Source organism: Doryrhamphus excisus, chromosome 8, assembly GCF_030265055.1.
Source record: "Doryrhamphus excisus isolate RoL2022-K1 chromosome 8, RoL_Dexc_1.0, whole genome shotgun sequence".
In the NCBI taxonomy this organism is placed as follows: domain Eukaryota; kingdom Metazoa; phylum Chordata; class Actinopteri; order Syngnathiformes; family Syngnathidae; genus Doryrhamphus; species Doryrhamphus excisus.
This window is the reverse complement of record NC_080473.1, coordinates 15,895,115-15,967,203: the sequence shown is the minus strand read 5'-3', so window position 1 is coordinate 15,967,203 and position 72,089 is coordinate 15,895,115. Positions and strand designations below refer to the sequence as shown.

The window sequence follows — 72,089 nt, the reverse complement described above, 5'->3', positions numbered from 1 at the left end:
GTGGGGTGATTAGGAATAGACTCTGCTCTGACATTATTAGTCTGTGGCTGCTAACACGTAAAAACTGCAAATGCTGAAGAAAAATACTGCAAATCCTCAAAAAAATTTCAAAAAAATGGAAAAGTTAGCCAAGCTACCATTGGCACCAGAACTGAGGGATTAAATGCTTGGTTGTAAAATTAGTTTGTTCTTTTCAACTGTAAAATATTACATCTTAAAGTGGCTCCATACAGGTACCTAGAGGGATCCCACATTTGCATATCCTGGTAGGAATACGGTATATCCAGCCCGCTTCCTGTTTTGAGTACATTAGCTATGCCCGACATGTTTGCACTCCTGACAGTGGTGTGCAAAAGCTTTAAGTGGGGCCTGCAGTTCTTTGGATGCCATTGTGGGGTCTTTTGTGACCTATTGGCTGGGTTGCTGTAGTTTGGGGTAGTTTTGGTTGGCCAGACAATCCTGGGAAGGTACCACTGTTCCATCCATCCATCCATCCATTTTCTATAACGCTTATCCTCATTAGGGTTGCAGGGGTATGCTGGAGCCTATCCCAGCAAGAGGTGGAGAACATCCTGGACTGGTCGACCACTGTTCCAGGATTTCACCATTTGTGGATAATGGCTCTTTGTGGATGATGGATCATAGCAAAAACATAACTGCAAATTATTAATTGCTATTCTGATTGCTTTTGTGAAATTTGAGAAATTTGAGCATTGATTTTATTTGGGCTGAATGCTAATGTTAATGAAGTCTAATTTATATTTATTAAAATATTTTTTAAATGATATTCTTCAAAACCACTAAGGGTAACATACACTAGCAGCTGGTGGTGTTACTGTACTGTACTTCTATTATTGCAGTATCGTACCTCAACACTTTTCTATTTGAATTTTGTAGCTTCACTCTGTCAAGAAAGTCAGTAATAAATCATCCTGTTATTTATTCTGCCAGCGTTGGTGTTATTCTGTTATTATTGGTAAAAAATATGCATATGAAGCAAATTTTACAATTTTTTAAAATATGAAATTAAGCATTTTCAGGTATAAAAATGAACAAAATGAACTAAAATACAAATATAAGGCATTCAGAAGATGCATTCAAAGTCGCTGTAAAAGATGTGTAGTATTCTACACTGGTCAGTAGTAGTGATTGTTATTGTAATGTTTGGTGAGATACAACAAAACAACAGGCCTTTATTGCAGCTTTGAGTTAACTGTGCCAAGCTTAAACTCAACCCCTGACGTCACTTCCTGTCCGCCTGCCATTGAGCTCCCTTACGGAACACATCGATAGCAACACACAAGTATGAATCTTGGCTTGTTTATTCTTATTATGTCTACTGTATTGGGTAATATGACTGACTACATGACTATAGGGCTGTTAGTTAATGTCTAGAGGACTCTAATAATATGAAAAGCAGGTTTTCTATGCCCAGACTATTTGATTTATAAAGAAAGAACTACATTGAGGAAATTCACTTATCACCATAATGTGTGGAACCAATTAACTGCGATAACGAGGGATTCCTGCCACTTTGTGGAGTAGTTCTGGATCCCAGAACCAGAGGTGAGAGGCAGGTGAGGTGGGTTTACAATTTATTAAGTCCACAAGCAACAAAAGGCAAAGGTGTATATAGAGTGGGGTGCAACATGGAACCTCCAAAAATACAAATGGTATGTCAGAAGGTTGTGGCTACCAAACATATAAACACATATAAACCCATATAAACACATTTAAACACAAACAAATGAAGGGAAAACCAGGAGACCAGGAGAAGAGTAGCATGGTGCAAAGAGGAATAATCCAGCTTCTCCCAGCTGTCAGCAGTCAGCCAAGATCAGTGTGCCATCAACATCAGGTGCGTCCAGTAGCTCCGCCTCCAGCCAGGACCAGATCACCTGTATTGTTATAAAAAGGTCAAATATGATGATTGTTTGCTACCAAACATCTCATATGAGATGCTGAGTTACATTGATGGTAGTTTTACATTTATGTTACGTGTGAGGAAGAAAGATTGAGAAAAAGAAAAAAAGGATGAATGAAGGTCAAGTTGGGAGTCAGGCCAAGAAGGAATGGAGTTCATCCACCTGTGTTTGATTTCCAGCGGTCAGATATGATATCCTGAGTCATATAGTTGTATTTTTTGTGAAGTGAATGTTGTAAGAGCTTTACATAGCAGGACGCCTGTTCTTCATATCCGACCACCAATATGGGACAAAGAGGGGAACAGTGTGCCTCAACCAAAGTGGGGCCGCCCCTCCCTACATACAGAGCACGTGCTGTGCGTAGGGCCCCACCATCCATGGGGGGGGGCACAAGAGAGCAAAAAAAATGATTTTATATATGATTGAAAATCATTTTTAAACATTTTCTTCATCAAAAAAGTCGGCTTAAGTGCTTAAACTGAGCCTGCTATGTTTGTCGGCCTGTCGACAAACATAGCATAATGTTGCAGAAACATTGACAATAAACTATGACTTTCTACAGCCTGTTTCGTGTATTTAATGTCATTATTCTTACTAATTAGACAATAAGATACAGTACTGCTGCAGTACTACACCTCAGCCTGAAGGGGTAGGGACCTGCCTGTCGCTGTCCTTCCATAGAAAGGAAAAGCCAGTGTTGACAGCAGCAGCATCAAGTCAAATGCATTATGATATTTTTATGATCTGCTGAATAAATGAATATGAATGAATGAATATATGAAACATATTTACTGCCAGGATGGAGGATTATGGAGGTGATCAGACTTGTACAACAAAATATGAGTTTTTGATGTAGGATAGGGTGCATGTACTTATATCACTAATGTTTTTCAGTTTAGAAAAAAATACTAATTAATGGGATTTTCATTCAAAACAACTCCAAATGAGTTTTTCCCTCACCAGCCATGTACCTCAGCACACATCAATCAGAAAAATAGCATTTTGATTCAGTTTTTGTGTGTTTTTTACTCCATCAGCAACTATCTCCATGCACGGAAGACCCAATCAGCAATTTGTGATTAGCAATGTCGTGCCACCGTCATAGCCCCACCACAGTAAGATTTCCTGCCGACGGCGTCGCTGATGACGGACACCCTCCGGTCGTTCCACTCTGACAGAGAAGGAATCAGATGAAGCTTTGGTCGCTCATTATGTCGCTGATTCTCCTTCTTCTTCTCCTTCATTCTTTCTCTAATCATTGGACCAAACGGGGCTCAGCTGTTAGAACAAAGGCTGGTGTTTATTTTTTGTAGTGCTTTCATTTTGGGCGTTAGTCCGCTTGCGTGTGTTGGTCTTTGATGTGTAACACATCAACGTTTGTCTTAACCTTTCCCTACCAAAGGATCCTGGAATTCCACAAAGGGGGAATGTTTCTTTCTGACTTTCTACTGCGTTATCAGAGTATTATAAGGAGAAACCATAAGAAGAAGACACATAAAGCAAGGGTGTCCAAACTTTTTCACCCTAGGGCCACATACTGAAAAATAAAGGAACGCAACGTTGATATTTTTAAAGATACCAAGATGTCATATGTTTCTTTGAATTTTCCAAATATTTTTACTTTTGTCTTAAATTTTCTACATGACTCACATTTTTAAGTTCTACTTGTACTATGACTTTATTCTTGTAGTGATTAAAAAAATTACAACTTTGTTTTGTTTGTCATAATATTCCAATTTAAATATTACTAAAAAAAATATATACCATCTTTTTTTTTTAGTATTTCAACTTTATTATACTAAAATGACTTTGTTTTTCCTCATAATGTTTTTATTTATTTTCAGAAATGAGAGCTGTTTTTTCCCAATTTGGCTGTTGCTATTTTCAAATTATTAAAAAAAATAAAGAAAATAATTTTTCTTACCGTAATATTATGTCTTTATTCTCATAATATTCTCACCTTATTCCCATATTATAACTTTTTTTGCAACAAAATCATTTTAAAAAATTACAACTTTATTTAGTTTGTTTTTGTTTCTTGTCCTTTTACACCTTGTTTTTAAACATTTTTTTCTTGTATATTTCAATATTAATTAAATTAACATAAATAAAGTATTCTGTCTGTCTGTCTGTCATTATGCTCCTAAAATGCCAGTACTTTTCATCATAATATTCTGACATTATCCATTTAAACGTAAAATTACGCCTTTTCTTGTTCGATTACAACTTTTTCTATAGTTTGGCCTCTTTCTTGTCAAATTATTGCGGATTTTCCCATTTTTGCTGCATTTTATGAGTTTTCACCTGAAATTATGTTTGTACAATATGCTGCGTGCTGCAAATGGCCCCTGGATGACACTTTGGACATCCCTGACTTAAATGGAATGTATTCAACTGACTTATGATGAAATGTTTTTTTTAACAATACCACCCATAGTGGTTTAAAAGAACCCCTTGTATGGAACGTACCAACTCCCTCGACCCGATTGGTCCAAACAGGATCAATTCCTGTAACGTTGGGACCCTCCCGGGTTCTGTAATTGTACTTTATGCTTTTGTGTTTTTCACTTTTGTGTTCCCCAGGAAGCTCAGTCTTCCAGTGGAGGCGACTACTTTGTTTCATTCATTCCACTTTAAAGACACGGAGGAGCGAATGTGGACTTTTCTAAGTTTAGCTCAGGTTTTGCCTTCCAGGTGTTGATGTTGTCGACTTAGAAAAGACAGCGAGAGATAAGGCTCTGTTACATGAGTCTCCCGCCCGAAAACACACCTCTCCATCGTCTGGTGGATATCACGCTTGAGCTAACACAGAGAATGCCTTCGTTTGTGTGTGTGTGTGTGTGTGTGTGTGTGTGTGTGTGTGCGTACATGCAGATCAGCGTTGGTGTGAACAGTCTGACTTCTCCTTTATCTCCTCTGCATGGAGGTCAATTCCTCCTCCCCATTTGAGACGTTAAGAGAGAAGATCTGAAGATCCTTCTTACTCTGATACATTCTAAATTTCATTTCATTTTGGAAAATAGTTGAACTGTTTAACTATTCTGGTGTTTAGGCAGACAAATATAATCCTGTATTATGTCATCAAATAGAACAGCAATGTATTATTGGTCTGCTTATTTATATTATTTGATATATTATTTGATGTGATCCACAAGGGGGCAACACTTGTAGGCCAAATGTGTGGCATATAGTGTTATTATGAATAATGCATCATCATATCACATTCTTCAGGTATCTAGTCAATCACAAAAAATATTAGTCACATTTAACCGTACGGGGAAATTATTATTATTATTATTATTATTATTATTATTATTATTATTATTATTATTATTATTATTATTATTATTATTATTATTATTATTATTATTATTATTATTATTATTAGTATTATTATTATTATTATTATTTTATTATTTTATTATTTTATTATTTTATTATTATCATAATTACTATTATTATTAATAATAATAATAATAATAATCAACAATAAAATTAATAATAATAATAATAATAATTGCTGTTTTAATTTTTCCTCATAATGTTCTGAATTTATTTTGGGAAATGAGAGCTATTTTTTTTTTCAATTTGGCTGTCATTACTTTCAAACTATTTCAACTTTGTTGTAAATTTTTTTACCGTAATATTATGTCTTTATTCTCATAATATTCTCACCTTATTCCCATATTATAACTTTTTTTGCAACAAAATCTTTAAAAAATTACAACTTTATTTTTGTTTGTTTCTTGTCCTTTTACAACTTATGAATGAATTAGTTATGGAGACTGAACTCAGGAGTAGATCCACAGGTGATGGAAACGATAATTTACGATTTAATTAAAAAAAAGATAATTTATGACATGCTGTTTTTTTGCAAATGCCACAAGTATTCATCCACTGGCATGCATCCCCACTCAGGTTATGGATACGACACACCTGTTTCCTTGGCATGCAAAGTTGCGTAATACTGCAGGGACAAAATGAATGAAAGTGTCAAGATGGCTGAACATGAAAACTGTAAGGCAATATTATTGAATATGGGGAATTAAATAGTACCAATTGTATTTAAATACACATATATGGGTTTTACAGTTTTGAAAGTATCTGGCCTCATCTTGACTTCCTCTAAGCGGTTTCACCCGCACGTGCTGGTAGCCACCCCTGGTAATGCCATACATGCCCTGCAAAGGCTTATAATTGCCAAGTGCTATTAGACGGCCAAAAAGGATTATTTCTTCAAAAGAAACATTAGCTGCCTTTAGGAAGGAGTGTGAGGGATTGGAGCCTCCAACCGACTGCCCCCCACACCCTTCCTTAATCTAGTAGGGGACCCCCACAGTCACACTTCTCCACCTGGCTCCCATTACCCTTCCTCAAATCCTTAATCCCTGGGTTTGTTTTCCCGGATATAGAGACCGAGAAGAATGAAGAAGAGGCAGAAGAGGAAAGGGAAGACTGGATTTGGGGTCCTGGGGGGTTACTGCTGATATTCCACAATGTGTAATCATTCTCTAAATTCATATCTCTAATGTTTGTGCTCTTTTTTTCAGTTTTGATCACATCTTGTGTAGCGTATCTTGTGTGAGACTAGCCTTGGCCATCCCTTTAATAAAAGTATTGTTTGCCTTTCTCCTGATTGGGAACACATTGGGCCTGGGTCGGACCCTGTTAAAGCTGGGGTCCAGGGTCTCGGGCAGTCCAGGGGTCCTGTTCTCTGGGGGTCTCTCCCTTCCTCTTCTCTCCTCAGAAGTTTTGTCTGTACATGGGGCGGTGAGGGGCGCTGAGGTCACCCCAAAGGGGTGTCCTGCCGCGAGATGACCCTGCACCACCTCCACCAAGGGGTAACCTTATTCCCCGTCTCCCTGTAGAGATCTAATATATACATGGACCAGAGCAGCCACACATGGTGATGAAGAAGACACGTTCACGCCAAAGTCATCAACCTAGTCGTTGTTTTGTGGCAGGACCCCCATCCGCACCTTTCCTCCAGGAAAACGCATCACCAAGGAGACCTTTATGCAGGCCTTTGTGGCTTCAGGCTTTGTTGTCTTGACAACCGCTCTTGTTTGAGATCCCTGCATCTGATAGTGCTAGCATGATCAAATTCAAGCAACCCGGTAGCCCACAGACGTCAGCAAAAAAGCTATTTGTAAAAAGCATGAACATGAAAAGAGACAATGAAAGACACTAAAATGGATAAAAGGAGGATACGATTCCGACTAAAGTTGGAGGAACGTGAAGCCCTCACATCAACTGGTATATGAACTCATGTAGTTACCAGGCAGCAGCGGCGCTCTGGCATGACATCATGTGTTTGGACGGATCTGCTGAAGTTTTAAGACCAGTACTGAAGCCTTATCTGATCCTGAGATAAGGTCTCACCCTCAGAATGAGAGGAAAACGCACACGGCGGCGATTCGTGTGCATGAATGGCCTCAAGTCAGGACAAAATGGGGTTGATGTGTTTAATCACGTTAGGATGAGAAATGTCAATTGATTCATTTCTTGGTGCATTTTGCATTTATTTTCACTTTGAAAGTGACACTGTATATAATCTATATATAACAAATGTACAATGTGTACAAATTGTACAATGTACAACGATGAGCCAATTCAAGAAACAATACAAGCAGTTGATGTTTGCTAAATACAAGGATGAAGAGTCTTGAACCAGTCATGATGTGCTATATATATCACTATATTGACACGCACTATGGTACACATTATGGCATTGGATGCTCATATCACCGAGTACTTCGGTACGAGGTACATTATTTAAAAAAAAACATAAAAAATCTTAAACTATATTAGGAAAGCAGGAAGTGAACAAATGTAACAGTTACTGATTGTAAAAGTACCAGATAGAGGGGTAAGATTTAATAAGCTTTGCTTCTTCCTACTCCTTTTGGACATGTGGAACTGGGAACTGATTTGACAAAAATAAAAAAAATATAAAAAAATATTTAAAAAAAAAAACTTAAACTATATTAGGAAAGCAGGAAGTGAACAAATAACAGTTAGTGATTGTAAAAGTACCAGATGGAGGGGTAGGATTTAATAAGCTTTGCTTCTTCCTACTCCTTTTGGACATGTGGAACTGGGAACTGATTTGACAAAAATAAAAACATTTTTAAAAAGTATTTTTAAAAAAAACCTTAAACGATATTAGGAAAGTTCAAATGAAATTAAACCATTACCATTACCATTACCATTACCATTACCATTACCATTACCATTACCATTACCATTACCATTACCATCACCATCACCATTACCATTACCAATGTAATTGTATTTCTGATATTCCAATAGTCATCCAGGGTCTATTATACCAAATGTGCATTGATGATTGCATTTGACCCCAAGCACATCTGCATTGTCCCATCCCGTCTGTGGACAGCATACATCAGGACCAGAGCTGACTGTCCCGCGTCGGCCAAAGCTTTGGTGCCCAGCATGATGTTGCTTCCTGCAGGAAGAGGGAGAGCTGAAGAAAAGCAAAACAGGACATCTTCAGATCTGTCAGGGGAGTAACCCCTCTCCTCCTCTCTGCCGTCAGGGGACAATGCACCAAAGGAAGTTCTTCTCCGCCCCTCGCCTTGCTCTGTTCCCCATAGGACATGTTCTCCTTACAAATACTTCTCCTCTCATACTAATGTATACTACTGCATCTGTTCCGTACTGCGTCAATGATGGTAAAAAAGTAAAAATAGTCCACATTAGTCTGTTGAACTAAGCTTTTCCTCACGAGGAGTGCTGGAGCCTATCCCAGCTGTCTTCGGGCGAGAGGCGGGGTACACCCTGGACTGGTGGCCAGCCAATCACAGGGCACATATAGACAAACAACCATTCACACTCACATTCATACCTATGGACAATTTGGAGTGGCCAATTAACCTAGCATGTTTTTGGAATGGGGGAGGAAACCAGACTAAAACCACGCATGCATGGGGAAAACATGCAAACTCCACACAGAGACAGACAGTTTGGAATCGAACCCGGGTCTCCTTGCTGTGAGGCCAGCTTCCTAACCACTCGGCACCGTGCAGTTCCAAAAAATAAATGACAATTGTAATTATTAGATTAGATTTTTCAAATGTGACCGTGACTAAGAGGGTCACAAGACTCACAATTCCCAAGACAAGACGATGCACAAGATGAGAGCAACATGAGTAATCCTTCATGTTTGTAGTTTTCCTGTTACTATGGTCATGAGGCAGAAGAGCTGCAATTGAGGTGGTTTGTGTGGTGGGCTACGGGGAATCTGATCCTGCACGGAATGACACACTGTTGCATGTTGTGCTTTGGCGTGTGTGCGTATGTGTGTGTGTATGTGTGTGTGTGTGCGGTTTTAAAAAGTCATGCACATATAACTCAGTTGCAAGGTTTGTTTTAAGTCACACCACTAACTCCCATTGCTTTGCCTAATGTAAATACAGCATCACATCATAAGAGATAAAAAGTGATGATTCAAATTTTCTGAGACTCAAACTGTTTTTGACTTGGTAATGGTAATGGTAATTTTTTAATAATTTTTTAATAATTTAAAAAAATATATATATTTTTGTCAAATCAGTTCTCAGTTCCACATGTCCAAAAGGAGTAGGAAGAAGCAAAGCTTATTAAATCCTACCCCTCCATCTGGTACTTTTACAGTCAGTAACTGTTACATTTGTTCACTTCCTGCTTTCCATAATACAGTTTAAGGTTTTTTTGTTGTTTTTTTTTGTTTTGTTTTTTTTGTCCCGTACCGAAGTACTCGGTGATATGAGCATCCAATGCCATAATGGGTACCATAGTGCGTGTCAATATAGTGATATATATAGCACATCATGACTGGTTCAAGACTCTTCATCCTTGTATTTAGCAAACATCAACTGCTTGTATTGTTTCTTGAATTGGCTCATCGTTGTGCATTGTTTGATTTCCTTACTCAATCCATTCCATAGTTTGATTCCACATACTGAAATGCTATGGCTAGCATAACGTAGACCGAGTATAGAAGTGTTTCTTATATGATATTGACTTTTGTTCATTCAGTGTTATTAATAAAATGATTAATTGCACTAACCTATGTACCAGCTGTGACAAAGACAGTCATTAGCAAAGTAGCATAGATTCCTACTAAGTGTTTCATGAATAACGAAGAGCTGGCTAGGTAGAAGTACACCGTATGACATAATGGACAGGTGGAGACTGACCGGTGGTCTCAGGTTCTTTTTTTTTTTCCATGTGCTCATCAGATAACATCAGTTACCTTATTTACTAAAACAAACGTACACACCGACAGCCTAGCATGTTAGGGAAGAATAGCCCCATAATTGCCCTCGAGCAGTCATTTCAGATGACACCTGAAAGCAAGAAACTTGGATATTATTCAAATTCAAAACACGTTTAAGAGCCCGAATATTTATACTGCATGTGTGTAACCTGGATACACAGTTAAAAGGGGAACTATTATGCCTTTTCTGACCTATAAATGTTGTGAGAATGTTGTAGTCTCGTGTTAAACGATGTCAAAGTTTCAGACAAAGACGTTTGCACATTTGGAAGTCAGCCCTGAAATACGTTTGGGATGTTTCAAAACACTCGGTTTCAGAGGGCGTTGTAAAACTGCATCGTTTGTGATGTCACACATAGACAGGCTTCCTTATATGGGCGTGCGCTGTAGCGGGCCCTCCCCCAAGTTTCAGAGGGCTCTCTTTTAGTTTTATTTAGTGTGTAGTTTGAGGGTTTTTTTTTTTTAGTTTTTATTTTAACTTGTATTGGTACATGTCTTGTATATTTCTTAGCTCCCTTTGAGTGTTAAGTTGCTGTGTGATAATTTAAGATGACACAGTGAGTCGGACTGAGTAATGATCTATTGCAGTATTATTGCAGTATCGTCCCTCAACACTTTTCTGTTTGAATTTTGTAGCTTCACTCTATCAAGAAAGTCAGGAATAAATTATTATATTATTATATAATAATTATATAATAATATATATTATTATTATTATTATTATATTATTATTATTATTATTATTATTATTATTATTATTATTATTATTATTATTATTATTATTATTATTATTATTATTATTATTATTATTATTATTATTATTATTATTATTATTATTATTATTGGTTAAAAATATGTATACCAAAGCTAATTTTACATATTTTTTAAATATGAAATGAATAATTTCCCAGGTATTAAAATGAACAAAATGAACTAAAATACAAATATAAGTCATTCAGAAGATGCATTCAAAGTCGCTGTAAAAGATGTGTAGTATTCTACACTGGTCAGTAGATACCAGTGATTGTCATTGTAATATTTGGTAAGATACAACAAAACAACAGGCCTTTATTGCAGCTTTGAGTTAACTGCGCCAAGCTTAAACTCAACTCTGAACCCTCAACGTCACTTCCTGTTTGCCTCCCTTACAGAACACATCGATAACAACACACGAGTATGAATCTTGGCTTGTTTATTCTTATTATGTCTACTGTATTGGGTAATATGACTGACTACATGACTATAGGGCTGTTAGTTGATGTCTAGAGGACTCTAATAATATGAAAAGCCATATTTAAGAAGGTTTTCTATGCCCCAACTATTTGATTTATAAAGAAGGAGCTACTTTGAGGATATTCACCCAGCACCATAATGTGTGGAACCAATTAACTGCGATAACGAGGGAATGTTGTAGTCTCGTGTTAAACGATGTCAAAGTTTCAGATTATAAGGTTTGCACATTTGGAATTGAGCCCTAAAGAAGTTTGGGATGTTTCAAAACACTCGGTTTCAGAGGGCGTTGTAAAACTGCATCGTTTGTGATGTCACACATGGACGGGCTTCCTTATATGGGCGTGCGCTGCAGGGGACCCTCCTTCCGAGCTCTGCTTCTGTGTTGATGTTGTTAGCATTGGCTACCAGGAAGTGATTCTATATTTGTTTACAATTCCTAATGACTCATATTGTGTTTACTTTTTTTCTCACTAGACTGATATGGAGAACACCAAAGCAGAGGTTAGCGGTAGCATTAGCACAACACACCACTCTCTGCTGGTTAGCATTGTTTTTACACACAGTAAAGCTGTTTATATTAGTTTATATTGTTTAGATTAGCTGTTTACATTATCTTTTAGCCATTAGCAAACACCTGTCTATCCTGGAGACAACCCCAGAGAAGTGTGTAGTAGATTGTGTGTGTGTGTGTGTGTGTGTGGCATGCACATGCGAGTGAAAATGAAAGTGTCGGAGTGGCTAACAAGCCCTTGTTTGAATGTTCTCCAGTTCTCTGTCAGTCGGCAGCTTTGATCTGTCTTCAGCTTGTCAGCTGGCAGCCATGTTTGTTTGCCCAGCGAGGTAGGCTACCTATGTAATTACCTCTAACGAAGTGACTTGTTTTGATTTGGCTTGAAATCTAATCCCGAGCCGAGGATAAGGATGTGAAATGGGTTTGAGGTTACTTGGGGATTTTGAAGCGTGAGCGTGGCTGTGACTTGTTAAGTCGCACGGGTGAAAATAAGTTCCTCGGGTGAGGAAGTTGACGTGTGAGGAGAACGTTTTGGCTCAGCACGAGTCGGACTCGATGCTTTCTTTCATGCACACCCGCCCTGATTTTGGACTCTTACAACTCGGCACACCTTTCTTTTCTTTTGCATTTCCATCACTTACTGGTTGAACACAGGCAGAAACGGAAAAAGAACGCAGGTTGAACACCAGTACTGTACACACATACAGTCAATCTACTCCTGTGAATCATTTAAGTATGGCTGAGCTTCAAGAAAACCTCAAAGAGAATCTTGTTGGCAAGAAGCAGCAGCACTTCAACCTTCTCCAAAGGTTAGCAAGAACTCAATGTGGCTCTTCTGTTTTCACCTCCTTCCTGCTCCGGTCGCTCTTTTTTATACGGCATGTCATCCATTCCGTCAACTACTAATTTGTTGCTCTTTCTCATCCAAGATAATGATTGCCAGACAGAACATTTCCCATACTCAAATATGCTATTATGCTCTAATAGGAAGATTATATGGATTATTCAGCTTTGTATTATGTATAAAATGTAAAACAGGGGAAAATGCCAATTATATTACGTACTAGACTCAGGGTCATTGCTAGGCTAGTGGTTCACATCCCTGTACCGACCATGCAACAGAATCGCAAAAAGTCCACTTTTCATCTTTAATCTTTAGATTCAGTCATCCAATTTCTACCGCTTATCCTCACAAGCATACTGGAGCCTATCCCAGCTGTCTTGGGGCAAGAGGCGGGGTACACCTTGGACTGGTGGCCGGCCAATCACAGGGCACATATACAAACAACCATTCACACTCACATTCATACCTATGGACAATTTGGAGTGGCCAATTATTAACCTAGCATGTTTTTGGAATGTGGGAGGAAACCGGAATACCCGGAGAAAACCCACTAGAGAACATGCAAACTCCACACAGAGATGCCCTGAGGGGGGGGAAGCGAACCCGGGTCTCCGAGCTGTGTGGCTAACCACTCACACACCGTGCAGCCCTACCTTTAGATTTAAATTCCAAATTAATTTCTTTAAAAGTGAAGTGCTGACACAATACAGAGATACTCACAGGCATAAAGTCAACTATTGCTGCAACAATTAATCGATGATTAATCGATCCAATTAATCAACAACTAATTTGGTATTCCATTAATCATTTTTTTAAATAAAAAAATGTAAATATCCTTTAATGACATCCTCTCAAATGTTTCCTTTAATGTCATCCATGATAGCAGCCCTATGATTGTTTGTTATTGTTTTAGGCAAAATAAGATATTCATAAACATACTGATTTTTTTTTTTACTCTTTTCTGATTTTGCACCACAGGGCTAAACCAGTGTTTGTATTTGGTTCAGATTTGGTCCGTCTTAACAAACGGCGACTCCGGATCTTGAGCCTCCTTGTTGTGGCGGCTCACACCGAGCTCTGTGATTGTTTTGGTCCATGATTGGATGAGCAAGTGAAGGAGGAAGGGCTCAGTTTGTTCAGTTTGCCAGTGAGACATGAAAAATACATGAATAATAGAGTGTACTACGCCCGTGGTAATCTATCCATAACCATGAATACTTCCCAAAAAGAAAGATGTTGGAACTAAATTCTGATTGTATGGCTTAGCCACGCTTGTGCTTAATATGTGGCGAGAAATGAGCAAACAACAGAAAAGTTGACATTAAGAGACATTTTCAAAACAAGCACTCAGCTTTTTCTGGAAAGTACCCAACTGTAGATGCCAATGAAGGAGATGTTTCAGAAGTACTACGTCAGCTTGCGCACAGCAAACATACTTTCAAGAAGTGGATGAAAGCTCCAAAGTCAACTACAGCAGCTAGCTTTGTGGCTGCACTTGAGATCGAATGGAGGAAAAATAAATGGATAGATGGAAAATAAATGAAAGAATTGTTCATACAAATATTGCAGCATCTATTTTCTGAATAAAAAAAAGAAATTATTATTATTATTGTTAATTATTCATAAATTTAAAGAAACACCCCAACCTGCAAAGATAAAATGGCAACAATCATCACAGTTCTAGCGCCTAACCCAGGGATCCCTAAAGTGCGGCCCAGGGTCCATTTGCTGGTTTTAAAAATATAATTTAACAAGAAAACAAACAGCAAAAAATGACAAAATCAGCAGCAATTTTATAGGAATAAAGTCAAAATATTACAATATGATGAGGAAAAATAACGTAATTTTAGTAGCATGAAGTTGTAATATTAAAGAAACAAGTCAGATATTGTTTAAAAACTCTCAAAACAACAAAGATTTTGTATTTTTGGCATATTTTGCTTGTGGGAAAAGTTATAATGTGATGAAGTCATAATTAAATGACAAAAGCTGAAATAGTTGGAAAATTAAAAATTAACACATTTAAATGAAATAAATACATTTTTAATAAATAACGTATATACATTTTAAATAATTTTAAATAAATTTAACATCAACAACAACAGCAGAAAGAAAAGCAGCTATAATTTTACACATCTAAAGTCAAAATATTATGAGGATAAATACTGGCATTTTAGTAGCAAAGAGTTGAAATTGTCAAATTAGGTTAGCATAAATAGTAAGTTAGTATATGAAAATAAAGTCAAAATATTGAAAAGAATATGGGAGAAAAAAGAGCAAAAAACAAAGTTTATACAAATAATGTTTTTTCACCTCAATCACAAAGTTGAGATTCATTTTTTTTACTGCATATACGGTAAATTCTTACCATGTCTACATGTTTTGGTTCATAAAATATGAAAGTGGCCCTCGCATCCTTTCATTTTTTAGTATGTGGTCCTTGCTGGGAAAAAAAATTGGACCCCCATATCTAACCAATTATCATATGAATCAGCCAAGAAAATGAAAGTTAGTTACAGCCCATACTGTATTTACAGTATAAAGATTTGAAATCTTCATAAATAATCTGATATGAAATCAGCGCAGGTTCAAAGGTGAGTCGGACAACGATAGCCACCACTTTGAATGGTGGAAAAGTTAGAAAAGATGGTTATAAATATGGTTTTAAACCGCATTATAATGACTTCCATGTTTGAGGTCAAGGGGATGGACAATGTGAGGAAATGTTCCTGACACGCCACCCGCTGAAGATACGTTCTTCACGGAAACACATGACTTTAACATCTCAGAAGTGTTTTTTATGGCTTTTTATCAGCGTGATCCCAGGCACACCCCCCCTCCACCCCCATGAATCCCCCAACCTTAGTACGGTGCGGGTGGGGATCTAAAGGAGGTGGAGGAAACCTGGTGGTCTCTGTTTATTTGCTCTATCTTCTCTTTTCTCTCTGAGAGGACCACAGCCACGCTGAAGGCCCTGCATGAGGGCTGAGGGTACGTTCGCTCTTCTTCCCCTTCCCTTCTTCCCTCCATTCATCCGTCCGGCCTTCTAACATGCCTTTCTTTTGCCTCAGAAGGGTTCCAATGATGAGAGGCAACGTCCTGTAGATATTTACACATGCAGGAAGGTCAGCGGCAGTGAAGACAAATGGGAAAGCCTTGAGAGTCAACATGAATGTCATATAAACATTTGTGGCTCATATTCATGCCGTGTCAATAAATGATGGAAATGGTAAGATTATTACTACTTATTATTACAAAAATATCACAAAAAGTAATCATTCAAATATTCTACTACAAATATTATTATTTAGAATAATAGCAATAATCATCATCTTATAGTTTTTCTCTTGGTTGTGGACTGTGTGTCATCTCCAGCCCGGGTGGCTGTGTTCTGTACTCCGGTCCCGACCTGACCCGTCGGATCCGTCCGGCGCATTCCACCCGCACGCGCTACGATAAACATCCTAGTCCCAGATCTGCAAGGGCAGGAAGTGCACCAGGACAGGAATTCCACTCTTTCAAATGATATTATGGCCCTTTGCAATGATGGCCTTTGTGGGCTTATACCTGGATTCGTACTGACAACTCAAAGGATACGGGGGGCTACGTTCATATTTTATATTTGGTTAATAAGTCTTACGCTGATTCAATAATATACTAAGATGTTATATACATTTAAAGAACATTATTTTATGTGTTTTGGACTTATTGTTGGGTACATTTGGTAATGGTAATGGTTTTATTTCATTTGAACATGCATCAGATTACAATTGAGTGCATCCCATAATCAGTTCCCAGTTCCACATGTCCAAAAGGAGTAGGAAGAAGCAAAGCTTATTAAATCCTACCCCTCCATCTGGTACTTTTACAATCACTAACTGTTACATTTGTTCACTTCCTGCTTTCCATAATACAGTTTAAGGTTGTTGTTCTTTTAATAATGCACCTCGTACCGAAGTACGGGGTGATATGAGCATACATTTTATTCTTAGAAAAAAAATGTTCCAAATGGCCCCTGGGCCGCACTTTGGAAACCTCTGGTGTATATACAAATAAACAATAGATTATTTCAAACCACCATAATGCATATTTATAACTTTTAAACAGCTATAATTATGTATTTTTATTTATCTTTTTCCATAGTCTTATTTATATTTTATTTGAAATGGATTCTCAGGAATATCATCTGTATTTGGTTGAAACCTGCAACAGCAGAAACATCAAAAAATGCATTTAAAAATATATATGTAATGCATGATATATTATAATAAATATCCATGCATGTTAAAAACAACATATTTTGGGGAAAAATAGAATTTTAATTCTAGGCTATCAGCCTAATTCATGCAAGGATTAAAAGGTATTTATTTGAGTTGTTGTTTTCCTATCAAATGAACATTCCACGGTTCTTCCCTGATGTCTTATCAGTTCAAGTTTCAAGACCTTTGTTGTTGTTGACTTGAAGGTCCATGGCTGCTGATCCATTTCATGAAAAAACAAACGGAAGCAAATTGTCTCTATATATATATATATATATATATATATATATATATATATATATATATAATGGAAAAGTCACTGAGATAAGAAATAACGTGTTCGAGGTTCGAACCCTGCCAGTCTTGGGATAATTGCCCGACGAGAGACGCTTGGCTTGGCTGTCATGGCGCAGCTCAGCTGCTGTCGGCCACGCAGGCTGCAGGCTGTCCTGCAAGGTGATGACACACAGGCCAATGCTGCTCCACCTGCACGCCGTCCCACGCCACGGAAATACACTCCACCACGACCCGAAGGGACCCTCGTGGGTGGCCGCGGAAATGTATACCTCCTCCCTGCACGTCAAAGTGAGCTAATTAAGAAGCGCTATAGCTGACACATATATATATATTATATATATTATATACATATATATATATATACTATATGCATGCAGATATGGACGACCGAATAATTGCATATACAAATAAATAGCTTCTGCGTATTAAAATACTTCGATTGTAGTATTTTGTTATATTCATTTTAACTTTTTTTATTTTATTGACATTAATAATTATATATCAAATTATATATATAGCGCTGAAAAGGACTTCCTGTATGCACGTGCAGTATAATGAGAGTCATTTTATTATATTGTTACATATTATATATTATATAATATTATATATTATATGTTATACATATTATATATTTACATATTATATATTGTTATATAGTTTTTCAACTACTAAATTCATTCTGTTCTCTTGCAAAATGAAATATTGTTCCATTTAAATATAAAAACAAACACCAAAAAGTATTTTAAAAATATACTTTTAAAATATAGTAAAATATACTATTAAAAATAATATATAAAATAATATATATTTTATAAATATACCAAACAATGTCTGTTAATTTGTGTAATATTATATAATATTATATATTTACATATTATATATAATTATATAGTTTTTCAGCTACTAAATTCATTCTGTTCTCTTGCAAAATGAAATATTGTTCATTTAAATATAAAAACAAACACCAAAAAGTATTTTAAAAATATACTTTTCAAATATAGTCAAATATACTATTAAAAATAATATATAAAATAATATATATTTTATAAATATACCAAACAATGTCTATTAATTTGAGCTATGTAACGCTATATGTAGGGCAGATATTAATGAATAGTGTTTAGCACTGTTTTCAAGTTTTTGATATAAGTTGTTATATTAAAATGCAACATTTGCACCAAATTGTAAATATTGTAGTGAATAATATCCAGTAAGATGCAGTGATGCAACACAGGTACATAAAAGTGGGTGTTAATAATGTTATTATTCAGCAGGCTGGAGGCGGAACTCCCAAGTGCACAAATCAGGAGGTCCTACGTCGGTGCCTGAACGCATCGCCTGCATGTGGACGTAGGGGGTGGGGGTGTGGGGGGGCCGGGGAGGAAAGGGTTGGCTTTACCCGGTCGCAAATCACAACTCTTGTCGCGCCTCCATCATAAACCAGTTTGGAGGAAAAAAAGGAGCCAAGAAGGTCCTCATGTGCGGCCCACCTACAGAGCCGCAAAAGCAAGACTTCTCTGTGCGCACTTTGGCAGGAGAAGCCGCGCTTCCACTGTGGGGACCGGACCCGCTTTGCGTCGCTGGGAAATGATGGCCGCTTACCAAAACCCGGACAGTGACTCCATAGCGCTGATGATCCACGACACCAACACCAAGGAGAAAGACCTGCCCAAAGAGGAGCCGGCGCAGGACAAAGTAGCCGAGAAGCCGGATCCGTCTCAGAAGCCGCCTTACTCGTACGTGGCTCTCATCGCCATGGCCATCCGGGAGAGCTCCGAGAAGCGTCTGACCCTGTCGGGCATCTACCAGTACATCATCACCAAGTTCCCCTTCTACGAGAAGAACAAAAAGGGCTGGCAAAACAGCATCCGACACAACCTGAGCCTCAACGAATGCTTCATCAAGGTTCCGCGGGAGGGCGGCGGAGAGCGGAAGGGGAATTACTGGACCCTCGACCCGGCCTGCGAGGACATGTTCGAGAAGGGCAACTACCGGAGGCGCCGCCGAATGAAGCGGCCGTTCAGGCCCCCGCCCGCGCACTTCCAGCCCGGAAAGTCGTTGTTCGGAGGGGACGGCTACGGCTACCTGTCCCCGCCCAAGTACCTGCAGTCCAGCTTCATGAACAACTCCTGGTCGCTCGGACAGCCGCCCACGCCGATGTCCTACACTTCCTGTCAGGTGGCCGGAGCCAACGTGAGCCCCGTCAAGGCGCTGTCGGCCCCCGCTTCTTACAACCCCTACTCCCGGGTGCAGAGCATGGCGCTCCCCGGCATGGTGAACTCTTACAACGGCATGAGCCACCACCATCACCCGGCTCACCCCCACCACTCGCAGCAGCTGAGCCCGTCCGCCGCCGCGCCTCCCCCGGTCTCCACCGGCAACGGAGCCGGCCTTCAGTTCGCTTGCTCCCGCCAGCCCGCGGAGCTGTCCATGATGCACTGCTCGTACTGGGAACATGAGAGTAAACACTCGGCCTTGCATACCAGGATTGATATTTAAATGCGACCAAATCTCAAACATTCTTTGTTTGGGGTTTTATGTTTTGAAAGCGACGAAGTTCCGGTCCGGCCCGTGAACTTGGGAGCCGTGAACCGGGTGTAAAAGACATCACCGGGACGCACCGGGTATGGCCCGGACCCAGACCTTTCTGGTTGGACTGACTGGACTTTGTATTGATGCGACTTTGCATTTCCACGGAGAGAAACTTGCGTCCACTGTGACCGTGCGTAATGGTTCCGCTCCACTTTACGCGCGGCTTGACCAAAAAAAAAAAAATCAACTTTGATCCATTGTCACCTTTTTATTCACTTGGACTGAGCCAGGCTGGCATGGTTGAGAGTTTCCATCACGATATTTACAAAATCAGGGTTTTCGATGTGTTTTCTGTTTTTGTTTTTTTTTGCTCACATTAAAAATGATATCATTTCCGGTAAGGGAAAATAAAACAGGGCCACCTTTTGCATATCTTTTTTTTTTTTAAATAAAAGTGATATATTGTTACATTCATCTTGGGGGCCATGTTTAATTTTAATTAGCACTTTTTAAAACTCTTTTCTAGTTTTGTGAATTTCTTAATAAACGAGTATTTGCTTAAAAAAATACATCAGTGGTCATTAACAAATCTGTTTGGCAGTGAACGATTTATAAATGCTTTAGTAATGACAAAATTGATTTATTATGTCACAGTTTTTAAGTTTCAGTCACTTTTTTGCTATCTCTGCAGAAACCATCAAGACAAACATTATTTTCCCTCTAAAATGTGCAGCATCAACAATTAATATAATTTCTGTGCGAACCTAAAAGCACATATGAGGCAGAAAAACGTTATTAATAAATGATAATACCCTTGAGAGACATTCACACTAATGTGTTTTTGTGTGACCAACGTCCATGACAGACACCAATAAAATAAAATACACCTTAAAATATAAATATAATGTTTGTGTTTGGCACATCTGCTTGAAACTTTAAGGTGCAACTTTTGGTAAATATTAAATTCAAGATGCTTTGCACATTATTTCCACTGGTGTATTTTAATCTAAATTAGGAGGGACGCCTTTTTATAAGGTATATATTATTTATTTTCATGTAAGAAATGTCAGTATGCGTGTATTTAACACATACACACAAAAATATGAGTTGTACAAAAGAATATTACTGACTGTATGATGCATATGTAGTGAAATTGTCAATAATTACATGACAGTACATATCAATTTAGTTGGGTTTTTTAAAACATTAATTTAATTTAGGTCAGAAATGCACCCCATCCTGCAGTCCAAGTCCAGGCATGTTCTCACTCTCACACACACCAAAAGGAAACTTTATTAAATCTATGTTACATTAGTGAGGATATGGCAGTATTTTGTGTTTGCATATGACTTTAAATCATTTTGCTAAAGATAAATATAAATAAAAAATACTTTGCATATTAATTAGACATCATTTGTTAAAGTTGTAAATGTTGTAATATCCAACAAATAACAAATTTTAACTATAGAAAAATATTTTTGGTAGATTTATTGACAAAAAAAGAAAGAAAAAATATGACTTTGATTATTATGGATCTTATAATGACTGAACTTCCTTTGTGCATACATCTTCTCTAACGAATACTAATATATAATACGAATAAAAGTGCAAACCGTTGCCCCCCTCCCCATCCTCAGCAACCCCCACCCGCCCCAACAGTTTGACATGTAGCAGTATGCATTCCCTACTTCCTCACGTTTATGTTTTGTAAACACGAAGGAGATAAGGGCACGTTTGAGTGGCAAATGTATTGCATAAACACCCGTGTAAGAATAACAAATAGAGTGTTTAAAAATATGTTTTAACCAACACTTACATAAACTGTCACTGACAGACGTGTGTGGTCATGATTCATGCAGGGGAGTTGATTTAGGAAATGAATAACAATTATGAAACCTGACTGGGCTTTTCATCCACATTATGAATATCTCTCAGCACTATAATATAACTGTAGTACAGTTTTTAAATCATTATTATTATTAGTATTATTTCTGTGGTAAAAGATGCCAACACTAAATGTGTCCTTTAAAGGCACCATAATCCAATATGGCAGGTGTGCTTGTGCTCCCACACGGAGGTTGACGGTTCACCCAGGAGGCCTGGAACAATGGGCCTGCATACAGGATGTCTCAGGGGTTGGGGGAGATAAGGCCAGACCAGGTTCATGGCTCCAGCACAGACCCGATTCAGTCTTGTCCCAGACATCCTTCTGTAGCTGAAGGTGACATCTTTCCATGTCATCTACATTATGCTGTGGACTTATAAATAGACAGTGCACAAGCTCATAATCACTTAATAAATATTAGAACTAACATGAAGACGTTTTGTGAAAAACTGATTTTTTATGGTTTACACATTTAATTGTAAAATAAGCATAATGGTTTGACTATATTAAATATATCAAAGTATATCAAAATCTCCTCTGGTACTATACAACTAATTTCTACATTGAATTAGTGCAACTTTTAAATTGTATGCTGTAAATTGTTATATTTTTTCTATTAAATTTGCCTAAATGCACACATTATATGGCTACATTGTGCATTGCATAAGCATGCATTCGTGCATGTTTGAGTCATGCAAGCGAATCAAACATTAATTATAAGTAAACATTTGTTATAAAAACGTGATATGGCCTACATTATGACATGCACAACTTTAAAAAAAAATCTTGAATTGAGTTGTTTGCATGTAATTTACTAAATAATTATGAATGGGGTTAAATTTAGATGATCGTGTTTTTTTTTTTGTTTTTTTTTTTGTAGTCTATTTTGACAAAATTTGCTGCGCTCATAATCAAAGAGAATCAGAAGGCGCTTATGACTCGCGCAGGCGCACACCGGGTATACCCGCCCTCGTTCCGGTGGTGGCAGCCATGCTTCACCGGGCACCGGCGATGCGACCCGGCCGGTCAAGCCACAATTCCCAGTGTCGTCATACAATTGAGTATCTGCTGTTAGAGATGGGGGACCAATTGAGGTGAAAAGGGAAAAGGGGGGGGGGGGGGGTCACCGTGTTTGCATGTCCTCCAAACAGGAAAATATGCAACCATTTGATTCGCAGAAAATCCGGCAATTGTTTGAGTCAGCATGCGTGTTTCTTTCCGGCGTGGAAGCGCAAATAGAAGTTTCACTCTTGTCCTTCGTATTTGTGCTTCTTCTTCCAGTGTCATCATGATATCTACGTGATGTTTGCACATGACTGCTGATCTCTATCTTAATGACACGAACACAGGACAATAGCACCGTGGAATATTTCTCTATTAAGCCAAAATAATTACACAAGCGTGTGTTAATATACCCCACTAAAGTTTATACACGGGAAGTGTGGGTTTGTACCTTATAAGGAAGGTCAGTCAAAAGTCCTGAATGTTATTCTATTCAACAAAAATACTATTTTTACGGACATCCACCAGGCCACTCGGGTGACAAATACACGTCACAAGCTGCCTGTCCAAACTGCCACCAAAAGGTCTTTTTTGGCCAACAATTTATTTTCCATTGGCCCAGTAGCATACTGAAATATTGTTACAACATATCACGTTAATACTTATTTTGTTTTAATAACTCAAAGCTCGCTCTTTGTACACCCTGCCCTTTGTATGATGTATGATGTATTTTGTACAATATCACATTTTTTTAAAGTAGTTAGCTGCCTTGTACTGCATCGTTCTGTGAAATGGAGTGGCTAAACAAGAAAGTCTGGTTGCTAAATAACCCACCACGGGGCCAAAGAAATTTGTGAGTGTTATCAATTTGATACAGAAGGATATCAATAATTTCCATTTCCCATTTAGAATTATTTTGCATTGTTTTCAGCATGTAAAACAAATTAACTTATGAGTTAATTTAGTTAAACTAATGAAGTAACTATTCTCTATAAATTTAGTTTTAATTAATTGTTTTTTAATTATTTCACATGGGAAAAATCACCTCGGTTTTTGAACATTTTTGTCAAACCACTGTATTACTGAAATATACCTTTAAAAAATATATACTCATCTGACTTACTTATTTTGTTTTTAGTGCATTTAATGAAGAAAGTGGCAACCACATTCCACATTTTTTATGCAAAAAAAATAAGTTTGAAGACACTACCCAGTAGCGTGTCCAAAATATTAAGGCTAGTGTTTATTGGCCGTTATGAAATAAGTTAATTATTTATGAAAAATACATTATTATAAGGTGTTCCACTAATTTGCTGTGTCAACACAAGGCAAGGCTGTTACCTTATATTGGATTAGTGTTAGCATCTTTAATGAAAAAAGTGCATTAAAGTGACCGCCAGCATTCGTTAATGTTGTGCTAAAACATTTGCACCACTCCTGATTTACAATAAATAATAATGGCCATGCTTTACGGTAATTTATTCTATTCAATGTTGACTATCAGAATATGAAAAATATCAATTATGAGGTGGTAGCATCTATAAGTGCCTCACTAAAAGTGCTATATGTAGACACACAACATCGTGAGTATGTAATTGTTGAGAAAGTAATAATCAATGTTTATTAAACCTTAAAACAAACTATTTTTTTTAATTCCACCTGCAATAATTCATCTGTTTTTTATGATTTCATCTATCTGAACAAAACATGAACATCTTGGTGTGTGTTGTAGGTGACTAAGCAAATGACTATCCAATAATGTGTTGACAGTCAAGGTTATGGTCCCAGGGCCGCACTTTGGACACCCCTGCTGTGACTGTAGCGGAACCGGCCAGCTTATACTGTAAAGGGAAATGAGATAAAATGTTTCCGCTCTCTTGATTATGAGCTGCAAATTGCTTTGTCGGGTTTTAAATGGCATGTGTTTTCCCAGCATGCATTGACCGTGGATCTATTTTTAAAAACCCCTTTCCTTTCTCCAAGTTCCAACCCCCTTAAAAACTTCCGCAACGAGAAGCTATTAGGAGAACTCCTCTCCTGTTAACATAGCAATTCATCAAAGATGAAACCACATTCCCACAGGGATAAGAAGTGAAACCTGTTTTTCTTCATCATACTTAGTATACTTAGCAAGTTTATAGTCACACCATTTAATATTTGAAGTATTTCATTGTGAATGCAATCAAGAAGAATCTTAACCGTGCATTCATACTAATAGTTAGTTAGTACGTCACATGATATTTTCTCCATTATATATCCATTATGTCATATATCATTCATGTATCAGTCACAAAGAGGTCTGACCCCTTCGAGTCTACTGCCAATTAGCTCTAAGGTCACATGGACAATGCAGGGATAGATTTCCTTACAGCAATTACATACCTCTTGGCTATTAAGCTAAAGCCTTTATTTTGACACCCATAATTATACGCATTCACTTACGTTCCCCTTTCAAGTTAAATGTGCTTTTTGTTACATGCTTATCATGTGTGATGAGATTATACGCACTATGAGCTTTGACCAATAGTTGGACAATATTTTCATCAAATAAGAAGCGGGGAAGCCAAACATGCAGGATCCATGACTATAGGCTGCTGCCTTTGAGCAAATGCTTGTCAGACAATGAGAAGGTTATGCGGTGGTCACATGACATTTAATGACATTGTCTCATAGTTACTATCAGCATCCATCATCCATGGTATGGTTCGGATTATGGTGGGTTCTGGCTTTTGCATCATCACTGAAGACAATGAAAAAACATGACTGGTTTGAACTTGAAACACTGAAAATAACTTTATTATTTATTATTATTATTATTATTAGAAAGAACTCTTTCAGCTCTTATTTGGTGGGCTGCAGAATAGACATGCATGTGTGTTCTGCCCCCTTGTGGCCTAAAAATACAGGTCTCATTCTCAGTATCATTCTCAACGTAAAACTGCAGGGTTTTTTTTATCCTTATGTATAAAATATAAAAATAAAATAATATAAATAATAATATAAAAATACATTATAAAATAATATAATTTATAATATATATTATTTATAACATAATATAAAATTATTTATAATATAAATATAAAAAAAGCACCAACTATACTCAATTTACATGTAATGTGACTTGCATATAATCAAGCCTCAGCAACATTGTTATTATTATTAACATTGTTAACACACCGGCTAGCGACAAGCTTCCCCACAGACTCGCCATAAAACCATAAAACCTTCTCTGAGGTTTTGGAGGTGTTTTAATAGTGGTCTTTGTAGGCAGCATAGGTGGATCCCATTACATGAAGTAATGAGCTGTCGCTTTTTTATCTGTTTTTATATCTTTAGAATGTACAGAAAAGAAAAAGACCTGTGTTCATGTCTCATATGAATTGTGAATGATGGGAAGAATTCCAAAAAAAAGTGCAGTTTTACGCTTCGCAGCCTTTATTCAGCCAAGGTACATATTTTACAAAGGAAACCGCATGCTGTACGTTTCATTTCTGGGTCTTCAGTGGGGATTTAAGAGACCTAATCCACCACTATTTACAACCACAATCATGTCACATAATACACCAAAACACAATACAGACACTATTCTGTACTATTAGTGAAAAATATTTATATTTAAGCTAATGTACATCAATTTACACATGTTTTGCATTAAGCATTTTCAAGCTCGGACACCCCTGAGTGTGAAGTTGAGGAGAAAAAGAACATTTGAACGCTGTTTAAATGTACAGTGTTAACTGTTTATACAGTACATGGGGATACAAGAGTAGAGTACAGTATTGTAAGGAGGAAACCACCAGGGGGCAGCAAAGACTGCTATTTAAATGCTGTTTGAATGTACAGTGATAGCTGTTTCTACAGTATATGAGGATACAAGAGGACTAGAGTACTGTATTGTGAGAAGGAAACCACTAGGGGGCAGAAAAGTCTACTATTTAAATACTGTTTGAATGTACAGTATTAGCTGTTTCTACAGTATATGAGGACACAAGAGGTCTAGATGACTGTATTACGAGAAGGAAACCACCAGGGGCAGCAAAGTCTACTATTTAAATACTGTTTGAATGTACAGTATTAGCTGTTTCTACAGTATATGAGGATACAAGAGGACTAGAGTGCTGTATTGTGAGAAAAAAACACCAGGGGGCAGCAAAGTCTACTATTTAGAAGCAAATCACAACATTACAACTGGTCTCTGTTATGATAGCAGACAGTATAACCAACTATAAATGACACTATGGTAATGGAAATGGTTTAATTTTATTTGAACATGCATCAGGTTATAATGGAATACATCACCTAAACTAATAACTAAACTAATAACTCTTTAAAGGCAAAGCGAGGGAAATCAGAGAAAGATAACTACCTCAAATGTCATTGCTGGTGTGAAGCCCTCCGACACACACTCAACCTATGTGAAGTCGGCCACTGACAGGCAAGAAACAATAACAACATAAGAAGGAAGAGCAGTCCTTCAAAATAAAACGCGGGCATGTTCTTTGAAATGATCATTTTAAATAAGTAGATAAGAGAGGTTTATTATAACTTCCCATCGATATGTTGCTCTAGAGTTCAGATTTGACAGATTTTGTTTTAGAGACCATTGAATTATATACTCATATTTACCCGGTGTGTGAGTCACTTACGTGATTCAAATGTTTCACATACGTAACAAATGCAAATATGATATCGTAGATAGTGTCGAGATATATTTTGTCCTTGAAATATGAACGCAGGACAGTAGGGCTTATTAGGTTTCCGGTAGACACAGAAACCGGAAGTGCAAACAGTGGGCTTGTTCTGTGACTTGACAGCACTAGACGGAGGGCGGAGGAAGAATCAGTGGCAGCGGTGCCGCTTCACCTCCGACTACAAACAGGAAACTAGCCCGCCTTGTGGAGCGCCCACCTGAGCCAGGGGCCAAGCGATGTGACGCTAGTTTTTTTTTTTAATCATACTCGATGTGCCTTAAACTACTCGCGTCGTTTCATTTGGGGAATTTGTTGAAGCAGAAAGCCGTTAACCTCCCAAGGTAAGTCAGCACTTCAAAGCGGCTCAGATCAGAGTCGAAAGCTAAACTCCGCTCATCAAACTAACTTGGCAGCCTGTCAATCCAATGCAGACAAACGTCATGACTAAAAGCTCATTTCAAGCTGATATATTGAATATAAGTGTATATTCAACCCAAACTGTACATTTAAAGAGTCATATCTGTCCCATCTGATTGAGAAATTGATGAATGAGATGAGACGAGAAGCGACTGCGGTGATTGACAATGATTTTAATCGATGTTACACTTTATAACTACTTATGATGATTTATTTGGAGCAACAATTTCACACAAACTAACAGACAAGGATATTTTTTTCCTGTGACTCAGAGGACGTCAAGTTTACTGCACAGTACGTCTTTGTTTTTTGTTTTTCATGAGTTTTTATGCCGGTGAAAGTCAAGCCAACATTAAGAACCTTGTTTGTTTGCGGGATAACACTTTCTAATAACACTTTCTAATAACCTGATCATGATCTGATCATCTGATCATTATCTATAATTGCCCCCATCCATCCCCTTTTCCATTGTCTGGGTTTCTACTGATCAATCTGAAATCACCTTGTCTACTTTGGGCTCACAGTGGGCGTTAAAAGTTCGTAATTTGTCTTAAATATCAGTTTTTCATCTGGTAGATGCTAGCAGTGCTCGTCCTTGACAGATGGACAGCAAACAAAACCAAAGAAGGGGGATGTGAAACCTTTATTGGCCTTGTCAGCCATTCTACCACAAGGGAGGAGCACAAACAAGAGCACGTCTTTAGAAGTTACATTCAGTTTAAAGAAATCCATCTGAAGAAGTTTATCCTTTTTATTTTTGGCCAACCCAACACTCCAGATGTTTTTTTTTTTTCACAAAACCGTTTGACAAATCTACAAACAAGCTGATAGGAAGGAGTACAGGTGCTATAAATAGTCTTTGGTGAGGTGGTTGGAAAAAGTCCATCACATCCCTTTTTAGTTCTTTTCCGTTAGAACATCTCAAGTGTTTGTTTTTGTGAAGAAATGTAATGCTATCATATTACTTGCTTTGTCCGTATGTGGATGTTCTACTCGAGATGTCCCCGATAGTAAGCGTGCTGTACTGACTGCAGTACTAACAGTACTAAGCACACTCAATCATTGCCATATCGGCTGTGTAGTGTACGGGAAAGGACTTACTCGAGTGGTTACATCATAATTTAAAATGATAGAGGAAGAAGAAATCGGTAAATATTGAAATTGTCATTTCTGGTAAGTGTGCGAGTAATGTATTTGGGACAAAATAATAAGTATGCAGTGTAGTATACTGACTGAAGTGTCTGTTTATCTGAAGCTTGGCACTATGAAATAACTATTTAGCATGAATAATGCACCAATAAAAGCTATGGACTGCTATTAAATCATAGCAAAGAAGCATCCAGAAATTAGACTGTATCAGAGGAAATGAGTTTGTAGCACTGTACGTTGGTGAGTCACTACAAGTACACGTGACTCGCACCGTCCAGCCAGCCCTGCATCCTGCTTAGGGCTCGAACCAGCATCCACAGTTCCCTGTTAAATTGAGAGCCGATGAGTTAAAAGCTAGAGCTGTCAACTTCTTTCATTTTGGTGTTATTCCTCTGGATTATTGAATACAATACCATTTGTTTAAAGCAAGCATAATCATAGTCTGCTCCATGCGTTACATTACAGTACTAATAAAACACCACAACTGCTTTGTATTTGACAAGCGTGTTTGGATCAGACGCTATTTCGGGCGGCCCTTTTTCGGATGGGGTTGCTTACGAGCCCCCCCTTTGAGGGTTAAAGTTACAGAACACTGATAAGGCAACGTGACGTAATTGAGCAGACATCAGGCAACAAAGCAGCCATTTACTCCAAACCAGACTTAGCCCATAAGCAGGTTTTTACAGAAACAAACTGCTTCATGACTGCAATGACATTGATAATCTGTTTCATTACTGGCTTCGCTCTGCGTGAAATGCCTAAATGCGGTACAGATAAATGATAAAAGACTTCAATCCAGAAAAGGATTGGCTGCAACTTTAGAGGGAGAATGTTTGTGTTTATGCTCAAAATCATCATGTCCCGTTGTTGTCAGTTAAATCAAACCAGCAATATATTTAATACTTGGATTAAAAGTATGGTTCTGTTTCCAAGCCTTCACATCAGGGAGGCATGCATGTCGTTGCATCTCTGTTGAGATATTTTAAGAGAGCAAGTGAGAACCAAGAAAGTGACAGGGGAGCTGATGCTGCTTGATTGAGGTCAGTTGAGGTCTACGATGAAAACGGGTGTATTGTTTTCTCCCATAGCAAATCTATGTCTACTCAGACTTATTTCTTATTTAAATCTGGCCAGTTTGGCATGTGCTGTAATAATCTCATCCATCCATTTTCTGTACCGCTTGTCCTCATTAGGGATGCGGGTATGCTGGAGCCTATCCCAGCTGTTTGTGAGCGCAAGGTGGAGTAAATAAATAGTGTGATTTTTTTAAAAAAATTTGGAAATGTCTGAATTAATTCTTACCTTGTCAGTTAATTTAGTGACTATTTATGTGTTTTCTTTCTTTAATGATAGGGTACCAAAAAAAAGTATAAAATTAGATTTTATAGGTCTGGAAAAGTTTGGAAAATAGAAACTCATGTATCAAAACATACTCATATGTCCAGGACTGTCTGATGAAAATGTAATTGCAATACAATCACAAACCAGACAATACTTGCTGAATGAACATATTTTTGTTTTGATGGGATCAATATAAAATCAATAAATAATATCAATAGTATCAATAAACACAGTCTTGCTCCAGTTCAATTACTAATAAGAAACAAAATAAATAGTGCAAAGCCCCTGAAATAATGACAAATTCCTCCAAAAGTGGTAAAAATGTCTACAAGCAACGATAATTAGCAGAGGTGGGAGCAAGTCCGGTGTTTTACAAGTTTAGTTTAGTTTTAATAAGTCCCAAGTCTTTCATCTCAAGAACGTACAGGTCCAACTCAAGTCAAGACAAGACAGGACGAGTCAAGTCCAAAGTCATTAACTGGAAATTTATCCTTACCAGTCATAAGCACTGTGTTTAGTGTCTCCCTAATAAAATGTCATTTTAATAGTGTGACACAATTAAATTTGACGAATATAATTGAATTGTTTTATTATTTAGACTGATTAGACGTTAATAGAAGCATCAACTGTCACATGGAAAATCTGTTGTCTTGAAGGAAATGACATAGTAACAAGCACGTTAGTTGGATACTTTGAATGGGGACACATTTTACTCAACACATTTACTGAAAGTATTTTCAAGTCATCAGTCTAAAGTCTTGAGTCAGGTCCTGGGTCATTGATGTCAAGTTGCAATTTTTTGATGAATCCAAAATTGTGACTCGAGTCTGACTCGAATGCAAGTTGCGTAACTCGAGTCCACACTTCTGGTAAATGGCACTTGCCACATGGTTGCAAAGAAAAGTAAACAATCCCATACTCAAAATGTCATAACGTAACAATTTCACAACATTTCAAGTGTAGTGTTTTCAACAATCAGGTTGGTAACAAAGGTGCAATGCTTAAAAGTAAAGACGTTATGAACTCATGAAGGTAAGCGTCAGCCCTAGAAAAAACGGCCATACTCGTCTCAGCTGGTCTTCCTCATCAAGATTTGTTGTACTACCAGAGTACCTCCCAGTTGTTGCATTGTTCACGTCTCTTGAATCGATAAATTTAAGGCTTTATGGCTGATTCTTATCGATCAATTAGGCTGCTACTCGACGTGGGCTTGTCAAACCGGATGTTCGGTAACTTCGGTTTATTATTCACAACCATAGCAAACACTTGAACAGATGTTTTAACTGCATTGCTTGAATGCAAGGTTGCAGCTTTTAGAGCTGGTTTTCATTCATATCGTGTACTGTAGTTGCCAAGCATGCAAAGTTTCATTCATATAGTGTACTGTATTTGCTAAGCATGCAAAGTTTCATTCATATAGTGTACTGTATTTGCTAAGCATGCAAAGTTTCATTCATATAGTGTACTGTATTTGCCAAACAGGCAAAGAAGAAAAAACAACAAGTCAGTTAATTGTGAAGACGACAAAGTCATAAAACTAGCTTTCACACATTCAACTTTAACGACCTGGCCTTTTTATATTTCTATTGTCCGTGACTTTTTCCTGTCATTACCGTTAGAGGATTGTGTAACATCCTCCCAAAGAGCACCGTGAAAGGGAGTCGTTGGAGGCTTATTCACTCGTGGAAGCCTTTCACAACTTGTTTTTGAGCTGGCAATTTCACATTTGTATTTTGCAAGTGAAGCTGTCTTTATTTATCTTTTAGCACTGACCAAAAAAAAACAGGATTATTTCAAGGATTATGCAAATGGGAATGACCATAGCAAAAAATTCAACTGTGAGATAAGAACAGCCTGTTGAAATTCTCCCCTCCGGTGCATCACAGGCCAAGACCTGCTAAGGAATTCAGGAGAGGCAGGAGAAGAATTGAGGATAAACAGACAAGCTGAATTGAAATTAATCATACAACTTCATTATAATTTAGATGCAGTTGTTGAAATAATACTAAAAAAATATAATATATATACACCTTTTTGTACAGATGACTCAAATATGTTTGGGAAGTAACAGCAGCTCTGTGTTTGATACAAAAATGAGGAATATTTCCATGGAATGCCATTTCCATTAACCCGGAACGTCAGTTAGCGAGTTTCTGTTTTGTGTACAAAATGGTGCATGTCTTGTCGCGTTAGTAATACACTGTGTAAAGTACAACTATAGTCGTAATGTTTTTGTATCACAAAACGTTCTTGTTAGCATTCCACCTATCTTTCACTCGCCTATGATGTCATCAGCAGTTTACACTGTAGTTCTTTGCTAACGAACATAGTTACGCTTCAGGAAAAAAAGGCTTTGGCATTGTGGCAGTGAGATGTTTAGTGTTAACGTTTTTGGATTTCTCTTGAGGATTAATGGGATTGACAGGATTTCATGTGAATACATTTTTTTGGTTAGAGTCTGTTTCAGCAACCAACCACTAACCAAGATTCCACTGTAGTTTGTTTTTGTTTCTTCGATTGAACTACGATTTAAATGCAATGTCCGATATTCATACATTTTTTTAGCAAATGTCAGAATTAATTCTTACCTTGTCAGTTAATTTAGTGACCATTTATGTGTTTTTTTTCTTTAATGATAGGGTACCAACAATTTTCTCAATACATGTGTACATACTGTAACTGTCCACGTGTCCATGAGTGTGTACAAGTACTACCAACCGTCACGGAAATGAAGCATCATGCGGGGAATGTGATAGCAGGTGAGGTGTGCAACTGTCCAAACAATACTTTAGATGACATTATACAGTCAAGGTGGATGAAGAAAAAGTATGAAATTTGATTTTATACGTCTGGAAAAGTTTGGAAAATTGAAACTCATGTATCAAAACATACTCATATTTCCAGGACTGTCTGATGAAAATGTCTGGAAAAAGTGAGTCAAAAAAAAAAAAGAGCAGGCAGCAGTCGAGTATAGAAAACTACCCCCAGCAGGGTTTATGGGCTCAACTGATGGAGAGATAAATGAAAACTACAACAAGTATTTGAATTAGTACCATGCCCTCAGATTGTACATAGGGATTCCCGTTCCTTGATTACTGCTAAACACATGAGTGTGGAACATCCCTTAATTGCAGAGGAGCGTCATTGGCTCTCATATGTCATGTGTGTCCTCAAGCCTGCTGGCCCAGACATAGTAACACCTTTTTCTCTCTGACACTTACCCTTCTTTCGTAAGATGATATGAACACCCATGACTTCAGACGACAGTATATCATTGTGTGTCTGACTGTGTTAATGATGGTAATTATGGTGGGGGACTTTTTATTTTTTATTTTTTATTTGTGTCATCTCTTGTGTGTGTGTGTGTGTGTGTGTGTGTGTGTGTAAGAGCAAGTGCTCAGGCAGACCTTTGTTCCCCATGCAGTAGGAAAGGTAGTTCATTTACAGCAGCTGAGGGAAAGTCAGATTACACACACAGACACACACATCTCATTGCCACTCCACCCACCCCCTGGCTGCTTCACAATAGCAGCTATAAATGGATATTGAAAAATGAAGCTAAATTTAGACAGAAAAAGGCCATAGTTAGATTCCCCCATGGTTTTCTCACACAATTGGTTGTCACTCGTGTCAAATATGACATATTTTCTTGATATCAGAAACTTTGTGTGTGTAAAAATGTAAACATAGTTGTGGTTTTTATGAGATACTGTTTGTGATTGCAATGGCACAAAGAGTCAAAAGTGTGATTGTTGTTTTCAAATACTGTTAGTGCACTACACTGTACCACACAGCATTTATTTATTTTGGTGGTAAATTAAATGCTGCCTTGCTAGCATGATAACACATATTTATATTTACGTAGCTGATGCAGCAAGAACCCTGCAGCCTACACTCCCTGTTTGGGTAATGCAAGTCAGGCCATACCAATTCAAACCATAATTTGGCAAACTGTAATGAAATTAAAGTTGGCTGTACATTTGTGTTTTTTGCCACTTTTTGACAGCAGTCAATTTACTATTTACAAGGTGATATATCTTACTTTTTTTTTTTTACTTTACTGCTACAGGACAAAAATATAACAAGAAGAGCCCTCCAAGAGCTTTGTTTGTTATGTAACCCTTCAGGGCAAGGGAAAAAAAACAACTCTCGTCACTATTCTATGCTACAGAAATGATGAAGATACTTGTGAGAATAAACGGTTAAAATAACTCTGTGACAAACGTGCATGACTAGCGTAATTCCAAACAGGCCATTTTGCCAAACAAAAGAAAAATGTATTTGTGAAGAAAGCCTGTGCATGAGAGACTTTACTGCTGATGAGGCTTTGAGTCATTTTAGGATTCTGCATTCCTAACATTCCTTCTCTAGAAGATTTGTGTAAGAGAGGAATGGTGTGTGTGTAGGGGGTTTGGGTTGATAACGTCATTTACATAAAATACACAAAAGAAGACTATGCCAGAGGTAGGGCAATGAGGGCAACAAGAAGACAAACTAAATGAAAAGAAACTGAAATAAGCCACTTTTTTAAATATATGGATACAATAAAAAGATGCTAAGTGCCATGACCTAGCACCAAAATGAAGCACCGATATAGGTTTTCATTCCGGTTACTAATGTTTACGTCAGCACTAGTGCAATCAGTAAATGCGATCAATTGTATCATGGCCTACTTCGACTAGTGCTTATAATATTGATAACCACTCAAATACCACATGGACCCTTATTGGACACTTTATACCTTAGTACTGAAGGGTGCATTGGAATTGATTCAACTGGTCTACATCTGTTTTGTGGACTCGGAGGAGCCTTGTCCCTCGCAGTGTTCTGTGAGGGGTGCTGCAGAAGTACATGGTCTGAGGTGGACTACCGACTGCCAAAAAACACCCATATATTCGTGTCGCAAGGCATGCTGGATAGCTTGTGGTAACTCTTTCTCCCAACATTTTGCCGTGTTTGTCGCATCTGTGCTGGATTGCAAAGTATGATGATCGGTCATCAGAGAAGTAAACAAGAAGACATATATACTTGATCGCCATCATTTTATAGTTTACAGTTCATATGGAAATAACATTTTTAAGTTAGATTCTGGGATTAATGCTTAGTTGTTGATTTATGTGATGCGTCAACCGGCTGTGGATGTGTTGTTTTTGTTTTGTTGCACTGTGAACAAGTATGCTGTTCTGCGTGATGCCAACCTACATATATATAGAGCGGCCCTCCGACAATTTTTTTAACTCAATGTGACCTATGTGAAAAAGTTTGCCCACCCCTGTGCTATGGGCTTTTCAGTCCCAGGCCAATAGAGCTTGCATTGGTGGCCAGAATTTCAGGGGTATGCGAGGCATATAGGGGTCCACATTGGTGTTCTGATGATCTCATTGCTATTTGTAGATGATACGATAGTGATGTTCTCATCATGCTGTGAAGATTGTGGATGCCCACGGCAGAGCAAAGTGCTGGCTGTTGTCCCTCCAGCAAATGTCACATACTTGCCCCACTTTACATTAAGAAGTATGTCCCACCATCACACCCACAGGATCATGTGAGGCTTCCAACACAGCCCTTCAAAGAGTTAAACATTGGCCATCTTATGCCAGAGATGTTATCATCATATAGACCAGCTAATTTCCTGGTACTGCTCACCCCATGGATGGTTTCATTGCAGCTGTGAAATGAATTTCTATGAATTCACCCTCAAACTCTCTGAGCACATAAACATTTGGTGCCCCTATTTTTAAATAGGTCTGCCACTCAAAGACACTGACTGAAGTTGTTTTTTTTGAAGCACTGTGTGCCACGCCCACCTAAACAAGAAAGAGCATCTTAACCACGCTAGAAAAACAGGAAGTCGGATGTTGTCAACACGAGTGAGCATGTTGTGTGTCATCGGTGTGTGCGTGCAAACCTGCTAATTATTTACTGTGTGTTCTTCTGGAGGTGTATTTTAAGAAATGCATCACGGAAAACGTCAGAGCATATTTGAAGAATAATATTTGAATCCAGCGACCTCTCGCACGACTCGCATGATCTCACGTCCTCTACTGAACTTGGCATCCCAGATAGCACATTGCTGGGTGTCTATTTTAAGAATCTATGGATTCACCAAGTCAGCAAAAAAAATGGATTTTATTTGTCAAATCCAAATATTTATGACACAAAACCATCTTGTGATGGAGTGGGTCGTTGTGGACTGCGGGTGACACACGTCATGAACATTGAGAGTGCCCTCCATAGTCCTCATCTCTGGTGCCCATAAACACATTCAAAGTCACCATGTTATTTTTGTAGACTCCTTGGTCAAACGAAGCAGACGTCACCTGTGCTTCTTAAATGGAATCATTTCACCTGATACTTATTTTAAAAAATATATTTGTAAATACTTTTTGGTTACATTTTTGCCAGTGTTTTCCCAAACTGTTTGGATGAGACGGCAGTAGGACCCCCTCGACAAGCCTCTTTTAAATCGAATTCCAGTAATAGCCCATCAATACTTTATAGTGATTAGTTTTATTGGGCCAAACAATGTATCACGATGACTTTACTTAAAAAGCTTTGCTCTATGAACATTAATTAATTAGAGCCATCAGTGTGGTACTTTCAAAATGGAAGTGCTTAAGTCTAAGAAAAACACCTTTATTGTTCTTGTTATTATGGTTTATTAGAATTATTTAGAATATTGTTATATTATGCATGAAATGGCAACATGAAGCACATATTTGTGATTCTGTCAGTTCAGTGTTTTTACTAACATGTTGGAAACTGTAAAGAGTGAAATTTCACATTACATTACACATGTACACATTACACAGATTCCGGGTTGGTTGATCATTATTTAATTTTCTCTTGTTCAAACAGTTGGTTCAGCTGTAGTTAATACTTAGCTACTTTCTACTAATACTTTCACAATGTCACTCTTTTTTTTTTGTAGTTTAACAAAATAGTCAAATCAGAAAAGCTCAGGAGTTGAGAGCTGGGAAAATGTTTGAAATGACCAGCACTGTAGTAATTCCATGTAGATGTGCTGATGCTTTATGCTGTGGTTGAACACTCATACACTGTGAATTTGGCTTGCATTATTTTTGAGATGTTTCACTTGACCACGATTTTATTTGCAGTCTTTGCACTTTCATAAAGCCGCACGGCATTCCACAAACGGATAATTCGATACATCAGTGCCAGCGTACAGTGACTCATACTAGGAATGCATACATTTTTTTTCCCAAGCCAATACCGATGTCTTTCTGCTTCTCAAGTCCAATACCGATAATGGATAACATTTTTATAGCCATTATTTTTGTGAGAGTTTTAAAAAGGTTTTAGATTTGTCCTCAAACTCAATTTACCTGGGGGCCACTGGAGCTAGGGTCTGGGTGAGACTGGGCCGCATCAGATTTTCCAAAAAAAAAAAAAAAAACTCATTTATAAAAAACAGAAAAATTAATAAACTTAGCTTTGGTTCCGATTTTCTACAAGAAAAGCTCTGATAAAACATTCCACTGTTCTCAAATATCTTACTTTTTATTTTTCTACACAAAATAAGATGAAAAATAAATAAACAAATCAAGAATAAAGAAAATCAATCAATCAGTAATACATAAATATAATAATAATAAAAGGGCAAATAATAAAAACTTAAGAAACCACATATAGTTGGTGGGTAGACAAATGATTTTTTTCATATTAAAATGAACAAAGCATTATTAGAGCCCTGTAGACATGACAAAACACGACTATAGTCACATTTATACTCTTTTTATTTACAACATATTGCGCAACTGCAGGGTCTTGAGACACATGCTAACTCGCAAACTAGAGAGCTAGCGACCTAAACGGTAGTTATTTCCTTTAAATAGCCAAAAACTTACCACTTCCACACGGATAGGGAGGATAACTATTAACAGTTATTTAACCTTTAACATGAACATTAATCAAACGTAATCATTTTTTCTGGGTACATGATACCATACAGCATCCATATCAAACTTGCTCGGGCCGCACTAACATTAAACTTTCATATCAAGGCGGGGGCCTCAAACTAGTGTCCTGCGGGCCACATGTTTGAGACCCCTGATTTAGTGGTTTTACTTTGATGTTGTTCCTGTCTTAGTTTAACGCAATACACGCTAACGCTAGTGCTGCTAACACTAGTGCTAATGCTATTTACATCCATGGTTGTCTACAGTCATGCCATGAGCGACAATCATCAGCCCATGATGTTTAAGAGACGGGCTGTCATCCAGTTGCTAGTGCATGTCTCTCCAATGGATTCATCTAAGGATTTATGGCTGATTCTTATCAATCCAGGAGGCTGCTTGCAGTCGTGTCTCTTAATTGTCAAACTCAATATCCGGTTGCTTTGGTTTATTATTAACCCGAGGAGAAAGTAGCTAGGTAAAGACCCAGTTATGAGTGGGCCAGTACAAGGTCAAAAGGGGCACTTAGCATAGCTTTCAAAGTGGTTTCTGTTGTCTGAGAGCCTACTTTGTTTAGCAAAGTCTCCCATTTATCAAGCAAAAGCTGTCTTGGTTTCGTCCCAACTTTTATTTTCTCATCCTCTACCACACTGCCAGTACTGTATCTACCTAAATTCACAGTGCTTAACCCTCTCCCACCATAACTACTTTTTGTCCTCTTACCCATCAGATGCAACATCACAGCCACTCGCTAGAGAACCCCAACGACCCATCGAGACACAAGAAATAAGGAACTCTGGGTCATCGTAGGTAAGACAAAATTAAACCTGTGTGTATGTCGATGTGTTAAGCTTGCATTAGCCTACTTCACTTGCGATGCTACCTTTGGGCCTTCATATGAAAGTGAAAAGTAAAGTCTGGACAAGAAGGTTTTGTCCTGACGGGGAGAGAACATCAACACACTCTTAACTATTCACCAAGCTTTTTTTTTTTGAGTGGAACACTCCTCCTCCTTTCAACTGTACTTCAAATCTTTGAGTGACAAGGGCAACTTCGGATACTGCATCTCACAATATAGCTGCACAACCTCATTTCTTTACTGGAAATCAGTGCCAGTAACCGATAACAATAACTACGCTAATACCTTATACCAGGGGTGCTCACACTTTTTCAGCATGCGAGCTACTTTTAAAATGACCGAGTCAAAATGATCTACCCACTACAAAAATGCAAAACATCTATTTATTTTCAAATGTATTGAGGATTATTTGTACGTACAATGTATGTTGGTGTACCTTACATAACCAAATGAGCCAATATTGCAAAACACACATAATTAACTATTAACATTTTTTGTAATTACCTGAGTTTACTTTGATGACTTGCACTGAATTGAACCAGCCAGGGATGCATAGTCCGGACAGTAGCTGCTGATAGCCAGGTTAGCCAGGCAAACGCACTTCGAAAAAGACATTGTGAAAAAAAAGTCCACCTCCCATTCCGTATGGAAGTGATATGTTTTTGCCTTTTTACTTGGTCCAGCTACTTCCTCATTTTAGTGACCATGAACTTTAGCGAGGGCTTAAAATCTGACGCAATTCGCCGACTACCTTAGCACTTTGCATCGTTGTTTACGCATGAGCGGTGACCTAAAGGTCAAAATTCAGTTGTCATCTGACTGGTTGTCCTGTATGTCAATCAAGTAACGGGGATGGATGATAGGCTGACATCGTAAGTTCTGCTGCACTTAGAGACGTTGTTTGATTTGATTGGTCACCCGAAGGGCAACATTCAGTTGTCATCTGATTGGCTGCCCTGTATATCAATCAAGTGACGGCATTGATGCTAGGATGATATTTTTTTAATGTCACGCCGCGATCGACCAGTACCACGATCGCGATCGACTTAATGAGCACCCCTGCCTTATACTGTATATCAACACAGCCAAAGTGGTGCAGCACAGCACAAGTAGTTTAAAGGCACGGCACAATCCTGAAAGGCATAACCTTTTCCCCAAGAAAGAACCTCTGTGTGCCATTCTTGTTTTGATTATTACAATGAAGCCATGTGATGCAACCGTGTCACCAACACAATCCTAGGAAGCCCTGCCCTTCAGTGTGTTCTTCGGAGCATGTTTGGGTAACTTTATATATTTTTCCCCATTGGACATGTGCATAATTCCGCATAAACCCAATCACCTCCCTGGCAAGATGATGGCCAAAACCTAGAAAAGTGTGCTCTTTCTCTTCCTGTGTACATCTGTGCATGTGTCATTCAGTGCCAATGTGGGGCCCTTTGTCCACGGCTGAGATGAATGGTGTTGGCAACATGCTGAAAGGCCCACGCTGAAAAATCCGCTCAGTGTATGGGAAGCGTCCTTACGACTTTCAAGGCTGCTCTGTGAACAATTTGTCAACGTTTATTGCCTCCTTGTTTCTTTTCTTTGTCGCCCCGTGGGCTTCCTTGTTCCAGTGGATTGGGGACATGTGCCTGATTTACATGTTGATCTTCATTATTTGCTTAGTCATCAGCTTTTCAATGACAGCATTGTAAACACAACACGGTAGATGGTTGGGTTAACAGTGTTTTAACACATTGAGGACATCAAGAGCTGATAACGTTCATGTGATGGTGTGTTTGTGTGCTACAAGTTACTGAATGCATGAGTAAATCACCTGAGGTTTTGGCGTCCAGACTGCATAATACAGGAAGTCATGTGAGTGTATTTGGTTTTTGCAAGGGGTACTGTGTGACTATTGCCATGTGACCCCGTTGCCCCCCTGTAGCCTCATGTTAGTACTGGAGGGCTGTGTTTGCATGTGTGTGTCAGGCAAAGCTAAGCTTTGTGTGTATGTTTGTGTCCGACAGAGAAACGTTGGGGTGGGGGCAGCCAAGGGCAACACTGGGGCAGTGTTTGTGCAGGGCACGGGACTGTCCTCGCTGGCACGCATGTTCACGAACACACACTTTCCAAAAACAGAGCCTTATTGTGGACACCCCTCCCGGTTGGGTTCACCCATTACAGTTACTACATTGTTTTACACTTTTAAACTCTGGTTGTTGTGTTACTGCTCTCTTTCTCATCTGTCGTGCATCACATTCCTTGCCTTTCTTCCTCTCTTTCACTTCCTACTCTATTTTTAACATTGTTTGTAGTTTCATGACATCATATTTACGCTGAGCCCCAAGTCCCATGCACAAGTAGCACCAATGGATAGCCATCGTCACTGTGGGTCTTATTTTCAACCTTCGCAGAGACGACTCTGCACTCGTGCGCCGATCGTTTCAGCTGCGGTATATTTGCTTAATTGTAACATTTAGTGTGCATACATTTAATGTACTTTTGTATCAGTGTTTCCTGTTTTATTCCCTTCTCTGTACCTCCCTTCAGACATCTTCCACTCAAGTGATATGAGGGCAGGTAGTGCCATTAGATACTAACTGTTATTCAGATACAGCATTGTTACAGTATAGACCTGCACTCGGTGAACTGCCGCAGTTTGTTAGGCTGTGATCCACAATGAAGGCACAGATAGTGCTATCCAGTATGTTGACACTTTGATGTATCTGTATTCAAAGAGCGTTTATTTTGTAGTTTACTTCAATGCCTGTGTGGAAACAGTAGTATACACGGTTTTCCTAAGGATTGACACATTATCCACAGTAAAAAAAAGAACAGATAATTTGAAATAGCGTTTTATATGTCACAATGCTAACACTATCCATAACCCTTAAACATACATTGATTGTGCCTGACCATCCAGTGGGGGCCATGTTGATTTGATGTGACACGCCACTAAAAATAACTCCTCAGGGATTATAGCGCATGCTCAGCTTCTTTATGAATGACTTGTTGGGACTTTTGTACTGGCTGTTATTTGTCATTCACTTCCAGTCTAGTGTCAGTACTTCCTTCCTGAGTGTGGGCGTGTTCCTCTGTGTAACAAGAGATGGTTGGTCAGATGTGATGTATGAGCCAGATTTGGTTGGGACGCACACATTGACTGTACAAACCGTAGAAGTCCCCAACTAATGCATGGATTGGAATGTTTGCCATTATATTTAGGTGTTCAGTCATACAAAGAACCCTTGATTTGCATTTAAAACTAATTCATCATTAAAGGGTCCCTGACATTTGCTTTTTAAGTATGTTAAAATATTTTTGGTAATTATTACATTGTTAGATTTTTGAAATCCAACAGTAAATTTGTCAGCCGTGACGTGCTAGCTCGTAACTCAGCCTCATTTCCAGAAGTGATGTCATCGGGGTAACGCCTCTCAGATAACAACAGAGTAACCAAACACTTCTCCAAGTACGTCGTCGATTTGATTCAGTGTATTTTTCATCAAAATAGTCATGCCAAGATGTCGTGTTGCTGCTGGATGTTCATATTATCCGAGTGACTAAACACTATTCCACGATAGCGACAAGCCTGCAAAGCATTCTACATGTTATGTAAACATTTTTAATAGTTATATGGTGGGGGCGGTGGAAATTATTCCACTGAAATAAGGCACACGCAAGTCCACGTAACACATTTTTCTGGGATATTATTTAGGCACACTACAAGTCAAACTGTAATTTCCAGCTATCAGTTCTTTCTCCACAGTAAATTAACAACATTACCACTAAAAGCTACCATTGCATTTTCAATTTCAATAGTTCCCAAATGTATTTTTAAGTCAAGCATGCTATTTAAGTCTGTCTTAACATATTTTCAGCTGACTGTTCTGTTTTTCACATTCCACTGACACTCACTCACACATGCACATATTGTCACGCTCTGCTGACACACGCAGTCCCAATATTACCAGTATGTTGATCGTCAGGAGGCCTCTGACTTTTTCATGCGAAGGTGAATCAGTCTTTATTGTTAATACATTGCAGAAGAGCGTTTCACAAGAAAACTTCAGGACCACCAGGCATGACTTGATTACGTAGACACAAACAGTGTCAGCGTTTACAGGGTAACAAATACAGGGTAAAGTGACACACACTTAATTGTTGAAAGTCTTACAGGCATCTCACAGTGAGTACTCAATGGCCAGAATGCATGTTGACATGTAAGCCTGACTTAAGGAACTTCCTCGATAAATGATCATCTTTGATTTTTTTTGGTGAATTTTTTTATTATGATTTATGCATACACACAAACATACTGTAAAATCAATCTTTTTACTCATCATAACAAATATTATTATTGGCATGCACACGGTCTCATTGTGCTTTAATTAAACTTTGTCTCAGAAATGGTCTTTCTGACATTCCTCATGAAAGGTCCTGGAAGGACAGTTTATAAAAATTAACAGATGACTGAAAATAATCCAAAATAAGTGAAAAATATAGCAAACTTGCCCACTTCATCATTCAGGATCCTTATATGAAACATGAACACACATTTATTTCCCTTTTCTGTGCAATCTAGCATGGGTAAATGAGTTAATATGAGCTAACTAAGAAAGGACGTCATGGGAAAATAACTATTTTGACGCTAAAGCCCTCACAAAAAAACAGCATGAACAACTATTTTTATCTGGTGGATTTAATTTACTAATTAGATTTCTGGTTATATGTAAACAACTACAACCGTAGAAGTAAAACTTCAGAATTTTAGTAGTCAAAATATGACATTTAAGTTGCGCACCTTTTGTCCCCAGGCGGGGACATTAACAGAGAAATGTCACATAAAAGGTCCCTGTCTGTCAAGAGAAAACATGAAAACAACCTTAACCGGCTCCTATTTCTCCACCTTGGCATACAGGCCATTAACAATGTGTGCCAGGGGATCTGTGGAATGGTGGTTGATGGCGGTTGCAAGTGATCATTTAGTCCGCTAATGTTGGATGCAGCCCCTCTGGCTCGACTGTTTGCTTGCATGAAACTCTGATCTTGCAAACACACTCGCTATCCTCTTATCCACTCACTGAAATTTGAGCGGTCAGCAGACCTCTGGTTGCCATCGTGTTCTCAATGACCCCACTCACCTTTTGTTTGTGTCGGTATGTGTGTGTGCGAGTATATGCACCCGGTGGATTTGAACTGCCCCAGACTATACCCCCTATAAAATATTATGATTAATACAATAGTTACAATAGAACATAATCATTATGGGTTATTTTTGTTTTTTGTTTTTAACTGATTGCCCTCCGGAAAGACCTCTCGAGAGGTTACTCAGAACGACACAAACCCACCGTCTAGCTTCTTTCGAATTGCGTGGTTGATAATGGCTAGTGGCTCCGAACACCCTACAGATATCGCACCAGCCTCAGACACGTGCCACGACATGACGTGCTCGTCCACTGGTAGCTCAAGCACTTAGCTCGGAGGAGGGGAAAGAACATTAGTGGCAATCAGTCCTGTCATTTTCAGTGGGCTGATTGAGCCAAAATGGAAATGGACCTATGGCCTTATGGAGAAGTTAATGCACAAGACCATTTGAGGACAAGCTAATGAAGGAAAGAGCAGTTGGAAGTGGCGTGACGGTATAGCTGTGGTTAAAGAAGCCCAAATGGAGACCAGCTAGAGTTTCACTTCTGCACCTGAGTAGAACTCTCTTGAGTTGACGTGTGTTTGCACATCCACACGTGTGAATTTGTTGTAGTCCTTGTAGGTTTTAGTCAGGACACATTTGGAGGTGTACTTCTGAAAATGTGTTTGAGTGACAGACAAACAGGGTTCAGATCTTCTTTTGAATGTAGGAATCCCTTAACTGTCATATTTATAAGTGGAATATTTTCATGTCTGGAGCATAGAAAACCTGTTCACAACATTCAAGACATGGAATAACACTCATATAATATTACAGATGATTGACTTTTGTGAGATGTTTCAAACCCTTTGTTCTGGCAATCAAGTCTGGTGATTGTGTGTCTCTCTGAACATTACAGTAACATTACTGACACCTAGTGACCACTGTAGAATACTACATATCTTTTGAATGTAGCTTTTGAATGCCTAACATTTGTGTTTTAATTCATTCAGCCATTTTTATGCTTTAGGTGAAAAAATAGGCACTCTGAATGTTGTATTAATAAAGGTGCAGCCTGACTACATACTAAGGATCGACCGATACATCGATATATCGGGCCGATATTTGCGTTTTTTCCCTTGTATCGGTATTGGCCGATACGCGCGTGGGTTCGCCGATGTATTTTTCCACCGCATGATTTAACTGCGACAGAAATGTTTTGCACATGGTTGAATATTTTATTCCTTTTAAAGTTGATAATGCCGTTTAAATGTATGTTTAAGAAAGCTAAATCCTTCTGTGTTCAGTGTTTACATTTCAATAAATATTTGTTTAAACATGAGACCTGTAATATTTGTTATCATGGTCATTTTTTCATGTAAATTGAGGGATCAAAAGCAGTATTCGCCACAAATATCATCTCAAGCAAAATCGTCCATCAGCTAAGGGTGAGGGAAAAAAATCGGCATCGGCCCCAAAAAAAACATATCGGTCGATCCCTACTACATACTACTATGTAGTTTACAGAATATTTCAATATTAACAGACATCACAAACAATTGAAGATGCTGAAGTTGTTGATGAGGATCCCTTTTTCTCTCTTGCCTCCCACCCCCACACCCGCTCCTTCAAGTCTTGCCATCTTGAATAAAGGTAAAACTGTAACTATCTCTATTAAATATATTTTTGTTAATATTTTGGGTGTCTGTATAGGGAAAAATTGTTTTGGTTTGGAGTTTTTTGTCTGACCCTTTGGAACAAATGAATAAAGAAAAATGAGTTACCACTCTAATTGCTTTCACAGTGTTGCAATTGTCTGGTGTTTGTGTGTGTTGTTTGCACGAATCCCCGTGTCGAAGGAGGGAAAGGCAGGCTGACCTTTTGTTTTGTTTGCTTAGGTGGCATTCTGCTTAGCACTGGCTCTATCCCAAGTTCGAACCACAGGACTACCAATGTGTAAAAAAAAAACTTGGTAGAGCTATTAGCAACCCTGCTTCCACTATGCTATAATGCTACTAGGTGCTAAGTGCTTTTGTTCTATAACTTACACAAAATAAACACAGTTAGGTCACTCATAAACTGTTACTTACTGCTTCTGGCTCTTCCACACGACCAAGTAACGTTGGAAAAGCGTCTGGCTGGTCCAGCTGTATACTGATGTTCACAAAACAGTCCAATATGAAATGCTGTTAACAGATTAAAAAGCATTTTTTTGTTGGTAAGAAATCAGGAAGCCCAACCACTTGTACCTGATGGTGGCGTCTTTAGGAATTATAAACATATGTGGATTTCCCTTTCGAGGCATTGCTAGCAAGTAAACAGCAGAGTAGCGTTTAGGAAGGGCACAGAGTTTATCTGGCTTACAACCACGCCCATATAAGGAAGGCTGCCCTTCTGTGATGTCACAAAGGGTCAGTTTTACCACGCCTTTTAAAAACCAAGCGTTTTGAGCCATCCCAAACGTATTTCTTATTTCTTATACCCTGTAGGTCCTTATGGTTGAGGTGGTGTGTGGTGCCCTTTGCCATGCCTCCAGCCATGACAGACCTCCTGGACATGTGGGCAGACCACTCGCCCTTGGCTGGCCAGGCTCCGGCCCATGTTACGGTGGATTTTCTGCTTCCCACCGGTATCTACATTCAAATGGACGTCCCTCGCGAAGCCACCATTCAGCACATCAAATTGGTACGTAGCTCTTAATTATCTAATACTAACGGGTGGGTGAGAAATAATTGCGTTGCACAACAACGCAACCAGCCAAGTTTTTGTCCTGGACACACGCGAAGAGAACATCGGATTTAAAAAGTTTTTGTAATTTTGTTCGTTGATGTTTATTTTGCTAGAGTGGCACGACTAATATTTAGGTAATTCCATGTAGAGAGAAAATGTTTCTGATTTGTTGGATTTACTTTCATTAAAATGTAATAAATTAGCTTTCTGCTCATTTTCGCTTAAGGGGGGAGGGGTTAATGGAGACAGTGATGGCCAAATTATCCATGTACACAACTTTGAGATTCATTAAAAGAAACGTATTACAATATAGTGCTCCACTGGGATCAAATATCAGTATAAATGATAGGATAGAACCCCTTACCTTTAGGAAACCCTATGACCTCAAAGATACTAACATTGTCATCTCCCCATCCATCCATTTCCTGTGCCGCTAATCCTCGTTGTGTAATGTTTACATTTTTGCAGCTCTTATGGAAGCAGGCTCAGATGTTCCCATTGTTTCCTGCCTTGGGCGAAATGGAGAGTCATATGTTCGAATGCGTCAACCAGACAGCCGTGCACGAAGAATTAGAAGATGAAACGCGACGACTCTGTGACGTTCGCCCTTTCTTACCGGTTCTGAAGTTGGTAACACGTAACTGCGGCCGAGCGGAACGCCTGCTGGATTCAAAAATTGGAGTGCTTATTGGCAAGGGTAAGACAGTATCACCTTCAAGGAGAAAACGATGCAAGCTCTCACTATAATAAAGGCACTTTGGAGTTCATAACGAGTAAATCATTCACAGATCACCGAATATCCTTCAGCAGCACCTCCTCCCCTGCAACACCATTGCAATATTTAGAACGTTTGTCTTCCAGCCAGTCCCATCTGTGGCTTCTTCCTATCAGTGGCCTATTTGTTTGATAGAGAAGCACAATGATTGACCAGACGTATATTCCATCTCGTGACACTTTCTATTATCTGCTGACCATAAGGTCGCATAAAGAAGCAGAGGTAATAGCTCCAATTCAATAAAGACGTTTTGCACATTTGCTGAATAGATTTGTATCCTTATATTAAATGAGCTGTGTTTAAAATAACCTCTAGTGTCTGTGATAATAATGTAGATAATAAGATGCATTATATTGTATTTGCTTGTACCACCCCTACTTTGAAATATCATTGAGGAACTGATAATATCTTTTATCTGTACTGTACTGATCAAATCTGAAACCAGCTAAATGCAACAAAATGGGAGCGCGGTTGAGCATTCAAGCGTAATCAAATTGCATGCCGAGTATGGCAAATTCATACATGGGGGGGGCCCACCTCACTGGTCTAATCGAAGATGACTCTGATATTCATATTCTCCCCTCCCAGCTCCACTGTATTTGGACACAATCTTTGAAATACTTTAGACGGTCAAGTGATGCTGCTTAAGTAACCCCATGGGCACAACCAGAAGACAAGCAAGCGCGTGCCAAGTTTTTAACATTTTGGTCACATGTACAGTTGGAGTAGTTGAAGTGGAGCATAGCCATTTCATCAAAGCTAAAGGTCATGTGGATCAAATGAATGACGAAGTATTGAATGACTTTAAATGTCAGTTGTTTTCATCATTTTTGCTGAACCTTATTCAGTAAAAGGGAGTGATAAATACTCAACAGAGAGATACAGTTTAAGGATTAATCAGCCAAACGACACCTCTGGCATTTAATTCCAGCAAGAATATTTGTAAGCTTCAGTTTAATCCCATGAGCGTGTGTGCCTTTAATTGTAACAAATGATCGCTGGTTCAAATGTGCATCTGACCTGCTGGTCTCCATGTGTGGTTAAATGCGCTTAGCTTTATGTTTGCGTCTTTTGCAAGTTCATGCATTTTTTTCTTCAAGTTTTTCCCCAAAGAAAAGAATGGCATGGGAATTAGAAATTCACAAAATTCACGGCGATCAAAGTAATTACTTGATCCACTGCTCATTTTTATGATGAGTGAGACATGAATTATTACAAACCTACCATCAAAAATTCTGGACTGTTCATGTCTTTCTGACAAATTCTTATTTACCTCACTATGTTTTTTGTTGTTTTGTTGGGCATATCTTGTTTGATTTGCTCATCCATCCATTTTCCTCCGCTTATCCGGGTGGCGGGGGCAGCAGTCTCAGTAGGGAAGCCCAGACTTCCCGGTTCCCGGCCACCTCCTCCAGCTCCACCGGGAGAACACCAAGGCCAGCTGTGAGACATAATCCCACCAGCGTGTCCTAGGTCTGCCCCGGGGTCTTTTCCCAGCCGGGCATGCCCTTAACACCTCACCAGGGAGGCTTGTGTCTTTACATAAACATATGTAGTCATGTAAATCAACTGTATACAAAAATTATATTGATGATTGATGGTCCAGCCTGACTGTAGGAAACGATTCATTTGCTTAACCTGGAAGATAAAGATTCCTTACTGCCACATATAATTACAAACTGTGTGAAATGGCAAAAAATAATATACCACAATGATAAATTATTGTTAGTCAAGAACTCTCATGTCTTGAGGACTGTTTTTGACTCCTATTTTCTTCTAGGTCTTCATGAACTGGATGGCATAAATGACCAGGAAGTAAAGGACTTTCGCAGTAAAATGTCCCGCCTCAGTGAAGAGAGGCTGCATCGGCACCAGATGATGACGTGGAGCGAGTGGTTGCACGTCTGTTTCTCCCCACAACTTGAGCCAAGGACCACCAACGACGGGCTGAGTGAGCGCTCAAACGACTTGAAAGTCATCATCCACTTTGACCAATCTCAGGTGAACCTCCATGGCCCATTGAGGTTGTAGCGTTCAGATTTTGCTTCAAGAAAAACTACAGTGTGGTGACTTGAGAAAGTCTGAACCCTTTTAAAACTGGGGACTTTTCATCAGTATTTCCCTCATGTCTTATTTTGCTTTTCATAACTATGCTCCATTAACGCATGTATTCAAATAAAAAAAAGGAAGGATGTATGTGCCACTCTGACAGGAAGTCTTATTTGGAGGCCAGACACAACAAGCTGTATATATGGACAGGACGTGTGGTGTTTTATTGTTTTGAAGTGGACATGGTCATTGTTCTCAGCTGAGCCTTTCTTTTAGTGATATTATTGGCCTTATTTGGCAGTAAGCCATATCTATTTATATTCAACTTACGTATTGGTGTGATATGCTCTTGCATTTTCCCCATCACATTATCGCCCATTGCTCACTGATGCGTTATGTCATCTGGAAATGATCATTTAATCTCAGAAATCAGGTCAAAGGTGTGTTATAATTTGAGTCATTAACTGTAAGCGTTGTGGCTTTTTTGAACATGTCCACCAGAGTTTTGATGCTTTAGTTTTTTGTAAAACGTGCATACAATGTTCCATTGAAATACATCACATAATCACAATTTATTGCAGAGCTTATTAAATCCGACCCCCCCTCTCCAGATCGCGACTATACGGCGTTGCTTTGCTATTTTGATTTTGTTTCTCCTGTAGGATTCTGCCAGTCTGAAGGTGCCTGCATCCTGCACTCCTGCAGAGCTGATGGAGTTAGCTGTGAGGAAGTGGCTGACCACCCACGGCCCCGAGGAGGAGGCATGGAAAGGACAGTATGTACTGAGAGTCAGCCATTGCATGGAGTTCCTCTCTGGAGAGCATCCTCTTTGGCAATATAAGGTCAGTGAGTGCATATAGTGGTTGAGTGGGAAGTGGGGATGATGCATCATAAGGGCAAATGTACTTCTGTCTGTGTCGTCTGTGTCGTATGCACAATGTGTATAATCTACCGTAAGTTGATTCATCAACAGTGTATCGTATCATGTAAATAACATTCCATTTTATGCAAAAAGTTCATTGACCCCAGGCTAAGACATTGCCACAACCGTGATTAAGTGATTGATCAATTAATTGCTACTGAACTGAATTGTATTTGTATTGTAATTTGATTCCTAATTGTTGATTACTTACCATCTGACTTTGATATTGTGCTATATCAACATTGTCTGACGGGGAAAATTGCTCTCATTCAGAACAGTTCATGAAAAGAATATGAGTAATAATGTGTAATATATATAATAATGTGCTAATTCTTGCATCATTTGTCATTTGTGGGCAGTACATACGTACGTGCATGCAGTCCAAGGAGTCCCCGCATCTCACCCTGGTCCACTCCAGCACAGTCAAGGCCATGTTTGAAAAGGAAATTTCCACCATCGGAGCTGTGGTCAGCCGCAAGTCCTCAAACCCCCCTTTACCACTACCTCCCAAAAGACGGGTTCCTACAGTAAGTTCAATGAAGTGCACCTCTCTGATGAAACTAAATAGGGTAACCAAAAAGTGAAAACACCTGTCTGTGATGCAGTGACGGTCACGGTCGAGCCTAGAGCCAGTTAACTGCGGATGACTGTACAGGAAATATGTTTTGAGTAATTCACGTCTGGATTTTGGTTCATTCTGTTACTTTTTTTCCTCCCACAAAAAAAAATATATATTGTGGAGTAATTGCCAATGTAATAATTCACATATGGTACCAGTAGCTGGCTCAACTACAGGTCAATGCCCCAGTATTCATATTCATAAAAGGTTTTTTAAACTCACATTGATGTCCAGATTGAGAAAATATTTGTATGTACACAAAATAACTTGTACTACATTTTGCTGTTCTAAACAGATAGAGGTTAACAAAGCACACATACTTGGACTCTGACTCCTATCTGTTATGAATTACTTTATTGTATTTGCCTTATTGCTACTAAGTATCTCCATCTGTAATGAAAACGTTGAACCAAAACCAATTTGTTTCCTTTAAAAAAAAAAAAAAAAAAAAAGACAATTTGTTCGATACTTCCATGTACCGAAACCGTGTATGTGTATGCAGTGCAGCATGTCAGGTCGCTGTGCTCATTGTATGTCTCTCACCTGCAGCAAGCACAGACTTGTGTGTGGAACGTATCAAGCCCATTTAAGATAGTTTTACTGAAAGGCAGCAAAGTGAATGCAGAGGAGACTGCTAAGGTAAGCTTTCTGTCACTCCAGGTAAAAGCTTGCTGCAGAAAGTATAATGCATATTTTGTGGTGTGGTATAAGTTGCTTTTGAACCCTCACATGCGTATTGCATAAAGTGAATGATACTATATTGCCTGGCTGTGCTGACTAGGTGCAGGTCAGGGCCGGGCTTTTTCACGGAACGGAGCTGCTGTGCAAACCGGCAGTCAGCAGTGAGAGCAACGGCCGTTCGGAGCACACCTGGAAAGACAACATGTTAGAATTCGACATCTCCGTGTGTGACCTGCCGAGGATGACACGCCTCTGTTTCGCCATCTACGCTGTCATGGATAAAGTTAAGAAGCAGAAGTCCACCAAAAACGCTCATCCAAACAAGTACCAGACCATTCGCAAAGCAGGGAAAGTGGTAAGACGACGCCACCTGGTTTGCAGCCCGTTCCGTTCGATTCCAAGACTCATTTCTTATTTCTGTGTCCTAGCACTACCCAATTGCTTGGGTAAACACCATGGTGTTTGATTACAAAGGACAACTAAAGACCGGGGATATCATTCTTGACTGCTGGTCCTCATTTCCTGGTACACTATCATAACATTTTCCTTTTTTACGTAATCTTTTTTTTAATTAAAACCGAGGTACGCACAAGCATCTTTGGTGATTGACACGAGTAAACACTGCGTCTGTCTTGGACAGATGAACTTGAAGAGATGCTGAACCCCATCGGAACTATTCAAACCAACCCGTACACTGAGAACGCCACAGCTCTGCACATCAATTTCCTGGAGTACTCATCACACCCCATCATTTTCCCTCCCTTTGACAAGGTCAGTATGGAATTGAACCACAGAAACATACCTTCTTCCATGATTTGGGCACACACACTCATCATGGATGACATGAAGGAATGCCAGCAATTGCGGGTCCGACGTTGCCAACTTTTCAGACTTACGATATGTACTCTATATGTTTACAATGTTGTTGATATGATGAGTTTGGTGTGTTTTTAAGTAATCCCTGGTTAAATTCTTATGCCTATTTTGTGAGCGGTGAGATATTACAACCAATCACGAGATTTCCACAATTCCTCTTCAGTTTGCGGTTGAGGCTTGCATATATCTCTATGCAACTCTGTGCATTGGTGTGCAGAAGTAGGCAAGGTTGGAGGGTGGATGCTGTGGAATCTTAATAGTTTTGGCCTCGTGGAGAAAAATGTTGATTTAGCTTAATTATGCCTTTTCCACTTTTCTAACCTATAAATGTAGTTAGAATGTTTTATTCTCATGTTAAACAATGCCAAAGTTTGAAATCCTCACACAGTTCGTCTTCTTACTGCCAAATAGCTTCATTTGTGTGTTCTGTCTCACCATAAAACTTTAGTCCACCTGGCTTGTCCATGTGTGCATCTTCTAATGTCAATGAGTTCCTTGGACTTGTTGAGATTGTTGGTCAATCGTGATCGCTAATAGTCATTGACATATGCTGTATTATCATTCCAATTCGATGAGGCTGAGGACCATTTGTCATGTGTTTCTGCTTGTTTTCATTCATACAGATCCTGGAAAAAGCTGCAGAGATTGCCCGAGCAAGTGACTGTTCACCTATGGTGAGTTCATATACAATAGGGTGTGGCTACATACTGTACATCAAGCAAAATATTGAAAATCAGGTCACACAAGCAGTGATGCAGTGTGATATATGACCCCTCCCTTTGTGTGCGCACACACGCGCACCACCCTTCCTTTGAAACCCTACAGCGTGCATCAGCAAAATATTTCCATCTCCTTTAAAAGTAGACTCCAATCAGATCGCTTGCTCTTTTTGCTATATAACCCCTCAACGTGAAACCCACCCCTGGGCGTGGACGGCCCATTGCATAATCCTGCTTGCAGGCATGTAGGAGACATGCCTGAACACACCTTGTCAATGTGTGTGCCCCGCTCATTATGCATTTATTCGTGTAGTATTGTGCAGCCTCACTAAAGTCAGCCTGCGTTCATATTTTGAGATGCCAAAAATGTAACAGCAATTTATTCATTGTGAGAATATTGGTCATGTTGGTGCCATCTGCCATCTTTGTAGTGACTTCAATTACTCTTCTCCCATTTCATTTCTCGGAGGTTCCTGCCTGTTTTTTTTTGTGATGGATCTCTTCCATGCCATGCTTTTACTTCCAGGGTCGTGGAGGTAAGAAGTTCTATATTGAACTGAAAGAGATCATGGAGCGGGATCCTCTCTCTCAGTTGTGTGAGAATGAGAAGGACTTGATCTGGACACTACGCTACGACTGTCGAGAAAATTTCCCTCAGTCACTGCCCAAGCTGCTACTCTCCGTCAAGTGGAGCAAACACGAAGACATGGCCCAGGTTAGCGGGGGGAGGGACGGAACCTTTTGAAAGTTATACAATAAATGCTTGTTAAAAGAATGCTCCAATCAGGGTCTTATGCGGCTAATCAATTATTTATATTTTAGTCTAAGAAAATAACATGATACAAATTAATATCTTTATTAAATAGAAATCTGAATAAATTGAGTGTCCAGGTTGCAGGGGTCTCCAATTTATTAGAGCACTATTAGAGTTGTCGACTCCACTACTTATTTTATATTTATACCAAGCACTCAAACAGCGTGGCCATTGGACTTTTGTGCACATTTGACTTCACATAAGGACAAAGTCTGAATTCAGCAGTTATAATGATAAAAACAAGAGAGTTGAAGCAAATATCCTTTGGCCCTTTGGTGAGCTACTCAGAATCAGCTGATCTACTGTAGTATCGCCATCATAAGGCTGGACACACAATGTGTTCATTTTCATTCAACAACCACACACAAATAGTGTTTTAGTGTTTTAAGACATAATAAGAGAACGCAATTGTCTGTATGTTTGCCATGAACTTTGTGGCTTTCCCGTCGGACAAAAAGCAGATACAAAGTAACCAATTTTTTTTCTTTTTTTTAATAACAAAAAGTCACATTTGGAGTCCGAAGGCGAAAATCTAGGCAAATAACTCTAAGATAGCAAGCTAGCTGCTCCCAGTGACAGCTAGGTAAAACATGTAAACAAAGATGCAAGAAAAGTCGAATACAATATGTTGGATAATGAAGTGATCAAATATGCCGGCATCCATTAGAGTAGCCTGTGTCAAGCTGAATCCAACTACTTTTGATTGTCGCAGCAATACGGGACAATATGGGACTATTAAAACTTTCCCGCAAAGTTCCCAATCTACTTTTTTTTTAAATTGTTCCCTAATTTTTTAGTTTCCCCCCACTTCTTACTGTCATCCATCATAGACTTGTGGCAGTTTGAGTCAAGTATATACTGTACATGCATCAATTGTTTTAATCCTGATAATCATCAAGTTCATCTGGATGAATGGCTAACATTTTGACAGCCCTATTTTAAATACATCATTTGCTAATTGTGTGTGTGTGTGTCCTCAGCTGCAGGCACTACTTCAAATTTGGCCCAAATTGAGTCCGAGAGATGCACTGGAGCTTCTGGATTTTAACTATCCTGACCAATATGTCAGAGAGTATGCTGTACGCTGCCTGTATGATATGAGGTAAACTTGACAATACACGCTTATGTGTTGGGGTGGGTGATAGCATCCATCTGATTTTGCTATCAGCAAACATCTGAGGAGTTTAAATATCGGATCTATAATGTTGACTTTTCTTTCATTCCCTGTTGTTCTTCCTAAGCAACGAGGAGCTGTCGCAGTACTTGCTACAGTTGGTGCAGGTGTTGCGTTATGAGCCCTACTACGACTGCGCCCTTACCCACTTCCTGCTGGAGCGAGCCCAGGGGAACCGCAAGATAGGGCACTTCCTCTTCTGGCACTTACGGTGGGTCTTTGTTTACATACCAAAGTATGTGTGGATTTTGTTTTTATTACCATTAACACGTTTCATGCAAATTATATCAATTGAAAGGTGGGTGACCACAAAAAAGCCAAACTGTGGCCGAGTGGTTAGCATGTTGTCCACAGTTAGGCTTCTGTGTGGAGTTTCCATGCGGTCCATATGCGTATGTAGGTTTTCTCCACGTCCGCAGGCTTCCTCCTTCCAAAAATATGCATGTTAGGTTCAATTGCGATCAATGTGAGTGTGAATGGTTGTCGCACCTGAAGTCACTTGGGATAGGCTCCAGCATACCTGCAACCCCAGTGAGGATAAGCGGCATGGAAGATGGCTGAACGGATGACCTGCTGCTTATTCTGTGTCTCTGCTGCCCCCCACAGGTCAGAAATCCACATGCCGGCTGTTTCAGTTCAGTTTTCCCTCATCCTAGAAGCCTACTGTCGGGGCAGCATCCCTCATATTGAGGTTCTAAAGAAACAGGTATGGTTCAGGATTTTTTTGTTTTACTCACTCAAAACCATTTTTGAATGGGATTAATGTTTTATGTTGCTCATTTTAAACCCGATGGCCTACTGTATAGTGGTGAGTGTGGTGGGCTCACACATTGGAGATTGAGGGTTTGAATCTCAGTTTGGGAATCTTTGTGTGACCTCCCACATTCTAAAAACATCCATCCATCCTTCTTGCGCTTATCCGAGGTCGGGGTCCCGCTTCCTCTCATATTCATATTAAGTTAATTGGAGACTCTGGTGAATGCCTATTTGTTTATATGTGCCGTGTAATTTATCATCGACCAGTCCACCTCTCACCTGAAGTCAGCTAGGGTAGGTTCCTGCTCACCTGTGACCCTAATGAGGAAAAACAGTCGACAAAATGTATGGATGGATTTGAACTTGGTCGTCATGACTCCATTTTGGACCTGGCAAGATTCAATCCAATCCAATCCACTTTATTTATATAGCACATTTTATAAACAGAGTTTCCAAAGTGCTGCACAGACTAATAAAATAAAAAGTAATAATCCAAAACTAAAAGATAATTTAAGAAATAAAATAGATATTATAATATTAAAAAGAAGAAGCAAAGCAATAAAAGTATAAAAAATAAAACCAATTAAAATAAAAAGAAAGAACTAGAAGACACAGGACCATACGACTCACTCCGAGTTAAAAGCCAGAGAATAAAAGTGGGTTTTAAGACAAGACTTAAAGCTTTCGATGTTGGGGGCCTTTTTTACTTGGGAGGGGAGAGAGTTTCATAGCTTGGGGCCAACCACAGAAAAGGCTCGGTCCCCCCTGGTCTTAAGTCTCGTCTTGGGTACCACAAGTTGGAGCTGGCCCTCGGACCTCAGTGACCGCGCTGGAGAGTAAATTTGGATGAGGTCCGAGATGTATTTGGGGGCCAGCCCATTCAACGCCTTAAAAACAAACAATAAAATCTTAAAAGTCAATACAGTATATGCTATTTTTAGCCTGTCACACTGACAATGGCGTCACCCCCTGCCCTTTAACCTCTGCACTTTGTTAGTTCTGACGCTTGGTCCCTTTTGACTTCCTCCTGTGTCCTTGTCAACCTTGTCATGCGTTGGCTAATTCCTGCTCTGAACACACACACACACACACCACACTCTAGTAATATTGCTGACAATGTGTTTTTAATGAGAACATGTGTTTTTTTTACTAGTACAGACGCTACATTAGAAATCTGCAGATCACAGTAAACTACATAGAAATGTTTTTCAACCAGGTGGAAGCCCTAAGCAAGCTAAAGTCAGTCAATGAGCTCATCAAGCTCGGAACAATGAAGAACGCTCGGGGGAAGACCAAGGAGGCCATGTTGACCAAGGAGGCCATGATGACTTGCCTGAGGCAGAGTGGCTACTCCGAGACACTCTCTGACCTGCACTCCCCTCTGAACCCCAGCATCCTGCTGTCAGGCATGAAGTGAGGGAACTATTCTGCTATCTAGGAACACGCGCCGAGGTGTCAAATCACATTTTCCACTTCCTCAATCTTTATCCGTCAGTGTGGAGAAGTGTCGCTACATGGACTCAAAGATGAAGCCGCTCTGGATTGTTTACAACAACAAACTGCTGACTGGGGACACCCTGGGAATCATCTTCAAGAATGGGGACGGTAGGAAAAGTCAAGAGACGGGGTCATGGGGTGCTTCTGAAGAGCAATTTTCCTTCATGTGAATGTTCTCTTTCATGACTACTTTTCCAGACCTAAGACAAGACATGTTGACCCTGCAGATTCTGAGGCTAATGGATATGCTGTGGAAGGAGGCTAATCTAGATCTCAGGTGAGTGTGTGTGATCACCTTTGTCAAGACCGTTCCCCGCAGAGAAGGAGAGGCACTTAATTACCCCAAACTAGTTTGACCTCAAACGACACACGTGCTATCTCTATTCTATCCTAATTCCAGCTGAAAGCCATGCAGTAATGACCTGCTTGAATTCAAGTGGGGCTTCGTTGTGGCCGGGCAGTGCATTATGGGTATTATGTGTTCCTAAATGGGGGGGTACTCAAGGGTGAGCGCACACATACGCACACACACACACACACACACACACACACACACACACACACACACACAGGTGAATCTCACTTTCAGGAAGTTTTTGCAGTTCGTTTACAATATTTCTGTAATTTTTAATATTTTTGTAATTTTATTAAAATAGTGAATTTGTGTTTATTAGTTATAAGTAATAATCATCAAAATTATTAAGAGAAAGAAATACATTTTATTAGATATTTCGCCGCATATGTTTGTAATCTATAGACTGTAAGATTTGTACTTGTACTGAAAGTACTGAAATATATGAACCATCAAAGACAATCTAACTTTTAACACGTCTTCATTATGCTTCATTATAAAAGTGGCCATTTTAAATTAATAACTATTATTTCTTTGCTCACAAATCAGTTCATCATTTTGTAAAGTAATCAGTTTTCACAATATGGGAGGGGGGGGGGGGACTATAATCATTTAAGTTGAATTTTTGTGTGCATACGTGTTTTCTAGGATTTCCGAGCATACTTAGATGCAGCACGTTGTACTGAGGGTTAGCTAGTGAGTGATATGAATATCCACTTACAGGTTTTCGCTGTGTATTTATTTGGATATTTATACATACAGTACACACGTAAAATTATTGTGTGGTGTTCCGAGTGTCCACGTACGCGCCTTGCAGTCGCCTAGCGACAATTAAGACGTGTCGTTGAGCGCGAACAAGAGTGTATGTTGGAAATAAGAAAGTAGTAAAGGAGTGGAGACGTTGGGGGGCGCTATTGTGCCGCCATCTTCCTTAGTAACAGAGAGGTGGTGACATGAGCTAAACTCTAAAAATTCAAACTATATAATTTGACAGCACGAGTGTTTACAGTAAAAAAAAATACCATTGTTTCGGACTGTAATACATCAGTGATGCTACCATGCTGTGCTTTTTTATGGTTTTCGATAAAAAACTGTTCCACATGGGGTACTTGACTGAAATAAATGTTGAAAACCACTGGTCAGCATGTACACGCGTTCATTGTGGTCAGTGCCTGTACTGTTCCCATCCCTCGATAGTAATATAATATAATAATAATAATAATAATAGTAATAATACCCTGCATGAGACCCTGAAACCTTTGCTTCTCTCTGCCCATGCCATTCAGGATTGTACCCTATGGTTGCTTAGCGACGGGGGATCGAGCAGGGTTGATTGAGGTTGTGTCATCGTCTGATACCATTGCAAACATTCAGCTGACCAGCAGCAACGTGGCAGCCACCGCTGCTTTCAACAAGGATGCCTTGCTCAACTGGCTCAAGGAACGTAACTCCGGGTACGACCGCGTCATTTGGGAGTGATGACTACAATTTGTGGAACTTGTGTAGAATAATCACGTGTATTTTCTTTATCGACAGCGACGCTCTTGATCGGGCCATCGAGGAATTCACTTTGTCATGTGCGGGCTACTGTGTAGCCACGTACGTCCTGGGCATTGGAGACCGCCACAGCGACAACATCATGGTCCGCAGCACTGGACAGGTGCATCATTTAGATTAATTAGCCAAAATTATTATTATTATTATTATCATTCCTGGGGCTTACTGTTTTTGTTTCCGCCCGTTCAGCTTTTCCACATCGACTTTGGCCACATCCTGGGAAACTTCAAGTCAAAGTTCGGCATCAAGAGGGAGCGTGTTCCGTTTATCCTCACGCACGACTTCATCCACGTCATCCAACAGGGCAAGACCGGTTACACGGAAAAGTTTGGCAGGTCTGTACCACTTTCTTGGTGCTTTGGGGTCATCGGATCTACTGCTATTGACAGCTGCAGGGGGGGGGGTGCTTTTATTTAGGCTTTAATGTCTTCTTGCTGGGCTCTTTGTGGATTATTTCAACAATTCATTATTGATTTGATGACTTCTTATGTGGAGGAAAAACTGAAAGAAATTCAAACATGTCAGTTCAAACATTGTAGTGGAACATGGTATTATCATTCCACCCTAGAGAAAGACAGAGGGCGGGGTCCACCCTGGACTGGTGGCCAGCCAATCCCTATGGACAATTTGGAGTGGCTAATTAACCTAGCATGTTTTTGGAATATGGGAGGAAACCGGAGTACCCGGAGAAAACCCACGCATGCACGGGGAGAACATGCAAACTCCACACAGAGATGGCCGAGGGTGGAATCGAACTCTGGTCTCCCAGCTGTGTGCTAACCACTCGTCAACCGTGCAGCCTTTATTAGACAGATCTCCAACTGGATCTGTTGGTTATGTGTCATTGTAGTATGTAAATCCACCACTAGATGGCAGCAGAGACTGTAGAATGTTGAAATTGGTTTAGACGGCCGTGTGTTAATGTTAATGTGCATAATTTCAAATATATTATGAAATGTTCATTGCATATTTTATTAATCATTTATCAAAACTTACATGTGCAAAAATATTTGAATACTGAGCTACGATACTTTCTTTGCCGCTTTTTTTTAGCCATAAAACATCTCTTTTTGTTTTGCTTCTTGACACATCATCTGCATGATTACCCATGAATCACCTTGATAAAAAACTGCAAGTAGTACAAAAAGTACTGAAACGCAGCCCCTTTGGGCATGTGCATTCAAAAGGTTAAAGATCAGATTTTTTCCTGTAAAGGTTATAGTTGTTCCTCATATTTCACTTAAAAAAACAGGTATCCTTGACTTTACTACAGTGGTGTATAACAGTGGTTTTGGCCATAGTTGGAACATCGCCCACCTGTTGAGGACCTTACACCGTCATATTTACAGCAAAGTATCTGCCAATTGTGTCACGTTGAAGACATCCCAATATGTTGGCAGTTTCCGTCAGTACTGCGAGGAGGCCTACCTTATCCTGAGGAAGAACGGGAACCTCTTCATCACGCTGTTTGCCCTCATGCTAACCGCTGGCCTGCCTGAGCTCACATCGGTCAAAGATATCCAGTACCTGAAGGTAAACGCACCCGCATGCATGTACCATCACTTTATCGACATAGCATTTATACACTTTCATTTACTGTAGAGTGGGCAGACTTTTGCTTTTTAAAAAGTTGTTTAAGTCGTTAATAATACAAAATATGTGACAATACAGGTAAATTGTACAGCATATGCATTATGTGCATTTTTATGTGTTCCTGATTCATTGATTATGTTTTTTTTTTGTTTTTTATTTGTCACGCACTGAGATTTCGCACCTTGTTTGGCATTTTCCTTGAGCGCAAACTGCTTGTTGTGAGTTGCAAAGATGAAGCATACAGAATATGCTACTCTTCATCTCTTAAAACCTGAGCCATTTTGCCCAAAAAAACATGTCCTGCAATATTAAAATGTTTACACTTAAAAAAAAATTAGAAATCAAGTTGGAGAGATTGGAGGAAAACTAGAAATCGTTCAGGGTCTCTAAGCAGTTTTTAGGAGTGGACTTTTTTGTTCTTTAGGACCCAAAAGGGTGGGAAATTTGGAATCTCAACCGGCAAATGGCACCTTTTCACATAGACTCCCAGCTCACTAACATGTATTATCTGAAAATAAAATAAAAACAAAATTTGTTTGTATTGTTCCAAGCAAAAACAATAACCTCATTGAATAGCATTTAAAGGGTTAAAAAATAATTTTAAAATACTCAAAAAAATATTCACATGCTTGGTCATTTTTATTAAAACTCAAGTTGATTAAGAAATCAGAAAAAAATTATAATAATTATATAAAATGTATTATAAAATTAAAAAATAATAAAATAAAAAATAATTTAAATAATTTTATAATAATAATAATAATAATTTTTCTAGCAGGTTTTGGAAGTAGAGTATATTTCCGCTATCAGTAGAGTTAAGTTCCAAAACCCATCACGAATGGTGGACCAAAAACCGCTAATCAATGATGTGTATGCTCAATAAAATGTCTCTTCAGATTTATTGAACACATTTTAAATGTAGTTTTACACGTAAGAAACGACATGCATACTTGATGTAGTACTTACATGCAGTTACACAACATCACGTCTTTTCAAAGCATAATAGTGAAGCTCAATTTCTCAGTTTCTATCGTCATCATCACACTTTTCCTCTTTGCAAACCTGCTAACTTTCTATGGTGGCACCATAAAAACAAAGTAAATGCTCACGAGTCTCACAAGGTTTGTGACAGGTTGGATATATTTTTTTTTTAATAATGTGTACACCTTTTGTGGTCCACATCCCCTCCATAGGATTCCCTGGCCCTGGGTAAAACGGACGACGAGGCCCTCAAGCAATTCCGCCAGAAATTTGACGAGGCTCTAAGAGAGAGCTGGACAACCAAAGTCAACTGGATGGCTCACAATGTGGCAAAAGACAACCGCTCCTAGAGCACCGCAGTTACGGGATTATATTGAAGCAAAGGAAGGGTCACCCGTTTCAATAACTGTCTGTGGTGCCCATGGAGATTAAACCTGACCTACTCCTGGACTCCTTCGCTGTCGGACGCCTCCTGAGAATTCATATCATGACATTCAAAGTCGCCGCACCTTTTTTTCTGCAGTTCGTGTAGCACCTGTAGCACATGGACTAGAAACTTGAGCAGAACTGAATGGGAACACGCATCCCCAGATTTGAAAGAACTGCAGAGAAAACCAATAGTCTCCAAGAAAGTACCATCATTCAGGATCCACAGTAAGTGCAGCTCCACAGTGGGGCTCATGGTGATCCTGGGGGGGGGGGCTGTGCAGCAGATTGCATGTATGTTGTGTATGATGTCTTTATTCCAGAATCTTCACACATGCCAGACTACTTAAAAGGTGTGCGAGTGAACAATAATGAAAGGTAAGAACTAAAATGAGGAAAGATGGAGCCTTTTGTTTTCGTATTTGAATGCTTGACTGAAATCAGCCTGATCTATTAAAAACTGGAGGATTTTACAAACAAATGAGAGAAAAGTAAATGTAATGAAATATACCATCATCACAAAACTTTTTTGTTATTGAGTCTTAAAAGGTACAATGGCCAATAGGGGGCTAGCATGCAGCGACGTCCTAACACAGGAATGATGCAACCAATGCAACCAAAAACAAAATACATTTGCTGTAAATGCCAACACACACACACACGCACACCAAAAGCAAATGCATGAGAAAAATGGTGTAGATTCCTGGACCGGGCCACCAGGGGCGCCATCCCATCCTGGCTGGCTTCCATTTTTTTTTTTCCTTGAACTTGCAGCATTTGTCTCAATTAGTAGTTTTTGGGGTTTATGTGTGTTGGTATTTGTTTTATGCTGTGTAGTTTTGGTTTTCTATCAATTCTGGGTTTGGAGTATTGTGACGTTGCTGCACCCTGTCGGCCACCGTTACAAAAGGAAAGTGAAAGTGAAATGTCTTAATATACCAGGACCAAAAAGCAAACATTATTGATTAGTCCATGAATGTGCAAATATTAGTTTAATAAGAGCGGTTGTCGGTTGCGTGGGCATGATAAACATTTCACTGCAAAGCCAATTATTTTTTGACATACGGTGCCTCCGTGCTTGTATTTTGTGCAATATCCATCACTGAGTATACTGTATGAACTATATGTACATGTATAAAGTTCCAGACTCAGGCCTTAGCCTATCATGGTTGTCTCTGTTGTTGTTGTTGTACGGTGTTGCGGATGTAGTTTGCCAAACAAGTCAGCTAAAGTCTTAGACACTGGAAATGTACAAGCTTTTATTATGTTGTTTTGTTTTTTGTTTCATAGAAGTTTTATTAAAGTTATTTTCAACTGTGCTGCATTTGCTTCCACGTTGTGTGGTTTATGTAGATTTGTCACCCGATGACATCACATTCATCATAGTGTATAATTCCAGCTATACACATTGCATACAGTAAACTTGAACACCAAAGCTACGGAATTAGTTTCATTTAGAAGAGCAAAAAAAATTCCATGTCATAAGAGCTTCATTTACCGTCATTTCTTTCTATAACAGCCTGACTCACTGTGTCATCTTACAAAGAACACTAAACTCATCAAACAGCAGCTTAACACCCAAAAAAAGGTACGTAACTCAGAAGTACAAATACAAGTTGAAAATGACCAACTTTTAATAGTTTTCTCATAATGTATTGTGTCTAAGCAAACCATTCATTTGTGCCTGCCGTAATGTCAGCCTCCTTCTGGGCTTCTCTGGTGGATAGAGGCGGAATTACAGCGCCATCCATCTATTTTCTATGAATATAGATGAAGTGATCTTTGGTCATGATTATAGCTCCATAAATTAGTGCCCCGTCTGTTTGTTGCATTTCTTATAGCGTGTTTGTAGTTTAGACATTGTTTACTCAATATCACCTAGCAGTGGTCATCATTTATTGACTCGCTAGTATTCCAGGCCACAGTCTTAGCTCTGTGGGAATTGCCTGCTTGTGTTGTTATGTAATATACAATAACCTGGTAGAAGTGAGTAAACATCGGAAGGAGAAATGTCATGAAGACAAACATTGTTTTTTCTTTAGAGTACAGGGGACAAAATTATTATTATTTTTAAACCAAGATATAAAAACTATCATTTTTATTATCTTAGAGTCCAAAATAAATATAAATTATGAATTAATTTGTATTTGACCGAATTGACACCCCACAAGGTGAGATCTTGCATGGAGCTCCATCAATCTTCCATTTCCAAATTTCTACACCAACAACGGTTTCACCAAAAGCTTCTTGCTGATGGTCTTTGGCCCATTCTGGTCTTGTTCCTGAGCTCTTTGGTCTTGCCCATTGAGGTGGACAGGTTTAAATGGAAGAGCCACATCAACTGACACTAGTACTTACCAAGTCTTAGGCCGCTAGTTCCAGTTTGTTGTCATGTCAACAAAATGAGCAAAATTACAAAAAATGAATCAACTAAATTCAACCATTGATGGAGTCTAAAGTTGTTTATAAATGTGTTATTACTGTTTGAGTCATTATGGAACCATCCACTCCCCAGAATCGTAACGCCACTCCTAAGTACTACATTGGATTAAGTAACCCTCTCATTCTGTGTTGATGTTCATGGCGCTACTGCTCAAGTCAACAAATGTGATTTGGCCCAGCGATACTCATGAATGCACACACGTCATACAACAACAATATCTTTCATAAATAAAACACAGTACCTGGAGGATTTCTGGTTAGATAATCTTGACTGCCTTTTAAAGCTCATAAGCTGCCCACACGGTGACTCACTTGTTCATAGACTTCCACCCACCTGTGGATCGGATGGAGAATTTCCAAGTTTAATGATGCAGTGGATGTTATTAAAAGGGGGCAGAGGCGATCAATGGAGCTTTTTAAGACACACAGTACACTAATACATTCTGGATGCACTGTGTATATTATATATACAGTAAGTATTCACTGCACTGTACTTTATGTTACAGCATTACTCCAAAATGGTCCAAATTGATTAATTAAAATGAGTCAATTAAACAAGTAATAAATCACATAATAAATCTTCTTTGCACCAGCTCATTTATATCGGATGTGACTTTTATTACTAAAGGAGAAAACAACTGCAATCAAGCCTTTGTGATGATATTGCAATGAGTCACCCTTGGAGCCATTTTGGCCCCACTCATCTTTGTAGGATTGTAATCCGGACACTTTGGAAGGTTTTCCAGCATGAAGAGCCTTTTTAAGGTCATGACGCAGCATCTCAATAGGATTCGGGTCAGGACTTTGACTTAGCCGATCCAAAGTCTTCATTTTGTTTTTCTTCAGAGGTATGTTTTGGATCATTATTCTGCTGCAGAACCCAAGTTAGGGTCACCAACAGATGGCTGGACATTCTCCTTCAGGTTTTTCTTACAAAGCAGAATCCATGTTTCCATTTGTCACAGCAAGTCTTCCAGGTCCTGAATCAGTGAAACAGCCCAATACCATCACACTACCACCACCAGCGAAACAGCCACATACCATCACACTACCACCACCAGCAAAACAGCCCCACACCATTACACTACCACCACCATATTTTGTGAGGTCAATTTTGTCTTTTCTGACCACAGTATTTTCCAAAAGTCAGGAGATCCAGGTCCTAAAGCGGCGAAACAGCCCCATACTATCACACTACCACCACCAGAGAAACAGCCCCATACCATCACACTACCACCACCATATTTTGTGAGGTCAAGTTTGTCTTGTCTGACCACAGTATTTTCCAAAGGTCTGGAGATCGAGGCCCTGAAGCAGCGAAACAGCTCCATACATCACACTACCACCACCATATTTTGTGAGGCCAATTTTGTCTTTTCTGACCACAGTGTTTTACAAAAGTCTGGAGATCCAGGTCCTGAAGCGGCGAAACAGCCCCATACCATCACATTACCACCAGCAGCGAAACAGCCCCATACCATCACACTACCACCACCATATTTTGTGAGGTCAATTTTGTCTTGTCTGACCACAGTATTTTCCAAAGGTCTGGAGATCCAGGTCCTGAAGCGGCGAAACAGCCTCATACCATCACATTACCACCACCATATTTTGTGAGGTCAATTTTGTCTTGTCTGACCACAGTATTTTCCATAGGTCTGGTGATCCAGGTCCTGAAGCGGCGAAACAGCCCCATACCATCACACTTCCACCACCAGCGAAACAGCCACATACCATCACACTACCACCACTGTATTTTGTGAGGTCAATTTTGTCTTGTCTGACCACAGTATTTTCCAAAAGTCTGGAGGTCATCAATATGTTTTTTGGCAAAATTGAGACCAGCCTTAAAGTCCCGCATTGGTTTTCACCTTTTGCCATTTTTGCTAGTGTCTTTCTTCTGATTACGTCATGAACACAAACCTTAACTGAGGCAAGCGAGGCCTGCAGCTTTTGGTGTTGTTGCGGGGTCTCTTGTGACCCCTTGGATGTGTCCTCACTGCACTTTTTGGGTAATTTTGGTAGGCTGGCCACGCCTGGGAATCCACGCCATACGTGGATAATGGCTCTCACTGTGCTTTTCTGGAGTCCAAAAGCTTGAGAAATGGCTTCATGACTGACTGATTTCCAGACAGATAAAAGTTCAAGTGATCTTAGTTATGTTTTAACAGTGGAGAGCAATCTTTTTCCACACCGAGTCAAATATTGGGGGATTTTTTTTATCCCTTTAATAATAAAAAGTTGAATCCAAGCACTGCATTTTCGCACCCAATGTGATGTTGCATGAAGTGTGGACCACATGCGGGCAAACAGAGACTACTCCTGCCGAGTGTGAAAACAGCAGGGTGGATGGTTGACCGGAGAAGCAGCTCAGTCAGCAATGGTGGCTGGCAGTCAGTCCACACTTACTCACCAAGTCTATTCATGCCATCCGCTGTCTTGGCTTTCCTGAACACTACAAGATGGTGTGGTGGCTACCATGAACGCAACACATGCTCTTTCTGGTCAGAAGCCTCACCATGGACACCGTGTCATCTGTCTCATTCATTACAGCCTGGTAAACACAATATGGACTCCATCGGGATGCATATTCATACGTATATGAGTACATTCAATCCGAACTGCACTTCTTTAAGTACACCTTCACACACTTATGAGATACCATAAGTTTCTACAGTTTGGGGCATTGCTTTATTGCATTCCTGCCAAAGCCAAGCATGAATGAAGTGGAAGACTGGGAATTAATGCATACAGAATGTAGTAATAATACCATTAGGTACTATTTTGGCTACTTTGCTAAACTGGGGTAGGCTCCAACCCCCCGCCCCCGCGACCCTCGTGAGGAGAAGCGGTACAAAATGAATGAATGAATGAATGATAGGAGAGGGCAATATATTAGAAACACCTCACAATATGATGCATTAATACTAATTATCCGCTTGTATTGCCTAAGCATTGTGTTATTTATCGATGACAATATTGTATTACATTGTGCTCAAACCGACCCTTCCACAAGAGTGCAAAAGTTGCTTTCCTCCAATGACGACACGTAGCTCATACTTTCACTTTTATGTAATTTCCAGTCGCCATACGCTGTTTGGGAGTCACAACTACTACACGCGGCACACGTAACATGGGATTCCACGTGCGGAGGTTGGCTTGTTTATGTAAAGCGACAGACAGCTGTCTCAGCCAATGAGACCAGCGTATTGTTATGTCGTCACGTTTTCCATGGAAACCTAATATTTTTAACCAATGGCACAAATCCATGGGCGGAGTCAATATTGAGGTCGCGGGAAGAGCTCGCTGATTGGCTGGTGGGCCCGAGCCGGGCGCGAGCAGGGGAGGAACCGCCGATTCCTGTGTCAGCCTGTCTGAATGCCGTCTCCCATTGAGGAATACTGAGCTACTGAACTGGATCTTTTTACCTCCTTTGGGCTTTCTTTTTTCCACACGTCTTACACGGCCGAGAAGGTGAATTTATTTCCATCGCACAGGTGGGTTTTTCTTCAATTCATAATTGTAGTTGTAGTAAGAATGGATCGCGAAAAATAAGTTGCATAACGGAACCCCATCTGCGCATGCGCAGCGATTCCAGTTTGCTCTACTTTTGTACTTTTTTCAGCAAAAATAAGGTTTTAATGTTTTATTTTGAGCCAGATAGGAAGAAAATGCTTGTTTTCGCGATATGGGTCCTTTGTGGCCGTGTGATTGCTCTTAACGTGCTTGTTTTTTAGCTGTATCGTCACTTTTACATAACTGTGTCAGTGTACCGTGCTGTGGATTGCAGGTCAACGTGTGTGTGGATTGTGAATAGCAGGTCACTGTGGTGAAGTGGGGGAAGTGCAATTTTTATCCTTTTCTCATGGATTTATATGCCGTTTTCTTACCTTTTAACGCCCGATCGGGAATCAAGTATGCCGAATAAGCGATGGCTTTATAATCGCGTTTAGTTGATTCGGTGGCATCCTTTTTGCGTTAGAAAATGGTCTTATTTTGTCATTAATATCACTTGAGTGAAATTCAGCCGCCATGAATCTGTATCGCTTCAGAATGGAAAGGTTTGTGAATATATGAGCATATTTGACACTCTTTTATTTTTAAAGGCCTCAAGAGGCATGGAATGCACATAGAAACATTCACTCTTCCTTCTACCAAATATTGTGACTACTTTTATTAAATGGACCAGGAAGACATATTTGTTGTTTTGACTTGATGCTTTCATGGTGTCGTAGTTGTTTACATCTCTTGAAAATAACAAACATGTTGCATACTAGTTGATACTAGGAATGAATTAGAAGATTATAATACATAGCTATATACTTTATTAATACTGTGAGAGAATTTATTATTAAAGCATTGGGCCTGGATGCTGATCAAGCTTGTTACAATTGCAATGGCACATTCCATGTGTACAGACATATTAAAATATAGTATTTCTCAGTACTGTAAGTTTTTTTTAGTGTGTTGTTTTTCTTGGTAATGACCAAACCATGGCACATCCAGTTGTTTTAATGTACTTACTATATTCTAAGTATATATTAATATTATGTAGTGAATATACTACTACACATATATTATTTGAATCTAAAGGGAATGGCTTTCAGGGGGGTTTTGTGGAATAAGGCTACAGTAGCTTAGAGCTGCACTGGAGCCAAATCCATGTGACTGGAGCAGCAGTTGTATAATGTTGAGATCTGTGCTAGTGTGACTGACTGCTTCAGCCTCAGAAGGAAACACAGCAGACCTGCAAGCGGTTGACTTCGGTTTCATTGTATCACTCTGGCTCTCTGAAACCTTAATGCCCTTTTCCTTGGAAAAATGTACTACCGAGGTCAAGATTTGAATAGGACTTAGCGTGTGGTAAGTAGCATCCGAGTTGTATTGATGAGTCTAAAAGTCTTACTGTGACGTCTGCTTTATTTTCTCATACCTTTTATTGGGGTTGTTTTGTGTAGGATTGATAAGGATGATATGGCTTCATGAATTATATTTGTTTTTGCTGGTAAATAATGCCAATAATACTGAATTCTGTTGTGGGAGAGACTGTTTATTGTAATCCTTAGTATAAAGGGAAATGCTTGAATTTATTTATGTGATGAAAATGCTCTTGAAGACCTGACTGTATCATAATTTCACCTTATGTAAGTTCATTTTTGGTGTAAAAGAAAAAGCGATGTGCTTGTTGTCTATCCGCTGATTGGCTAACATGATTCTAACCTGTTGACACACCTCGCTCTGCCTTGACTGGTTATTGGCCGCAGCCAATAGGAAGACCACCCCCTGAGCCAGCTTGTCTATTGTGTGTCCAGTTTTCAGCAGAATACTGCATGTAGCTGCTTTGGGTGTCTTGCGTGTTTTTGAAAATGAATGATTTGACTCGTTACAGAGGGACCAAAAAGGTCCGCACACAGCCCTTATGTAAAGCATGAAGAAGAATAGTCCAGTTGCCAAAGTTGCATGGTTACATAAAGGTCTGCACCCTGATATGGCGTTGCTGAGAGCAGTGAGATATTTTGGATTGGGCTACCGTGCTTGTTAGTAGCAGGGATTAAATATATAGATGGCTCATAAAGGATGAATGGTCTGATATGGAAAATGCAAATCATATCAGTTATCACGTGCATTGTCTTGTTTTACCTGCTGCAATCTTTTACATGCTGGTCTGACGTAACTTGGCAGAAACTTGGTATGAATATGACAGTTTGATACCATTATCCTTGTTAATGGTTGTGTGCTTAATAGCTAATTCTCTCAACGCAGCTCTGTTACATAAGGTGTCGTTTAAGATTTTATAGACAGCAAGCAACACCTCTGTTTGCAATGTGTATCACAAGCATTATTAAAATGCTGTTAAGTGTTATGTACCTTGTCTTTATTTCCTGGTTTTTGCAGTTACAGTAATTAGTATACTTAATATTGGAAGGGCAAATGTAGACTTTATGAAAACTTCCTGTTTTTGAATTTCTGAATGTATTATATTTTCTTAATCAATTACTGTATGTGGAAATATTAATGAAATCATTTTAAGTTTGCAAATATTATTTTCAATTATTTTTAGTAGCAAAAGTAGATAATTTCATCATGAGTTATTATTTGCTGTTTAGGCTCACATTCTGTGTTGAAGTGTAGTACAATCTGAAGTACCTGTGTTTTCTTTTTCTGTCCTAGATCGCATCCCCCATGGTGTGGGATAAGCTATATTTCCACCCTGGTGTCATACAGTTTTGCGCCATTGCCATGAGGAAGATCGGCTAACGTCCCACATCCTGCTCTTTGGCCCATTCCATGTCTGAGAACAGCGACCTTCAGCCTTACCTCTACTCAACCCTGGACAGCCGGGAGCGCTCCCGTGAAAGGGTCGGCCTTCAGGTGGAGGAAGCGGAGATCTCTCCCTGCTCCGCCATCAGCCAACTTCACCGCATGGCCAGCAGTTATAACGAAAGTTGCGGGAGACGGGACGGAGGGGATCTGGAACCGGAGCTTGGTTTAGCCTCGGAAGGGAGCGACAGCAGCCACGAGCACCCCGCCTCACCTAGTTCCCCCCACGATGAGAGAAAGCGGACCTGCTTACACGAAGATGTAGAGATGGCCGGTTCTAGCGGGAGTGGGACAGAATCTCATGGCAACGAATCTCATGGAAATGACTCCCACGGCAACGAATCTGTGGGCAGCTCCAATGGAAATGGGAAGGATTCCGCTCTCATGGAGTCGTCAGGAAGCAACAAGAGGTGAGAGCACTCAAAAGCAGTCAGGCGTGTACAAATATTCTAGCGTTATGTGGAAGCGGACCATCTAGGTCATGGAAGTGTGGATCATTAAATGTAATAGAGTGACCATTTGCTTCTATGTGAGTCACGATGCTAATGCTCTT

General features: G+C 39.3%; 3 protein-coding genes across 5 annotated transcripts in view; all 3 read left to right on the top strand.

Moving 5' to 3' along the window:
- The first annotated feature begins 18,786 nt into the window (after positions 1-18,786).
- foxl2a (forkhead box L2a) lies at positions 18,787-21,812 on the top strand. The gene has a single exon (XM_058080811.1). It carries the CDS (start codon positions 18,938-18,940, stop codon positions 19,847-19,849), a length of 912 nt encoding a protein of 303 aa, XP_057936794.1. The 5' UTR covers positions 18,787-18,937; the 3' UTR covers positions 19,850-21,812.
- Positions 21,813-27,590: 5,778 nt separating this feature from the next.
- On the top strand, positions 27,591-64,092 carry pik3cb (phosphatidylinositol-4,5-bisphosphate 3-kinase, catalytic subunit beta). The gene is made up of 24 exons (XM_058080134.1): positions 27,591-27,801; positions 39,014-39,093; positions 46,742-46,937; positions 47,451-47,679; positions 49,538-49,758; positions 50,469-50,648; positions 51,088-51,255; positions 51,897-51,986; positions 52,129-52,383; positions 52,457-52,553; positions 52,669-52,799; positions 53,528-53,578; positions 54,150-54,338; positions 55,418-55,539; positions 55,679-55,822; positions 56,218-56,317; positions 57,584-57,780; positions 57,863-57,972; positions 58,063-58,141; positions 59,503-59,670; positions 59,753-59,876; positions 59,963-60,108; positions 61,174-61,306; positions 62,560-64,092. The coding sequence occupies exons 3-24, from the start codon at positions 46,779-46,781 to the stop codon at positions 62,695-62,697; spliced, it is 3,231 nt and encodes a 1,076-aa protein (XP_057936117.1). The 5' UTR covers positions 27,591-27,801; positions 39,014-39,093; positions 46,742-46,778; the 3' UTR covers positions 62,698-64,092.
- Positions 64,093-68,566: 4,474 nt separating this feature from the next.
- The window catches only part of LOC131134677 (period circadian protein homolog 2-like), a 13,808-nt gene continuing 10,285 nt past the window's right edge, over positions 68,567-72,089 (top strand). For all 3 annotated transcript variants that reach the window (XM_058080190.1, XM_058080189.1, XM_058080188.1), the window contains exons 1-2: positions 68,567-68,712; positions 71,387-71,946. In XM_058080190.1, coding sequence (XP_057936173.1) covers positions 71,504-71,946 — 443 coding nt within the window. In that variant the 5' untranslated portion in view covers positions 68,567-68,712; positions 71,387-71,503. The remainder of the gene's footprint in view (positions 68,713-71,386; positions 71,947-72,089) is intronic.

Coding starts and splice junctions, on each gene's coding strand:
- foxl2a (XM_058080811.1), top strand. CDS start 18,938: ATGATGGCCGCTTACCAAAACCCGGACAGTGACTCCATAGCGCTGATG.
- pik3cb (XM_058080134.1), top strand. CDS start 46,779: ATGCCTCCAGCCATGACAGACCTCCTGGACATGTGGGCAGACCACTCG. Junction 51,987..52,128: donor ATGCAGAGGAGACTGCTAAG/GTAAGCTTTCTG, acceptor TGTGCTGACTAG/GTGCAGGTCAGGGCCGGGCT. Junction 57,781..57,862: donor ATCCTGCTGTCAGGCATGAA/GTGAGGGAACTA, acceptor TTTATCCGTCAG/TGTGGAGAAGTGTCGCTACA.